The 72,089-nt window shown below is 40.9% G+C and overlaps 2 protein-coding genes across 7 annotated transcripts in view; one reads left to right on the forward strand and one right to left on the reverse strand.

Moving 5' to 3' along the window:
• Positions 1-11,959: 11,959 nt before the first annotated feature.
• Positions 11,960-47,027, reverse strand: LOC126986738 (ras-related protein Rab-34-like). 6 transcript variants are annotated; one of them, XR_007739924.1, is made up of 9 exons: positions 43,684-43,970; positions 35,129-35,229; positions 32,581-32,723; positions 30,995-31,096; positions 28,118-28,182; positions 26,691-26,827; positions 21,535-21,736; positions 19,865-20,007; positions 11,960-19,686 (listed from the first exon to the last, which is right to left on the reverse strand). XR_007739924.1 is itself a non-coding variant. In XM_050843113.1 (8 exons), exons 2-8 carry the CDS (start codon positions 35,222-35,224, stop codon positions 19,937-19,939), a joined length of 816 nt encoding a protein of 271 aa, XP_050699070.1. In that variant the 5' UTR covers positions 35,225-35,229; positions 46,888-47,027; the 3' UTR covers positions 11,960-19,936. The 6 variants fall into 6 exon arrangements, 5 of the variants coding, with proteins under 5 accessions (XP_050699070.1, XP_050699069.1, XP_050699071.1 ...); XM_050843113.1 differs by lacking the exon at positions 43,684-43,970 and adding an exon at positions 46,888-47,027 and having other exon boundaries at positions 11,960-20,007; XM_050843112.1 differs by lacking the exon at positions 43,684-43,970 and adding an exon at positions 46,496-46,827 and having other exon boundaries at positions 11,960-20,007.
• Positions 47,028-70,952: 23,925 nt separating this feature from the next.
• The window catches only part of LOC126986562 (uncharacterized PE-PGRS family protein PE_PGRS46-like), a 23,840-nt gene continuing 22,703 nt past the window's right edge, over positions 70,953-72,089 (forward strand). The window contains exon 1 of the mRNA XM_050842829.1: positions 70,953-70,991. Coding sequence (XP_050698786.1) covers positions 70,983-70,991 — 9 coding nt within the window. The 5' untranslated portion in view covers positions 70,953-70,982. The remainder of the gene's footprint in view (positions 70,992-72,089) is intronic.

Below are 72,089 nucleotides of genomic sequence, written 5' to 3' on the forward strand. Positions count from 1 at the left end.
ATATTAACTAATGAAGAAGGTATGGTATCTGACTTACAGTTTTCTGCACCTCTCGGCCCTAGTGATCATGTATTACTACTCTCTTTCAAATACCACTGCTATACAGATATGACCAAACCTAAAAAAATATTCAGGTACAATATTGGTAATTATGATGCTATGAGACAAACCTTAACTGAATCCGATTGGGCAGGTAGATTTGAGGAGAACACTCTTAACTTAAATACTGAAGATACCTGGCAAATAATTAAAAGTAAGCTTTTGGAACTAAGAAATGAATTCGTACCATCCATGATGACTGGTTGTAAACTTAACTGGAATAATGTTTGCCCATGTATGCAGAGATACGAGAACTACTCCAAAGCAAGAGAAGGGCTTATCGTAAATGGATAGCACACCGATTTCGGGCTGACACTGACCTTTACTGGCTTGAGTACTTACGGGTAAGGAACAAATGTAAACAGAACTGTCGTAAAGCTAAACGTAATTATGAAAAACAAATCGCAGCACAGGCTAAGACTCAACCCAAATCATTCTGGAAATTTACCAAGAACAAATTAAAAACTAAGTGTGGAGTGTCACCATTGTTGGCAAATCCCTATGACCCCAATAGCTTATGTCACGATGATCAGGGAAAAGCAGAAATATTGCAAATACAGTTTAGTTCAGTTTTCAGCAAAGAGCCAGTTGGCCCAGTATCTCAACCACCGCCTGTACATGTTGAGCGACCAACTCATCCCCTTACCATATCTGAATCTAGTGTTCTTAAGATGTTAACATCAGTTAAAATAGATAAAAGCTGTGGTCCTGATGAAATTCATCCAAGAATTATTAAGGAACTCACTACCTAATTGGTCAAGCCTATATCCATATTGTATCGTAAGAGCGTTGAACTGGAAGAAGTACCACTAGACTGGAAGGAAGCATTAACCAAAAAAACTACCCTTAAATTATCGACCAATAAGCCTTACTGCAATATTATGCAAGATACCCGAATCTCTTATTCGTGAAACTATTATTAGTCACCTTATTATTAACAAAATTCTTTCTAAACACCAATATGGCTTCATACATGGACGTTCAACAGTGTTTGAATTATTGCACTATTTGGAACATTGTTCTGGAATAAAGTCCAGAGGAGGAGTACTTGATGTCGTATACCTGGACTATGCCAAGGCTTTTGACTCTGTCCCTCACCTCCGTCTCCTTTGCAAACTTGAGAGCTGTGGAATACAGGGCCAGATTATCTCGTGGATTACTACTTTTTTGCAGATAGGTATCAATCAGTGGTTGTAAATGGGGAAAGATCATCTGCAGCCCATGTCTTGAATGGAATTCCACAAGGTATTGTCCTGGGACCTATCCTTTTCATAATATATATAAATGACCTGCCTGAAACAATCAGTTCACCATTATACATGTTTGCAGATGACGTCAAGATCTTACAGCAAATAACAGAGAGATATGATTCTATTCAGCTCCAAAATGACTTAACCCTTTCCATCTGTGACGCGGACGTCGGCGTCACAGTATGGAAAGGGTCAAGAGGAAATGGAAGAGGATTAATCCTCTTCTAAATCTTTCAATCCTCCTCTAAATTCTTCTTAATCCTCTTTCATTTCCTCTTAAGAGGTTTAGAAGAGGATTAAGAGGAAATGGAAGATTAAGAGGTTTAAAAGAGGACTAACCCTTTTCATACGGTGACGCCGTCAGACGTCCATCGGATGCCGACGTCGGTGTCGCTGGAGTGAAGGGGTTAAACAACTTGCAGCAGTGGTCTGATACTTGGCTGCTAAGAGTTAATCCACCAAAATGCAAAGTTCTTACATTGGGGTCTCCTAGAAATGTTGTATATGAACATTGTTATTATATAAATGATGAACAATTAGAGCGTGTAGAAGCAATAAAAGATCTTGGTGTTATAGTGGACTCTGAACTGAAATTTGAGCAACATATTTTCGGCAAGATCAAGATTGCTAACTCGATGATGGGGCTTATTCGCTTGTATTTTCGTACCTTGGTCAAGATATATTTAAATGGCTATATACAGCCTTCGTCCGCAGTCACCTAGAATATGCCCAAGTTATTTGGTCACGTAGATACAGGAGCCTAGAAAGTAAAATTGTACAGGTGCAAATAAGGGCCACAAAGATATTTGATGGACTTGGACATTTTGAGTTTTCTGACCGTAGGCACCTTGACTTACCAACTTTGAAGTATCGGCGCCTAAGGGGAGATACGATTGAAATGTGGAAACACTTCAGTGTATATGAACAGGAAGTACTCTCTCCATTGTTCACACCTCTGGACAGGCCAAGCCATCAACACAACAGACAACTCTTTCAGCACCGCCCCACTGATGGTGTGTACGGACCACAGAGTAATGACTTCTTCTTCAGAGCAGTTAAAATGTGGAATCGGCTCCCTTCTGAAATAGTTGAGGCTCAAACAATTAACGCATTTAAATGGTCGGGTCAAACTGCAGTTTGACCCGACCATGTCACCACCCTCAGTTAACTTATGCAACATCATACGAGCTCAGCATGGAGTCGTTTCATTCGACTGGTCTGTGAAACGTACTTAAGTGTACTTAAGTTTAAGTGTATGTAGGTGTATTTCCAGCTGGAAGAAAAATTAGCTGTTGAAAGGCAGAGACAGAAGCGTTTGACCAGGCAGAGTGTCAGCATGGGAGCACAGTTTTTAAAGGCAATAGAAGGCACTCCATCAGATCCATAAGCCTTCTGAGGAGTGAGGCCAGAGAGGGCACAGAACACATCACTCTTATGAATATTAATAACAGACCTAGTGGAGTCAGAGGGAGGAGGAGTGGGAGAAATATGCCCTGAATCGTCCCAAGTGGAGTTTTTTGAGAAAGTTTAGTTCAGCCTTAGAGACAGATGTGACGGCAGTGCTGCCATCTGGACTAAGGAGAGGTAGGAAAGATGAAGAAGTAAAATCATTTGAGATATTTATGGCTAGATGCTGGAAATCTCTGGAAGAATTAGAGAAAGCAAGATTTTGGCATTTTCTATTGATGAGTTTTTGGTTAGTCGGAGAATAGATTTAGCATGATTCCAGGGAAAAAACTGGTAGAGATTATACAAAATGCCTAATCTCAAAGAGCTGTAATAAGAGAGGAGATGTGAAGTTTCCAGCTAAGATTTTAAGCTAAGGATAGGTAAAAAATGTTTATTTTGGGAGAAGGAGACAGTTGAGTATTATTGAAGAATAGGGGGTAGGTGTTTGTTAACCCGTCCGCTGCGATTGGCATGGATTTGGCTTTCACTATTAGCTTGGTAACATATACTCCCAGGCCTTTCTCTGCCCCTGTGGTGGATAGTGGAGTGTTTCCCATGTGGTATTGGTGTGCTGGATATCCCCTCCCAAGGTGCATGACTTTTATATTTTTTTCATTGAATTGTAGCAGCCACTTTTGTTCCATTCCTGTAGCTTGGTGATGTCTTCTTGTAGGAAATCCGCAGTCAAGGGGTTAAAGTGTCGAGTTGACAGGTGGAGATTTTTTAGTTATTGAGGCATTGAAGGACACTAAGTTTTTTCTGCCCCATTCAGAAATGATGGCAATGTTGGAGGTCAAGCGTTCTGTAGCGCCCAGCCTTAAGTCATGTAATTCCTGTTAGGAGGGACTTATGTTAAAAAAAAGTTGAATAATGAAGAGTAATCAGCATTCAGTGGATAGAACATTATTTTATTGAAAGATCATTAATGAACAGTAGAATTAGTGGGGGATAGAAGAGCCCTGCAGACCACCACTATTCATAGGTTTTGGAGTAGATCAGTAATAGTTGGGAGTAATTTCTATAGCTACATGTGACTGCAGTGCTCATTTCCATTGTATTGATCTTTTGAGCCAGTATACCTTCCCCAGGTTTCCCCAGGTAACCCATTTATTGACCACCTTGCAAGGATGGATGAATAACTGGGTGAACTGCATGCAGATTATCTGGGCCGGGATTCCAACCCGTGCCCATAGATTTATAGCTATAGTCCGACATGGCAATGTAGTCAGTTTGGGTGGGGCCTGCTCGGGAAGTTCCCTGGCCATAGCGCTGCCAAATCCTATTTAATGTATACAGAGTATATGATCTGCAATTTTGAATAGTACGTAGATATATGAGAGAGAGCAATGTATTGGGGGTGATGCAGCAGTGCTGTGAAGAGGTTCAGGCCTCACCCAAACTGATTTCATATTTGTCTGACTATAGTCCTGTTACCCACTGCACTATTGAGGCACATATATATATATAAAAAAAAAATTACATATACAGGTAACTCTCGATTTACACGAGTATTGTGTCCTTGAAGAGGTCGCGTAAAACAAAAACAATGTAAATCAAACAAGAGGTAGGTTTCTATCGAAAAATAGATATTCACTTCATTCAGTGGAGAGAGAGAGAGAGAGAGAGCGAGAGAGCGAGAGAGAGAGAGAGAGACTATCCATATCACTGAGATATCCACTCAGGCACTCAGCCTCACTCATGTGAGGAAGTAATGAGGGACACCATGAGCGACTGGCTGGTATTGGTGCCAGTACCAAGCCATCTGGTACCGGTACCGAGCAGTCTGGTACCAGTACCATACCATATAGCTGGTACCGTTAGTACCGGTACTGGTACCGGTACCTGCCCACCCCTATTGTTGAGTAGCGTGGCAGCGTGGGTACTGTATTGTTGTTCAAGTGGCGCACGGGAAGAACTGAGCTCAGCTGTGTGGCCGCAGTTCCGTGTGAGTCCAGTTGCATAAGACATCTGGTGGCCACTCCATAAAATATTGCGTATAAGTAAAAAAACGTGTAAATTAAACATTCATTTGGATTTTGGACCCCGCGTTATTTCAAAAACGCGTAAACCAAACTCGCGTAAATCGAGAGTTACCAGTACATATAATTAAAGAAAGGAGAATTAAAATACAAAGTCAGCTTCATATTGTATTAGGTAGAGTTGAAGATATTTTTATGAGATATAAGTAGTAGAAAAATATGTTACAATAAAGGCAGATCTTGGACGGTTTTGAAATGCAAGTCAAAGAGGATTCAGCACCAACACTTAGTTTATCTTCACTGTGAGAGATAAGGAATGTTCACCAGGTTTCAGGAAGCTGTATGTGACATTTACTAATACACACTTTACTTTACTTGGTTCCAACATGTGAACATAACATCATTCACAAAACATGAAGCATTTTACAACTTTAATGAGTAAGTCTCACACATATACATATAGTATCTATACCAATGGGTAGCATACATTCTCTTGTGTTTGCAAACAAATAAGAATATATGATTCATATAGTGAAAAACTGTTATCTTTGCTAATCTATATTTCAGATACTTCCCTGAAAATGGTCAAGATTGGACAGATCACAACCATGACTAGAAAACTACTTAATGAACTGAAAGAGGTGCAGAGACAAGCAGCAGCAGCAGCACACGACACACAAAACATACAGTGAGATATATTCTTGTAGCCTTAAAAGCCATGACAATATGAGATAGCCTAACCTGACAGTAACATAGAGCACCAAGTGAGATAACTGAAAAATATTTATGGCAGAGAGTGAGAGAAAGAATGATTTGAGTTCTGGACTAGTGTTCATGAGAAATATAACATATGAATAATGATAATAGGTCAGGCAGAATTACATCACCAGTTTATTGCACACACTAACATCTGAAGCTCACCCACAGATTAATAGAGGTTGAAAAACTATCTCTTAATCCACCCATCCAATCAACTAGATGAACACTCAAGAGAGTGAATACCTCCATCAAGGAAAAAATATGACTTCTGTGATAGGCAAATCTGCAACACCAACTAATGGCATATGGTAAAGTTAGGGGAATACACCAAGGAGGTTTAAAGGGAGGAGGCGGCATGGTCTGGGAAACGCTTGCTCCAAGTTGAATTCTGGCTACATGAGCACCACCATACTGTTCCAGACAAAATCACTGTCACTGCCCAGCTATATCTGGCCAACACCAAAGAATATTCAGTAAACTCTTGCTTTAACATATTAGTTGGGGGGAAAGGAGATGACGTTATATAAAAAATCTGTAATATCCTAGGAATCCAAACTTTTCACATATGATGAACTGTCTTCATAAAACAAGCTGAAAGTTCACTGTTTCCAACCATTTCCTTACACAGCAAAACCCTGGGTATCCAGAAACTTCAAGTATCTGGCAAAACTTTGGGCAGTCAAAAATTGAAAAAAAGTCCAAGGAAAATCGATGAAAATTTATGAATATTCAACAAGCGTGTGATTTGAAATACCCGTGTTGCGCTTCCACTACCTCTAGAGTAGACTTACCCTGCATACAGTTGAGCCATTAACCAAGTAGCATTGTGCAGTGTTGCAAATGGTGTTCAGCAATGATTGCTGTTTTCAGTAAAGGTTCACCTGTAAGAGCAGCTGATGGAATATTGAGGACACCATCTTTGTTTTACTCAACTGATCTACTGTTCTGTTGGACTCACCAGCCTATATGCAGGGCTGCCTAGTGTCCAGTTGGAACAGATGTGACACTGGCCATGCTCATTGGCTGCAACATTTCCATTGTTTACAATGTGTCTCCCTGCCCAGCAGAGCTTGGTCTTAGTTGTGATTTGAGCGTTTGGCTGGTGTCGCCGTTATTACAAGGGAAGTCCCACGCCTGCTACTGGACTGCTGGTGGCATTGCACAGCATTGTGTGGCTCATGGGTCAAACAGCATACAGTAAGTACATACAGTAAAACCCTGACTATCCATAAACCTCAAGTATCTGGTAAAAATCTGGCTGACAAACTACAGAAAAGCTCCAAGAAAAAAAAAAAAAAAAAAAAAAAAAAAAATCTGACTGGTATAAGATTCAAAATACCAGAGCAAAGCAGTAGTTTACTTTTGTTTGATGCCACCACAGCCATGCCTGCAGTGCCTCAACCATATCCCTCCCCTCCCACTCCCTTCCCTGCAGAGCATGCAGTACCGTATGGTACGATACCTTTATTATAATTCGTACCAAAGAGAAGTCACTACTGTAACTTCATACCATACCTATATAATATTACCTTCATACATATTGTACTAGGACGATAAAATATCGTACTGTAACTTCGTTACTGATATGCCTAACGGGAGTCCCTTGTGGGAGCTGAGATGGGGCCACACCTTCCTAACCACACTTACCCCAGTGACCAAACCTCTGAAGTTGGGGTTCAGGTCAAGATGGGGCAGGTTAATTGACCTCCCCTTGGGTTTAGTGAGGGAGCTGACACAGGTCTACACCCTATCTCAATGCTTGAGACTTGGCTTTGGTCTTGGTGGGGGGTCTCAGTCATTGTTGTCTACAGAGTGGCTTGAGACCACAGAGTTATATACTAGAGTGCGTGTCCCCTATCTTGCTGCAATGAGATGAGTGATGCCAACAGCCCACTGCAGCAGCCATGAGTGTGCTCAGTTCATCAAAAATTGATGACTTCACTCTTCACACCACTCATTTTCTGACCCCAACATTCATTATTAAGAAAATTGAGGCCACCATCATCTTCCTGAGAAAATTTTGCATCACACTAGCATAAATTTCTAATGGTAACGTAAAAAAATTATACGAAAGTCAGGGCTATAAAGTAGTGCTTAAACATTTTCTCACACTTATTTCCCTTCAGCTCCTTATTACTCAGTTATTTTTCATCACACCACATTTTTAAGCATGATTCCCAAATGTACATGTTTTTTTCTGATTCTGTTGGTGTAGGTTACATCTCAAAAAAATATAGAGGGCCAAAATTGCCTCAGAACATAAACTGTGCTGTGATGGCAGAGTGGTGATGTACTACAAGAGTGGTGGGTCTGAGTAAACAAATACCAAGGCGAATAAAATCCCTCATGGCACAGTCTATGTTCCGAGGCTCAACCATTAGCAACAATAATACAGTACAGTAATGTGACCATGCTGGAGGAAAGTTCCTTCATCAAAATGTAATTTCACTAGTATAACTCCTAAACTTACTGATGTCAATTTCTCTCAGAATCACCTTAAAATAATTGACGTGATATTTAAGCACTTATCATTTAATAATTTGGTTGCATGATCAGCTCATGGCCAGAAGGTTGTCTATTTGTGTCTAAAGAGTGTTTTAGTGTTTTCCTAGCCAAGCTAAACAATCTTGGCTGTTTGAACCGGTAATCATTATCTTCCTAAGAATTACAATACAACTAGAGCTTTGTCAGGTACATTAACAATATAATTGCCTCACCAGTAGTGGATACTTATCTGCATGTAATACACAACTATAATAATAATCATAATACATATATAGTAAATAGTAAAAGACTAGACACTTGCCTTAACAAGCAGAGTGTGAGCACATGTGGAGAAGCATTTTAGGAAGCTGCCTGTTTACACATACAACCTGCAATTTTAACATGTGCTCACACTCTTCTGGATCGCTAATAATCTGCCCCAAATTTAAACATGCTTTGTTGCCTGTGGCACAAGTCCAATATCTTTAGGCTGCTAGAGCAGTGTGACTAGAATTTGTCAGCAAGGAAACACATCTCCAGTGATACAATGAATGGAGAACCTTAGGCATTCAAATTTCTCCAAAAGTATATAAAATGTTTTAAGTGAGTTAAGTAATGGAAAGCTGCTGAAATGAGGTATTGTGATAAGAAAAGAATAAATTAATTGAGTTTCAAGAAGACACAAGATTCTTAGTATCCCATTATAAGACTCTTACAAGATTCTAAGTATCCCATCATACATCTATGGCATCATATAATCAGATTTTGACTTTGTCTCTAATCATTTTTCTACCATTCACTTCTGAGGTTTCAAACATTCTCCTAGTTACAGTGTATGTGACTGCTGTAATTATGTTAACCATTCTGCCCTGCAGGCAAACTAATGTTACATAAAACATTGTTCTCATAACAATAGTGCTTGGTCATTAATACAGGTTTCAAAAATATTCATATTTTCTAAGTTTTAAGCAGAAATTTCATGTGAAATTTCAAATAATGTTAAGTTGAGGACATAAGCAGAGTGAGTAGGACAGGAAATCTGCATTGGTATTAGTATGGCCATTGAGGATGAGAATTACTAGGTAGACAATTCTAAGGGAATATACTGAGTGGCAGCTAAGTTAAAGAGTGGATAAGACAAGACAAGTAAGGGCCTTGATTATAAAGTTACACAGGTCTGTATTGGTTGAAGAGTTGAGACATTAACCAAGGCTAACCTGCCTGACTTTTAATTAAAATTATGATGAATGAGTCTTGCACAGACAAACTGTTGATGAAAATGTGTGAATGAAGAGGCATGAGAGGCAAGTCAGAGAAGAGCGAATGTATAAAGTAAAAAAGAAAGGAAATATTTACACTCAAGCCGAAATGATGAAATGAAGATGAATGAAAGGGTAAACTAGTTTGAAAATCGAAGTGCCTTGACTGGAGAGGTAATTGTTCTGGTGAGCTAAACAACCATAACATAAGGTAAGAAAATAGGTGGACCTACAAAGTATTTTCCATTCCATTCACAAAACTAGCTTAATATATATATATATATATATATATATATATATATATATATATATATATATATATATATATATATATATATATATATATATATATATATATATATATATATATATATATATATATATATATATATCATTGACATTATATAGGCACAGATAAATCACTCATGATGGTTCTTATTTACCTCCAAGCCACCTCAATGCTGTGCTATCTGCAAGTCTTAGCCTCAGAAGGGACTGACATCTTATTACAAGAGATGACATGTCATATATTAGAAGCAAATTATTCCCTTCAATACTATATATCAGTTTATTGAATAAAATCAACTAAAACGTTAAATTCTACTTATGCAACCACAAGTAATAACCCAAATCTTGTGATTTACAATATTATCTATACTCCCTGGACAATATGAAAACAAATGGATGGTTTTATGGTTTTCTCTTGAAATAAAATCAAATTCCCACCTGGCAATCTTTTTTTTATCTTTGCCATCTAACTAGGGCATAATGTATAAAGAAATCGTGCAAATTAACAAATAAAAGTTCATCAAGTGTGATGGGAGTAGGTTTCTCTGCCATTGTAATACTGGATGGAAGTTGTGGCAAGAATTGATAAAACAAAAAAAAGGCACAAAGGCTTCAATGCCATACAAGCAGCTAGGTATGTGTGGCTATACAAAACAACTGTTTGAAATTGAAATATGTGGTCCACATAAAAAAAAAGTAATTTCCAAGTCCTGTAGCTCCTACCTGACTTTCTCAAGGTCTTACTAGGATGTGGAGCTGTGATTATAGAATTATGAAGGAAATAATATTGAAGGGTAATAAGTTTTAAATGTCCTATAGTACAAAATTATTAAATTTCAGATATATTAGCTGAGGCAACTTAAGAGAAATATATCACCTTCAGAGTATCTAGGAACAGACTCACTGAGATAAAAAGGAGGTGGGAGGATAAAAGGTTTTCCCTCAGATAATAAGAGATGTGGAAGTCTCAGCATGGAGATGAAGAGACTTCAGGAGTAGCAATTCTAAATTTGACCAACACCAGACAAAGGTACACTGGAGATGACACACAAGTAGAGCATATGGACCAACTAGGCGTGTATAGGGGGTGGGACATGTGTGACTGAGAGGTGTTGAATGCAGTGATTGAAGTGGTCATATCCATTGGAAGTGGTCATATGCAATACTTTGAGTACTTTGGTCCTGCAGCAAGGATCCAGAATAGGGAAACTGAAAGAGATGAGTGCATGACAATCAAAATGACATGGGGGGTAGCTGGAAGAACTTCTCAGATAGACTGATTAGGATGAGGATTACTATCTGCTTCAAATGACTTTTCGTGTTAACACTTGTGAAACTCCAATTGTTGCAAATTGGACATACCATCCTACCTGCTTGGGAAAAATGGGCTGAGAGCAATTGACTAACTGGCGACTCAGATCAATGTTTCCATCATATGGGGAGATAATAATCATATCAATAAATTACTTATGTAATAGTTGTGGGTGGTGTCAACATTTTCTTTTGTTGCCACTTTTTTGTTTGAACTTGAGACATTTCTGTTCATTGTAGCTTTATCGCTATGTCTAGAAAATACACGTCTCATAATGATATTGAGCGAGTGACTGAGTACCATAAACTACGCTTGCAAACATCTGAAATAAGTAATATTTCTGGTGTGTAGCTGAGAACCATCTAGAACATTGTGAAAAAATTTAAGGAAGGAGGCAGTGTGAGAATACCGACACATGGACACGGGGAAGGCAGGCCTCATACTACTGCACCACGTTCTTTAACCCCTTCAACACGAGGACTTGTATACTGCGTCCTTGCATGCCCTGTACCATGTCTGAGGACGCGCATACTGCATCCTGGCTCGCTTTAGCCAATATACGAGTTATTTTATCTATATTTATGCTTACATCTCAAAATTATCAATTAATTTATGTTTCTTTATGTGCACCATTTAATTCTGCATGTTTTCATATATAATACATGATGATTATGTTGAGTTTATGGTTGAAAACTTGTTATATTCAATAGCGACATTTGAAATTTGGCACGTGCGGTGATCCCGGATACGTGAGTGCTGAGGTGGGAGATCGAACGTAATCCCACTCTTACGACCAGGAAACTTAAGGAACAAAATCCAGACCTCCTCAGTGATGCAGAACTGTGCAGCGTGTGTTATACAAAGACCTTGGGTACCGTAAGGTGACAGTGCAAAAAAAGTCCCTGATTACTGAAGCACAGAGGAAAAGGTGAGTTTTATTCACCAAGGAACGCAAGGACTGCAACTTGGAGAAATGGAGGAGGGTACTGTGGTCGGATGAAGCCACATTCTATGCAAGTGACATGTCAGGGAAGAAAGTGTGGAGGGCGTGCAACTCAGACCCCCTTGCTACATCGCACTTTTTTTATTTATTTTTATTTTTTATTTTTTATGCAGCAAGCTTTCTTGGTGGGGTTGGATTGTCAGCCCCGACCCATTATGGCGTAGGCAAGTGTTTATAGTGGTGCCATCTTGCTTGGCACATGCTGCCCCCCAGAGCTCATATTTGATCCTCTCTATTAGAGAGAGAATCTAGAGTCTGGGTTGATAGGTGGCCTTCAGGACAGCATGTGGGTAGTCTTAGGCCACTCAGCAGTAACTGAAAAATACTAGCTTGTGGCAGCAGATGGGAAGGTTATCCCCATCCTCCTGGACACAGTGCCGACATGCTAACCACTCAGCCACCACCATCAGCATTTAATGGTTTGGGTGGTATGGGTGACTTGGTAACACTACCCCATAATGAGACCATGAAAAAAGAAACTTAGTAAATTACTCTCAATGAGTACATGGAGTCATCATTTGAGAAGAGTGGCACAGACATTTTCCAGCAGGACGGAGCACCACCACACGGCAAAATTGATAAAAAAAACTGGTTCTCTGACCGTTGTATAAATCATATCACAAACTGGACAGCGAACTCATCCAATCTCTCACCCAAAGAAAACCTTTGGGCTATAATCAAAGTTAAGTTGAGGGGAAAAAAACACATCATCTTCACCCAAGTTGGAGGTGAAACTGCGCAGCACCTGGGAGTCACTTGACACCGATACTTTGAGGAAACTCACAGATTCTCCTCGAAAATGCCTCAGGGAAGTTCTCAAGAGGAAGGGCAATCCAACCAAGTACAGTACATGCAAAAAGAATCCGTATACGAGTGTGATTTCATTCTCATACGCTTGAGTGTATTGTCCTTCATCCGCCATGTCGTAGTCTTAATGCCGGTATGATATGTTTTCCATTCCATATTTCTGCCCCCTTTCAAGCACATCGTTCCCATGCATAGCAGTTCCCTCCGGGTATCTGAAGGAGAGGGGTGTCCTAGCTATTCACTCTAGACATTTACCCCCTTTAGCATCATTTTACCTTTGAACCCAAGAATTTCTTTCAGACTCACAGCATGGGGAAAAACATTACTGATGTTGAAAAGCTTATTCTTCATATGAGGAAGGCGGGGAAGAGATATGCTGAAATTGGGCGTCAGTTGGAGCTCTCCCAGTTGACTGTGATGTGGGTGAAGCGGGGCGAAGGCTGTAAGGAAGGACGTGTTCCCCCTACATTTAAGCCCTCTGAGAGAGATCCTAAGACCACGAGGACCACCGATCATTTTTTGAGGAGGAAAGTAAGAGAAAACTCTTCCATCTCAGCCCGAGAATTGAGAATGAGACACGAAGGTGTGCTTGGAGATGTGTCTATCCGCACTATCCAACACAGGCTCCAGAAGGACCTTGGTTTGCCTGCTCGACATCCTGTGGCGAAACCTCTTCTTACTCAGCCTATGAAGGTGAAAAGGCTTGCTTTTTGCAAATGCTATGCACACTGGACTGCTGAGCAGTGGTCAAAGGTGATGTTTTGCGACTAATCAGAATTTAAGATTTTCTCCAGCCGCTGAATGACTGTGTGCCGACAGCGAGGGAGTGACAGGTTCGATGCTAGGTTTACCCGCAAGACCTTGAAGCATCCTTCCGGAGTGTTGGCATGGGGATGCTTCAGTGCCAAGGGGCGTGGTGGCCTACATTTTTTGAAGCCAGGTGATAAAATGAACGCAGACAAATACATCGAGATGCTTGAACACCATTTGATGCCACACATGGAGATCACTGGCTGCACGGTCTTCATGCAAGACAACGCCCCGTGCTACAGGGCCCAGAGAACAAAGGAATGGATTGCTTCCAAGGACACGAAACTTCTGGACTGGCCAGGGAATTCCCCTGACCTCAATCCAATTGAAACCTTATGGAACATTGCAAAAATTAAGCTCCAAAGGAGGGTTTACATCAAGCATTCCTACCCTCATCGAAGAAGTCAAGAGAGTGTGGGTGAGGGAAATAGATGAAGAATGCTGCTCGTTTTTTATATGCCCAAGATGATCCAGGCTGTCTTGAATGCAAAAGGAGAAAACACTAAATACTGATGTAACACATGAATATATACATTATGTCTTTAACACATTTTTTTCTATCCTTTTATCAATGCATGTATAAAAGACTTTGTTGATCGTCCTGGCGTTCGGATAATTTTTATGGGTACTGTATAAAAGGGAAACTTGGTGTGTATTTTTGTACAAAATAAAATGTTATTTACTTTTTGTTTGGTTGTTATAAGAAGGTTTACCTGCAATAAACGTGTATTTATATGTGACGAAAAGTCAATTAATTGACGCAGAGTGTAGGAGAGAAATGGAAAGGGAGACATTGTGGTTTACTGCTTGCAGGCTCCTTATATAGATTAGCCAATAAGAGCTTACTATGGACACCACACGCGAATATTCATAGTTACTTGATATGGGGATATGTTCGCTGTAACTTTAACCCCTAAAGGACCGGAGGCGGCTATAGCCGCTTTACTGGGGAAGGGCCGGAGGCGGTTATAACTGATTTCCTATTTTTACGCTAAATTTAGCTGCTTTTCGCCTTTTTTTGGTACACTCGATGGCAACAATGCCCGTGAGCCACTCACAGCACTTATCGCTGCTCTTTCAGTCTCTCCCACACTCTCATCATGGAAGAAAGCAGCGACAGTGATTTGGACGTGTCCGATTCCCTGACTGCTCCCCACCGCCCGGTCACCTCAACGCCATGAGTGACATGACACTGACATGTTTTTGTTCTTGTTCTTATTATTTCTTATTTTTGGTCTTGTTCTTGATTATAAATAGAGAAAAATAAAATAAAGTACTAAATTGTAACAAGTGTGATTATTATTTTTACCATATCTACTGCACAACCTAGGCTATAATGGCTCTCACACTTCACTGTAGGACATAAACAAGATGGAAAGGTCTGCTAGCCACACACAAGAGGGGCTGTATAGTGTGGAAGGAGTGTATATTATAGTATATCTTGTGTAAAGAGAGCGTGGGGCACCCATTTTCTTTACTTCCTAGACATAGCCATGGAGGCAAATCGGACACATGGAGCACTCACCCCAAAAGTCAATCCTATTCAACTCGCCACTTCTCTGTAACAACGGCATGTAGAGACTTCTGGATGGCGTCATTAGAAAGAGGAAGACTTGATGGTTAGTACAAAATCTATCTTATTCACTCGTGCAATATAGGTTAAGCGCAGAGAGTGTGTGAACACAGGCAATTTTCGGGGTTTAGTGCGGGTAGGCCGGTCCCAGCAGTAACGAAAATACAGCCACCCCCGGTCCTTTAGGGGTTAAAGGGATTTTAGCCATTGTTATTGTAGTTTGCAGGCATCAGTTGCAGTGCCGTCTGCTTCACCTCCCTCCACATGCTGCTCCATCGAGTACAGGATCTTACTCAAGATACAAAGACAATAACTAAAACCCCTTTTAATTTACATTGAACATATTCCTATATCAAGTAAGTATATAAATATTATATATTCGTAAATGCTAGGTGAGGGAAATAAGGGGAATGAGTGCATTTATCTCTTCTGCACTTTCTTAGTGTATATTACTTAATGGTAGGTGCAGTATTGTCAATTACTTGATTACAGTCGTCCCTCAAATAGTACGGGGGTTAGGGACCCAGGACCCCCGTACTATTCGAAAATCCGTATAAAATTAGTGCCCCCCCAAAAAAACACTCCTGGGCATTCCTACGGAATCTGGCTCAGTTACCAGTTTTGCATTTTCTGCTGCAGTCACAGTGCAGTGTTACCACGCTGGGGGCATCGAGGGGGGCGAAGACCCCCCCCATTAGAGGTCAGGTTATATAAAGTTCGGTTGGAGTAGTTTAAATATGCATCCCTTAACTACGTATATAATAGGGAGGTGTAATGCCGTATTTTGGAGGTGCGAAGTCAATCTCCACAATTACCATTTCGTATCTTATTTCAAGTATGATTTAGAAAGAATTAGAGACTATGGTAAAGGGTAAGAGAGAGTGTGAGTGTATGACAAGGTCCGCTCGCTGACAATGTGGAAGGGAGCGCTGCCAGGATGGCTCTGTTGCCAAGCGTGGTAACACTACAGAAGAAAATGCATACATAACTGGCAACTTTGGCCGGCAAGTAGAAGCTGAGCCAGGCGTGATTCGTATTCAAGTGGTATGCTCTTCCTACCACAACTTAACTCATACAAAAACGTAACCTCCTAAATCTGAATTCTTCTGCAAGGTGAACAGCTTTCTCGAACACTTTGGGGTGCTTACAGCAAGTGTTTTGGTTTGTCTCTTGGGTCCAATGTTCATTTTATGTGGTAATGGAGAAGCGTATCTGAGGTTGTGCACACACACGGACTTAAGGAAAGTGCATAGGTTTCAAACTGGCAAAACAGTGTTCCTGATGTGCACACACATGGACTGAGGAGATGTGCATGGGTGGCAGTCTGGTAGAACCATGGACATAGAATTGGTGGAGTTGACACGGGCCGATAATTCCATTCATTGAGGTGAAGCCGCCAAACTGTCATTTTTAGACCCGGAAGATGATTGATACACGGGTGAGAGCAGCCTGGCCGAGCCCATTAAGGGGGAGCCTGACCTGACGACACCTGACACCTGGCAGGTTTCCACAACCTTGCGGCCCTAAAAATGACAGTTCGGTGGATTCACTTAATTGGGCTGATGTCAACTCCACCAATTCTACCTCCATGGGTAGAAAAGTGTTGCCACTCACGTCATGGCTACTTGGTGCGACGAGTGGGAAATTTAAAAATCCTAAAAAAAATTCTATGACAATCCGTAAAAACTGAAACTGTACTATTGGAAACCGTACTATTTGAGGGATGACTGTATAGTAATTCCTACTCATTTTCATACCTACCACACTGCATGATCCCCCATCATATGATATTTAATATAACATTCACCTGTTTTAAATGGTAACCTTCAGCCAATCAGGTGAAAGGGGGCAAAGCCTCCTTGGGGCAAAAGGCATAGGGACTTCTGGGTCAGTTCAGCGTGCGGAGACTATAGTGTACAGGATTCCCTTGTCTGGAGTTTCTGGATTTGCTCTCAATTATTGGTCTAATTTCTGTTAAAGCTTGCAAAGGGCAACATGCAGAACCACTTCCCCTTGAATTTGGTGCCCTATGAATTCAGAATATCTTTAAAGTCTAGAGAGCTAAACAGTTGTCTGTCTGTACAAGATGAAAATTTCTCAACTCAAATTTCCTCATCCCTGATGCAGCACTAGCAAAGTACAACTTAGAGCACTGAATCACCTTATGTTATAAACTATTTAAAAAAAACATAATCAGGTCCTGACATATCATTAAGTAATGCACTTTGAGGCCGTGTTTCTTGGAGACTGCACATAGTGCTGAGTTTCTCTCATACTAAGATTATAACACTAGTTCCACTATAAAATACTAAATATCATATAGGCATAGAATAAATAAAGTAATTAGAAAACCTCTGTAAAATGTAAGCACCTACAAAATTCTAGACTATACTTTCACTTCAATAATACAAAAGTATCTCTGAAATTACAATAATTAATCAATAATTCTTCAGTAGACATTTCAATCAAGTCTCTTACTAAGAAAGTGTCTTACTAACAACAACACTTGTAAAGGCTGAGTTACCCACAATCTGAAGAATTGAAATGTGCTAATATTCACAACATTTCACAATGCAAAGGGCACAACAAAACAGCACTCTATATCTCACTGAAGCATACAAGACGTGACAGTGATCACTTGACATGAAATCTACACCATCATAATGAGTTATAATTACATGAAACATTCAGAAAATTTGTAAAAAATCCAGCAAAATTCCCAAAGCACATTTTCCTGTGCACTTTTAACTTTGATGAGTAACAGCAAGTCTTCAACATTGTCCTCTAACCTCTGAGCTCAAGTACTCACTCAATGGAGGCTGGACATAAGAGGCATACATTTATGTGCCATCATCAAAGGTTTTATTGTGGCAATAAATTTCAAACTTCTCACAACCAAAGTCAGTGTGCATGTGTTCCATGAGCATAACACCTTGTCACAAAGAATAAAAAAATAAATAAAAATAAACCATTTCCTTCAAAATCTTAGTCTTCCTACACTTCCTTTAAAAGTAATATGCAAGTAATAATATATGTAGTCTGGTTCATGAGAAACATCTTTCATCAAGTAAACAAATGATAACAGGAAATCTTGTCACTGCAACAATTCTATGCAAAAAAAAAGTACAGAAAACCTCTTGTCAAAAACTTACACAATGGTAGAATTAAATACCTTTATTATATCAATAGCATAAAACTAAAACTTCAATGTGAATGTTTAGAAAGTGAGGGAATGAAACGTATTTTGCAAATGCAAAAATAAACAAAATAATAATGTGGAAGCAAAATTCTGTCCTCTGTTATTGAAGCCCTGTTGCAGGCACATGTGCTTCCGCATATACACACCCAATTCGGACATGCATGCAAACCCAAATACACCCATGCATCTTGTGAACATGTACCTGCAAACATGTGCATCCCTTCCCTAAACATCCTAACACAAATAAATGCCTTAATGTTCCTTTGGTTTAGTTCTCATCCACAACAAAGCATTCTACTGATGAAGTTGACTAGTTCCAGGTAGAAAAGGGAAAACCATCAGTCACTTTTCATATTAACTCAGAAAACTAAGTTGAGCTGCCATATAAGCCTTTATCACAGCATGAGCAGCAACACTTGTTCATCTTATGCTATAAAGTTGTGCTTTACAGGAATAACATACAATAAGCACCTGTGAGCACAAAAAATTTACCCAGAGTGATATGCCAAACATCACCTCTATACACAACAGTGAGTCATCTCAACGGTAACAAGTCACTTAAGGAGGCTGGCAAACATCAGGTCACTTGGCTGAGAACACAGCAAAAGACTAACATAAACTGCTGGTAAGCAGAATCCATGCATTCCTACATTAAAAAGAGGCTGGAAACTGCACCAGAGGGGCCTCTTGGCTGGACAAGGCACAAGGTCCCTGAAGCAGCAGCCTCATGGCGGTGACGGTCAGGGGGAGGGAGGCCGTTGTGTATCATTCATTGTGCAATATAAGGTAGCAGCACCAACATTAGGAAGCAATATGTGTTGTCTCAAAGCATTTTCCTCTAGCAATGCTGTCTTTAGTGTGACTAACCACAGAAATGCAGAATTATTTACACTAACTTCTATCAGCATCATGGCTGTCACTATGGTGGGAAAGAATTGCTTGTGCTCCCACCATGTCAAGCTTTTATGACAAACACAGGTGAGCACCTTAACACAATACTGGAGCAAAAGTGTATCCTGACTATCATGGACTAAAATAAGGTCTCCTCTTCCCGTCAACATTTAATGTTGAATTAAAAAAAAAAAAAAAATCAAAAAAAAAAAAAAAAAAAAATGGTCCACATGATGATGCTATTTCTTTGGACAAAAAAATTAGAGCTTTTGGAGAAGCATTCCTTCTTTAACCCCTTCACTCCAGCGACGCGACATCGGCGGCCGACAGCGTCACCGTATGGAAAGGGTTAGTCCTCTTCTAAACCTCTTAATCCTATTCTATTTCCTCTTAATCCTCTTCTAAACCTCTTAAGAGGAAATGGAAGAGGATTAAGAGGAATTTAGAGGAGGATTGAGAGGTTTAGAAGAGAATTAATCCTCTTCCATTTCCTCTTGACCCTTTCCATACTGTGTCGCCGACGTCTGCGTCATGAATGGAAAAGGTTAACATTCAAAAATAATCATCAAGGTATTGAAAAACCACTCTGACTATCACTGGTTTAAAAGCAACCTTCCTATACTAATAGCTTCATTGTTCATAACTTGAGTAAATCTTCACACTACCATTGCGTGAAGAGTTAAGTGCTTTGTCTATAATTACCATTACTGAGATATCTGCTACCGAGGGCAGTAGGAAAGGACTCTGGAGCCACACTCATCAGGGCCCAAAGTGCTACTTGTTGCATGTTGCACACTTGGCTTTTTTGTGGCCTTCAAAGGTGTCCTCCAACCTATGGCCAATCCCTGAGTGAGATGCAAGGGATGAGAGATGAAACATGACAGTACATATCTGTTTGAAAATTTAATATGAATATAGTTTTACCTAAAAACTATACAAGTACTACAATGTTGTAAAGTGGTTAGTCATAAACTTGCTTTTTGCATATAATAGGCAGCCTAAAAATGACCCAAGAAAGCGAATATTTCAAGGCAGACAAAAATCGATCACTAAAATGGATAAAATATCAACTTCACACACCATCTAATCACCTCAGTCTGTGGCCTCAACTAAATGTCCTGAGGTGTGGGAAGGCATCTATTTTTTTCTCCTTTTTTTTACAGCAAGGGAGGCAGCTCAAGGGCAAAAACAAAAACAACAAAAAAAGCCCGCTAGATGCTGCTCCAAATAAAAGCAGAAAGAACGAGAGGTCAATTTGGGTGGAGAGGTGTCTTGGTACTCTCCTCTTGAATGAGATTGTCGTAGGCAGGAGGAAATACGAACAAAGGAAGGCTGTTCCAGAGTTTACCAGTAAAAGGGATGAAAGAATGAAGATGCTGGTTAATTCTTGCATAAAGGATTTGGATAGAATAGGAATGAGGAAGAGTAGAGAGATGTGTACAGCAGGGCTGTGGGAAGAGTAAAGCTATAGGACGGTAGTTTGAGGAATTGGAACAGTCACCCTTCATGGCACAGGCTGTATGTAAGCATACTTCCAGCAGTTAAGTTGACAGGCAGAAATGAAAGAGTTTGACCAGGCAGGGTGTCAGCATGGAAGCACAGTTTTTAAGGACAATATGAGGCACTCCATCGGGTCCATAAGCCTTCTGAGGGTTGAGGCCAGAGACGGCATAAAAGACATAGCTCTTAAGAATTTTAAGAAAGCATTACCCTCTCAATTGTCTTAAGCATCACAGACATAGGAGTGGAATGTTGTAACCAATCATGAATATGCACAGTGAAAATGAGTCACTGAAGAGGTGAATATGGTGTGTTAAGATGGGATGGAGAAAATAACAATGATGTGTATGAGAGTTTGGGTATGGTGAGTGGATTGTGGAGTAGCTGAATGGGTGAAACATGGTATGATTTGGACATGTGATATGAATGAATGAGGATAACCTCGTGAAGGGAAAAGTACGAGGGCAGGATTGAGGAAAAGTATCAGGGTGTGGGTGGGTGGGACACACACCATTGAAATTAATTAATAGAGTGGATGGGTACAAGAGAAAGTTGGCTGGCAAGGGAGTGAAAATTATGAGAAGTGTTGGAACAGTGAAAATTGGAGACTTCTGCCATGTTCACCTTCTTGAGGTAAGTTACCATGAAGGGAGAGGGTGTTGGACATAGACGGATAGATTTACACTTGTCAGTAAAAAAATGGGTGACAAAAAAGTTCATAGCCACCTTCAGGATGAATGTCCTAGCAGCAGGCACCACAAACAAAAGGGAATGGAAATATAAACAAAATCAATGATGACTTTTCAATGAGAAGGCAGAACAGAGGTATCCTAAGCCTTTTCCCTCCTTCAGTAGAAGATTTATGTACTCACTGACTGTGGACTGCTTGCGTCTGTCTGACCCACCACCGCTTAGCTCCTGCACCACTGAGCGGTCAAAGGTGAGTGCTGCTACTCGTAGGAACAAAGACTCCACGTTGTCACCTGTCTTGGAGGACACTGCCCAGTACTCTGCGCCAAGGCCTTGTGCTACTCGCCGGGCCTCCTTCTCGATCTGGTCGTAAGCTCCTTCACTCTACCAACAGATGATGTGTGAATGAGAGAGGTGGGGGAGCAGTACATGTATGATTAGGACAGCGTATGGAAGGCAAGGTATGAAACAAGAACTGATCCTTTTATATCCTCCCCTTCCTTGGGGCTTCAATACTGTTTCCACTGGTGGTAATGATGATTTCTTAAGAGAGAACAAAAAATACTCATCAGTGCCTCAATAAAAGACGATGTGACAGATTCTAAGAGAAATAACTAAGTATTGCAGTGTATCTATAATCATATAAACCACTATATCCAGAAAATTTATTTATAAAGGGTGGAATGCTTTATTTTAGTATACGGATTCATTAATTACCATATATGGCAATGGTATATAAAAAATTAGTGTTGGAAGCAGTGCATGGGTATTTCAAATCTTACATTGGTCAGATATTTGTAATTTTTTTATGAACTTTTATGTAATGTTTTAAAAAATTTTGGTTGGCCAGATTTTTTGCCAGACACTTGGGGTTTCCTGAAACCAGGGGCTGGATATTTGGGGTAGACACCTGCTGAAACAGGTGTAAGCCATTCCCGGTGAAGTATATACAGGAGATGAGGGGGGTGCTGCAAGCCTATCAAAGACCCTCCTGTGTCATCACTTTCCATTTCCCTATTGTCTCATCAACACCAGAGTGGTTTAGCATAATCCCTAAAGACAAACTTTTATACTTTCCACACCAAACTTATACATACTACACATATATATAAATTTATCTAAATTTATGAAGGTTAATCAAATTAAAGCTTTGAAGTCTGGGACTACAAATATCTCAAGATCAGACTCCACTTTTGGTAACAGACCAGAGAGATGTCTTTATAGCTCTTCCAACTTTTTCTACATCAACTTCTACATTTGCCATCTTCACTCTAATATCCATTCTGTGGAACACCATCTCTCCTCCACCAAACCTCACCTTCTCTTTCTAACCAAAGCACAGGTCTTTGAGGCAACTGACAAAATCTCTACTCTGTAACCTCTTAATGCACCTGGATGCTGAATCTATGTAAACTATGACATTACTTGCTCTCGTGCCAACAATTCTATTACTAAATACATCTGTGCTTTTCATTTCCCACCTACCTTCACCAACTATGTAAAATTCTTTGACTACTTGAATTCCAAAGTGGAATACATCTTGACTCTCCCTTAACTGAAACCTCCTTCTTATAAGATTTCAATGTTCACCACCAGCTTTGGCTTTCTTCCTCTTTCACTGACCAGCCAGGTGAACAAGCCTAAAACTTTGCTTTCCTCAGTGATCTGGAGCAGCTGGTTCAGCACATATCCCTGACTGCCTTGGAGACACATCCAACACTCTAGACCTCTTTCTATCCTCTAATCCTTCTGCTTATTCTGTCAAACTGTTCTCTCAATTGGGCTCCTCCGATCACAACCTGATTTCTGCGTTTTGTCCCACCACTTCTGTACAGCCTCCGAATCTGACAGAGGTGGTGCTTTTAGCAATACACTTCAGCTCAGCGGGTTAACCCAAAGATGTACTTTTCCAATTTCTCGTGGAATGATTACCACTTCTAGGTCAGAGACGCCTCTGTGTGTGCCCAACGCATTGTGGAAGTGATTGTCTCTGAAATGGAGGCACACATTCCACCCACTTTCTCTACTGATGCAAAATGCCCCTGTTTCAATCATGCTTGTTCTTGCACTATCAGAGTTAGAAAGGCACCTCACAAAATGTACCTGAGCCTTTGTGCTACTACTAATCATGATCTTTACATTTCTGCCCAGAACAGTGACAAATCTATTCTTCAACTCACCAAAAATTCTTTCATTAACCCGAGAACGGCGACAGACCTCAATTGAGGCTTGCCTGAGGAGAGGCGACAAGCCTCAATTGAGCGTGATTTTTGAACGCGTACAGAAACCACGCCAGTAGGTCTAGATGGCTGAAAATTGGACTGGATAATGTAATACATGGCAACACTCAGTAGGACTACCCACTATCCCCACGTCATTCATTTCGCCTCAGTCAATCGTCTTGCCTCGTCTCGTAGCACGTCTTATTTATAAATTATTGATAAACTAAAAAAATTAAGATATAGATGAGGTGTATATTAGTAGTTACAAATATGTGTACGTGCTACGTGTCACTTACGCTCACGTCCCTCGTCTTACCTCGTCGCACGTAGTTCCCCCTCGCACATCCCAGGGGTTGCCAGCGCTCGGCCAAATCCCATTTATTGACTGTTGCCACAGCCATACAAATAGGTTTAGAATGTTTTGGTTTTCACTGTCCTATGCGCTCCAATATTCCAAAGGCGCTGAGGTATTAAGCAACTGGGTATTAAGCAAGGTTGCTGATCAGTCATTGTAGAGCATATGTTAGCAACATCAAGGTCACTAACCTTTTTTTTTTTGCTGATAATGCTGTACTTCTTGCCGAATTGCTGTAAGTCCTAATGATGGCTCTCAAAGTGCTGCATGAGGAGGCAAAGCCAATGGCACTGAAGGTCTCTTGGCACAAAACCAAGGTCCAGTTGTTTTGAGGCTTACTAAATGACACAGTTCAGTCTGTTCATGCATGTGATGAGGATATTGAGGTCACCATAAGTTTGACATACCTTGATAACACTTGATAACAGTGGTGGGTCTTGCCAAGAAGTAACTTAATGGACTGGCATGACTCATGGTGTTATGGAATCACTCAAACATGCATATATGTCGATATCTATGCTGGCAGACAAAGATTCAAATTTTTAAGACACTTGTGATCCCTGTCTTACTGTATGGCTGTGAGACATGGACAGTAAATAGTGACTTGAAGAGGCATGTCAATGCCTTTATTACCAAATGCCTCCACAGGATCATGGGGTATTGCTGGCATGACATTATGCCAAACAAATGACTAATTTTTGAATCAAGGTCTGCTACCAGCTTAGTATGTGAACGCCAACTCCAGCTACATAGACACGGCACACTTTGTGGACATCAGTCCTGTTTATAAGGCTGTTTCTGTATGAGAAACCATGGGTGGAGACCAAGAGATCGCCCATGTGACTCATGGCTGGGGCACACTGACTGAACCTGCCAGAAGTAGTTTCAAATGGGAAAGGTAACTACATGGAGGCTTGCTTGGAGGGACTGTCAGGGGTGGAGGCAGTGGGTGAGGAAAGTGATGCATCCCCTGGGGTATGCCCCCTGTTAGTTAGTTAGTTCTGTACCTACTAAATCCATTAAATGTTTTGAGGCTTGCTATATGAAATGGTACAGTCTGTAGATGCATATGGCGAGGACATTGAGATCTCGGAAAATTTCACATACTTTGGAAGCATAGCTCAGAATAACGGTGAGCCTCACCAGGAAGTCTTACAGCGGATTGGCTTGGCCCCCAGTGTTATGGACTTGCTTAGCACGAGTATATGGCATTGTCGATACCTGTGTAGAAGGACAAAGATCCGGATCTTCAAGTCCCTTGTGCTCCCTGTCTTATTCTATGGTTGTGAGACATGGAAACTAAATAGGGACTTGGAGAGGCAGATTGATGCCTTTAGTAATAAATGTCTAAGCAAAATCATGGGGCATCGCTGAAATGACTTTGTGTCAAACCAGCGACTACTCTGTGAGACTGATTCAACATATATTACCTACATAGACCGTCAACACCAACTCCAGCAGTACAGTCACGTGGCACTTTACCCTGAAGCTGATCTTGCTGATCAGGTTGTCTCTGTAAGACACAATCCTGAGTGGAGGAGGCCTAGGGAGGTACTCAGGATGAGAAGGGGGGGCCATGGATTCTCACCGGAGGGACCCCAGAATTGGTGCTGTAGGGTAGGCAGCGACACCCCCGGCATATGTCCCTATTGATTGATTGATAAATGCACTAAATGAACCTTTTGTGCTTACAGCTACCTGATGCAGAATAAATCAAGTCTACAAGTATGAGGGATCACAATCTACTGACAGCTCAGCTCAGTTCTGAGTTTAAAGGCTAAGGATGTAGCAGCTACTCCAGCTAAGGCGTTTTCAGTAGTGTCCCGCCACACTCAAACGAGAGCATACAAACACAGCAATATGTAACTGAACAGTGAACACGAATTTCAGCCCCGCTGCCAGACGACAGGCGCCCCAGCCCGGAAAAACTGCTGTTTATAACTGCATATTGTGTACATCAGGCATTACTCTTCCGCAGACATGTACAGAGTGCACACTTTCGGAAGTAGGAAGATAGAGGAGTTTGACGATTTGTTCCTCGAGGATGACCAAAATGGACATATAAAATGGGAGATGGAGAAATATTAAAAAAAAAAAAAAGTTAAAGAAGAGAGAGATCTGGGAGAGAACTTGTGTGTGGCGGGCGGCGGGCGACCGAGGTCATGTTTACAGTTCGCATGTATGAGTTCTGAGCCAACTCTAATTTTCTCCTCGTTTTAGCTTGGTGTCAACTATAATATTGCAATAATATATATTTCCTTGCCCGCACATGATGATTATGTAAAGAGATGATGCAAGAAATGCACCAACATACGAAAAAACAGCTCTGCCCCGGGATTAAAGTTATAGCCACAAAATAGTCGGACAACTCTGCCTAGCGGGCAAAAAGATGCAAAATGTCATCAGAAAACCCAGCATCTTCCCTTCTTTCCCTTGCCTTATGTCATTTTCAGGTTCTTTTTAATGTGAAATGACAAAAAAAAAAATTCTTTAAACAACACCAACTTTCTGGGTCTCAAGGAGCATTATATTCTAAATTTTATTCTTCAAAACATTCCTGTGGGAACTTCATTGCCGTGTGCTGTGGTAATACCTACTCGCTGATTGGCCGATGAAAAGTGTCTGCTCGCGTTGGCTGGCGAGAGCCTTTTGGGCAAACATATCCCAGAGCACGTTTGACCCAGTTCCCATCTGTCTGCCTTCATTTGACTTCTTGGTGACACTACTGAAAATGCCTCTATAGACACAAGAAGGGTCTCACCATGAGGTCTCGTTTGGTTGCCACCAAGAATACCAAGGGGGTGAGGCGGTCTGCATTGGCCTGCCGGGCTTCCTCCAGCCATTGGGAAGTGTGGGCCAGTGTCACAATGTTGGTCACATCAAACACGATCATCACAGCTGAAAACAAGAAGAATGAATTTACGACCTACAGACATGAGGCTAAAAACCTAAACCAATACCAGAAATGATGCTGGGACTCCTGAGCAATGAATGTCAAAGGAACTAAAACAGCAACACCTCTACAAACTAAGAGACAGTGGAAGGCTTAGGGGTCATGAAACAACTTTATCAGTGATTCCAACAAAAGTGGCAAGAGAAATGTCAGAATAAAAGCTTAAATTGTTATGGTACTATACGCTGTCTATTTGTAGCTTGCAACTGAAACCTAGGCTTCTTTTGTAAGCTCATGGCTGATTCATGGCAGCCTTCCCCCACACATCATGGAAACAGGTCTCACCACACTACAAGTTTTACTTTTATGCTCTATAGTCCACTCCTGTTGCATAATAAATACTTGGTTTCTTCATCACTTGACAGTAGAAAGATTGCTGATTATGACTGTGTTAAAAAAACTTAAATTGACTAAAAATAAAGGAAATAATGCAAGTTAAGTCAAAGACGGGGTTATAGATGTTTATACCGCTTTTTATTCCATGCTGATTTTCTCATGGAATTTTTAGGCTACTGTAAATACAAATAATGCCATCTGATAAAGAAAATTCTCCTGAAGACGATGGTGCAAACAGATTATTGATACGTTAGTAAGTACGTTTTTATATGAACTTAATAAATTGTAATATTAGGCTATCTGTGCTGTTACGCTATGAAGCCATGCGTCCATCGCCTGCAACTTTGTATAAAAAACTTGCTTACCTTCCTTTCTTTCTAACTTACCAATACTCAAGGAATTGCAGCAAATTGAAGACAAAAAAGTGAGGAAAACGTTTGTAAATTATATTTCTTTTCACTTTTCCTTTTTAAAAATCACACAAAGTTTTCATCATTTTGTTCTTATGACAAACAAAAATGTGTCATGATGATGAGGGTTGGGGCATTTTATAAAACATTCTGTGGTTATTTTATAATCTCAGGTGAGAGTAAATAGTATGCAGAAGAGGACTCGAGTCAGTGAGGGACACGTGATGTCACAGCCCAGCCTGCCACTGCCAAATGAGTAGACCTTGTATTCTATTGACTCTGGTGTGGGGAGGACACTTTCTAGAATGTGCAAAAGATTGCCTGCCTGAAGCTGCAGTCCTATCAGCCACATTTTTTTTTTCTAAGCACCTTATGCTCCAGGTCCATGGTTCAGATGGATAGACTTGAGCTGCTCTTTTGTAATTCACATTAAGATCCTACAGCACTTAACCTGAGGCAAGTTATCTATGTTATCACTAGAGAACTCACCACTTGCACCCCTGTAGTAGGAAGCAGCAATGCATTTGAATCTCTCTTGCCCAGCAGTGTCCCAGCTGATACAGGAAAAAAGCATACTATTAATAATGTGTGTGTGTGTGTGTGTGTTGTGTATATATATATATATATATATATATATATATATATATATATATATATATATATATATATATATATATATATATATATATATATATACCGAAACGGGCGCAAGCCACTCCCGGTGAGGTATATATGGGAAGTGAGGAGGGTGCTGAAGCCCTCCAAAAGACCCTTAACATGTCCTCACTAACCGTTTCCCTATTGTCTCATTGACCCCTTCACTACGGCCAGGCCAAAACAGCGCCCTGCGGCGTATCCGGGATCGCCGCGCGCGCCAAATTTCAAATGTCGCAATTGAATATAACAAGCTTTCAGCCAGAAACTCAACATAATCATCATGTATCATATATGAAAACATGCAGAATTAAATGGTGCACATAAAGAAACTTACTACGGCCGGGCCGAAACAGTGCCCCGCGCCGTATCCGAGATCGCCGCGCGCGCCAAATTTCAAATTTCGCTATGGAATATAACAAGTTTTCAGCCATAAACTCAACATAATCATCATGTATTATATATGAAAACATGCAGAATTAAATGGTGCACATAAAGAAGCATAAATTAATTGATAGTTTTGAGATGTAAGCATGAATATAAAGATAAAATTACTCGTATATTGGCTAAAGCGCGCCAAGACGCAGTATGCGCGTCCTCGGATATGGTACGGGGCATGCAAGGATGCAGTATATGGGTCCTCGTGTTGAAGGGGTTAACACCAGAGTAGTTCAGCATGCTCTCTAAAGACAGATCCTCTCTCTATCCACACCACACTACATTCACACAACATACACACTTTTTCCCATAATTCAAAATTCAAAATGGCCAACAACATAAATGCCTCGGAGTCCATGCCTGGGGGGGGGACCACAAATTCCCCCAGGTTGGACTCCCCTTCTGGCTGCCAACTTGAAAGGTGTCTTGATAACTCCTCGAACCTCTTTCTTATTAATTTCTGCAACATTCGCGGTCTTCGTTCTAATTTTCATTCTGTGGAACACCATCTCTCCTCCTCTAAACCTCACCTTCTCTTCCTTACCGAAACACAGGTTTCTTAGGCTACTGACAACAATCTCTACTCTGTTCCCTCCTACTATCTCTATCCTAAATTTCAATCCAAAGCTGGATGTTGCGCCTACGTGTGCAAAGACATCACTTGTTCTCGTGCCCACGACCTTGACACTTCAGAATTTTCCACCATCTGGCCAAGACTTCATTGTAAAATTCTTTGACTACGTATTGCATTTATCCAAATCACTCTTTTCACCCTTCACATATATGGAGTACACTGAGCCAAAATACAAAGATGCCTGAACTCCTTACCCTCTTTACTTTTTCCCGTGATGATTTTTCACTGCATGACACTATATTCTTGCCTTCGAGGTATTTTAGAATTTTTGGCACTAATCTCAAAATCCGAAAACTAACTTTAACCCCCAGATTACCAGCGGCATATTTTTACGGTGGCGAGTAGGCGCACGCTGTGTGCCAGCGCTGTATATTTACGGTGGCGATTTAAAAAAATCACTGGGGCCATATTTTGACTGGGAGGCTTTTCATACTTTGTCAGGACACTTTTTATACCTTTACCCCTCCTAGTCACTGACCTTCACCCCCCACCAAGCCTCTAGGGATCCCGAGGGTACGGGTTCCTTTCCTGACCTGACCGCAGTACAGGGAGGATGTCTTGCAGAGCAAAGAAAATTTTGCAAACACCCGAGTTTGCTCGTGTCCTTCATGAGGCCCCTAATGACTTCACAGATGAAAAAAGCCTCAATAGCATAAGTGTTTTATCATATAAGAAATAATTATAAATGAAATAACATAAAACATGTATTTTAGTGACTCATAAATCGCCTCACGAGTGAATAAAGTGTCTAAAATTGTTGTATATATGTGTTATCTACTTCTAGTTACTTATTATTTTTATATCTGTTGGAAAACAACAACTTATGCACGTTTACAACAAAATATTTTTGTGCGTCAAAACGTAGCTCGGATCGTAGGCTCACAGAACCCCTCATATCTTGTGTTGGACCTCTATGCACTCAAATCTCCTGTAACTCATGCCCTCAGCCTCCTTAGTGCCATATAACAACCTTCTACAGATCTCTGAGGTATGCTCGGCGAGTTCTCTGGAGCGAGTAAGTCTGCTGGGTGTAACACCAAATATTGGAAACTTTCGGCGCCTAAAATCATGAAAATGATAAGAGGTAAGTAGCAAAATGTATCAATTATGTGTTGTCTAATCATTACAAATACTTTTCTGCCCCCCCCCCCCCCCAAATCCAAATTTGCTTGGCACCAGGGGAAAGTTTTTGTGAAAAATGCTTGGCACCCTGGAGGTTAACCCCCACTCTTTATTCTTACCTTTATGGCATTTCAACATTCTTCCTCATTCACATCTCAGGACTGTTAATTAACTTAACTCAGATTTAGCTATTAAATCTGAGCTTTCTGTGCAAGCCTTGTCCCATCTTCACCAAGAAATATGTCAGCAGCAAAACAACTCAGTCAAAAGGTATTATAATTTAAAAGGTCATGAATGTTACCTGTCAGAGTATGGTCACTGTAGGGAAGAGGAAACTAAGAGCAGCATTAAAATTTTAAGGCACAGTATCCATGAAAAGAATATAATTACTATAAGAACAAATAGTTTAAAGGACAATGGGAGCAATGGAGGTAAGAAAAACTGAATGGGTAAGGGAAAAGGTTAAGTATTCCTGGAAACCGCAACTTTTACCACACAAGATAAATGTCCACACTCACATTTGCAGATTGAAGGGGATGCCCAGGATGTCAAACCTCTCCACCTCAAAGTCTACGCCTATTGTTGCTTTGTAGTTGGCATCAAAAACTTGGTGACAAAACCTGCAAGGGAACAATACTCCATCAGTGTGATCATAGTTGATGTAACAAGAAACAACATGAAATATTTTGGAGGACATCAAGTAATAAGGGGCAGTTTTGACAACCACTACATAACCTCACATAAATTTTAAGATTACTATGTGAAGAAACCTAAGCACAATTTTTTCACATATATTCTAAAAATAAGTGAGACGAAGCACCAGCAAAGAGAGGAAGGTGGCTGACAAAATGACAGGCTCACATGACTGATTCCTTAATATGACCACTCAACAGCTCTTCGTGTCATGACCCGACCCAACTTGACTCGGTAGCTGTGGGGTTCATGTTTCTTGACGGCCCCTCTAAGTGAGAATAATAAGAAAAAATCATCACTCACGCAAACCATTTCATAATATGTATCAATGCATTTGTGATCAGTTTATGTATCATCTATTTTGGGGGGTTTATATCATGGCAAAAATTTGGCCCGTTGCTGGTACACGGTAAAGCCACTAATTTGGCCCGTCGCTGGTACCAGGTTAACCCAACTCATGTCAGACATACGGCAAATACTCCAGGATCTATCTAAGCTTGGATATGTTCATCAATTCATACATAACATTCCAATTAGTATCAACTGAAGGAAAAAAGGCACTGTGGAATGCACATGGCACACCTCATACTTTTGTTTGTTTACAAATGGTGCTGCCCGAGCAATTTCACCGGCAGCACCACACCATGCCAATACTCCAGTCAGTCAGACAAAACAAAGCAAAAGGAAACAGAAACAAGCTATAAAAATGTGGAAGGGCACTGTGGAATGCACATGGCGCACCACATACTTTTCTTAGTTTACAAGCTTTGCCACACCCGCCACTTCACCGCCACAACCACACCACACCAACACTCCAGTCAATTAGACAAAACAAAACAGAAAGAAACAAATACAATGTATGAAAATGTAAAAGAAACACAATACCATGTGGAAGGACGATGTGCATGGCGCACCTCATACTTTTCTTTGTTTACGAGCAGTGCTGCCGGCACCATCACCCTACACCGACACTCTAATCATTCAGACAAAACAAAACAGAAAATAAAGAAACAAGCAATGAAAATGCAAGCACAATAACATGCGTAGGGCACTGTGAAAAGGATATGGCGTACCACACAATTTCCTTTGTTCACCAGCCACGAAACCTCACCACCTCACTGCCACAACCTCATCCTCACACCTTGTCGCTAGTCAGTCCAATATATATATATATATATATATATATATATATATATATATATATATATATATATATATATATATATATATATATATATATATATATATATATATATATATATATATATATATATATATATATATATATATATATATATATATATATATATATATATATATATATATATATATATATATATATATATATATATATATAGGTTCCAGAACCCCCCGCGATAGGCAAAAATCCGAGAAGTAGCGACCCACCCACCTGTTGACGAGGCAAGTCTTTCCGGTGGCCACATCCCCCAACACAATCATCTTGGAGATCTTGAGGCCAGCTTGCAGCATGTGGTCCCCATTTGCTGCATTCCTCACCTCCTCATGGAAGTCATCATGGGTGTGGGGACTTGCCTACGGATAACAGTGCTTAGTTTAAACAATCAGTTAAATGCAAGCAGGAAAAGTAAGAAGTTATTACGTCAAAGTTTTCCTCACATCCATTAACAAGTGAGGAAATCACATCAGTCAATTACCTCACTTTTGGATTGAAGGATTTCAGGGTTGGCTGATTTAAATCGTGATGATTTAAATCAAATTTAAATCAAATGATTTTTTTTTTAAATCACTGATTTAAATCAATATTTACTTCTGCCCAAACCAACATGGAATGTAAAGAAAAAATATAAAAACAAACACATACTTACACCTGCTTTATATATTCCTGAGGAATAGAACACTAAAAGCTTCCTTTTACAGTACAACAAAAATTTCCACATTCCATTAAAAAAATAACTCAAAGGGTTTTACTTGTAATGAACTGTACTTATTTCTGAGGAGTAGAATATTAAAGCACTTCCTTTTACAATACAGTATAACAAAAAATTCCACATGCTATTAAAAAAAGGAAATCCAAGAGGTTTACTTATAATGAACTGTACTTATTTCCTGAAGTAATGAATTTAAAAAAAAATTATTATGGCCTGTATTTAAAACAAAAGCACATTGAATTTATGCTGTAAAAGCAGTCTTTGAAAAATAATGATACACTTCTTTGAAAGTAGTTCATAAAAATTCTTTGAAATCGAAATTCAAAATCTTTAAAAAATAAGGTTTTTAATTCTTATGACAATAAATTTGGTTCTTTTCAGTCTTGCTACTATTCCTTGTAACTCCAATTTACACTGTTTGCATATAGCTCTCCATGCTTTCCCAGACTTTGAAGGAATTCTGTTAAAATGTTCCCACACTGGATCACTCTTCCTACCAGATACATTAATCCTTGTGGTCAGTGACATCTCTACGCTCTTGCTGTTAGCTCAGGAATGAGTGGCTGGCCTGTAACACCTAAACAGTCAAACTACTACACAGTGGCACAAGTCCGGCTATGTCCTAACATGATGTAAGAGGAACAGAACACAGCCTGAGAGAGATGATGCAATCCTGGTCTGTGGCTACTGGGCTGCTTGATGGTTCAAACACGTTGTAACCAAGTGAGAGATGATGCAAAATGCTGTAAAAACACTCCTAAATGTGTTTTAAACTAATGTATAGAATATATATATATATATATATATATATATATATATATATATATATATATATATATATATATATATATATATATATATATATATATATATTATATATATATATATATATATATATATCTTTCCAAATATTCTTATGCTGATTAGTAAAAAAAAAATTAAAAATCTGATTTAAATAAAAAAAAATCTGATTTAAATAAAAAAATTCTGATTTTTTAATTTTTTTTTTTAAATAAAAAAAAATCACCAACCCTAAAGGATTTACAGGTGGCACCTTCACTCTTAAAGGAGTAATTTCAGAGAAAAGTTCCTTGTCTCATTTCATATTTTTGGAGAGAAACATTCAGTTTGGAAGAACAAGTTCCTTGTCTCATTTCATATTTTTGGAGAGAAACATTCAGTTTGGAAGAACAAGTTCCTTGTCTCATTTCATATTTTTGGAGAGAAACATTCAGTGTGGAAGAACAAGTTCCTTGTCTCATTTCATATTTCTGGAGAAACATTCAGTTTGGAAGAACAAGTTCCTTGTCTCATTTCATATTTTGGAGAGAAACATTCAGTGTGGAAGAAAATCTGCTCAGAAGAGTCCATTTGGGTAGGCGGTGGCCGAAGTGATAGCGTACTGGACCCACATTCGCCGCGTGATGGACGCCGCGGGTTCGAATCCCCACGCTACCACTCGGATTTTTCAGTCACCGCCGAGTGGCTTAAAACTACCCACATGCTGTCCTGAAGACCACCCATCAACCCGGACTCTAGAGGAAGCCGTCCAAGCAAATCAAGAACGAGTTCCGGGGGGCAGCATGAGCCAATGCAAGATGGCGCCACTATAAACACTCGCCTGCGCCAGAACGGGCTGGGCCGACCATCAGGCCCCACCTGGAAGAAGCCTTGGGCCGACCATCAGGCCCCACCGGGAAGATGCCTACCGGCGCAATAGACAACAACGTAAAAAAAAAAAAAAAAAAAAAAAAAAAAAAAATTCAAGTGGAGTCAGTATAGTGGCGGCTGTTATGAGCTCTTCATTGGTGAAGGTATACAGACCAAGGTATAGCTGGTAGTACCTTGTTTTTTCACACTTCAAAGTTTAGGGAGAGTTGCGTGATTTATTTATGCAATTACAAAACGGAGAATGAGTATTTCAAGGGTTACATAACATGAGGTGCGAAAAAACTTCTTTCTAATCATTACTAGCACATGCATTAGTTTTCTAAAGGACTTGACATAAGCTTCATGTGCATATATATATCACAAGGACACAGTACAAACCTGTCTGATGAAGGGTGGTGGCAGGGAGGTGATAACACGATCCTTTTGGGCACGAGTCTGCAACATTGTGTAGACAGCAGACCTGCTCAGCCTCATCTGTCCTGTTTCAGGAGAGGGAAGAGCAGTGAACCAAATGCCACTATACAGGCTGGGCAAGGATGAGAAGAGGAGGGGTGGTTATCATAGTGGTTGTGGCAAGTTACATCAAAGAGCATGTGTGAAGAGAATGAATATACACCGGACAGAGCACATGAACAATACAGGTTATCTTCACGTCACAGGAGTAAACTGTTTTAATTTACCATATTTTTTAGTGCATAAGACACAACTTTATATTCAAGGCTATAGGGAACATTTTTTTCTAGTTCTACAATCTTTTCCCAAAATAACCTATCTTCTTTAGAGTATGAGAAATAGAGTTTACTCCATATCAGACAAAAGCACAGTAGGGTATTTCATGTGTCATGGAAGTATGAATAAGTGAGGGGGGTCTTACAATATATTTATACCTTTGCACCTGCAAGAACTTTATGGTATGTAATCTATGATTCAAAGTAAGTGGGGCCTTGCAACTAGCATTTTTCTAACTAACAATTTCAAGACAGGCGCAGCCTCTCCTGAATCTGAGTGGTAAGTCGGCTTGTTTCTGTGACCATGAGCCAAGTGGCCGGCACTCTGCCAGGTGGTGGCTGCGTATACTCTCCTGCCTCACTAATCACATTCACCCCCTTTTCTAGGGGACTGCCAGGGTGGTGCAGAAAAGGCACAAGCTCATCAAGCAAAGCCTGGGGTTACCCTCTGACGAACTTTCCATGTGGGTGCCTGGAACACCCTGACCCTCTCGGAGGATCAGCGACAATCCTATCAATCAGCTGAAGTCAGGAGGTCGAGAGTGAACATGGTGGGGCTGAGACAAGGAGACCTTGCAATGGAGAGATCAGTACTGTGGGTTTTACCTACTATTGGTCAGGCCAGAGTGATGGTGCCTGTCTCAAAGGAGTAACGTATTTGACGGCTTATGAGATGCATGGGCTTATAAGACACACACCCCAGTTTCAGCAGGCATTTGGAAAAAATATATAATAAACAGGTTTGAACCACAAGTGTCAAGTGAGGATTTTTCGCCTGACATTCGTAGCCCTCCCCACTATCAGGCCATTGTTAAAGTTTCACATGTATTTAAATCCTTATCAAATCCCAATACTTTACATTTAAAACCCTCAATATTTGCTGGGACCTACCAGAATTGGTCCTTCTTATAGACTCGAGGGTACTGCTTTGAGGTGTAAACAAATATGGCGGAGACAGCGACATTCAGAAGGGTAATGGGTATACAGTTTGTGCATCATATTTCTTTGTTATTATTCATCATCATAAGTCTAGTTGTTGTAATATTCTAGAACATTTTTAAAACAAGGAAGTGTGAAATTTCAAACTTGAATGTGCTTCAATGTTTGTTGGACATGTATGTAAAGAAAGAATGTTAAAAGATAAGCACAAAATAGAGAAACAGGAACTTGCAAATATTGAATAATAACCTATCTTCTAAATATCTCGTCAATATTATCCATATATTGTTTGTGTTTATCAATCAAACAAAGTTAAACAGTTTTATGAAGAAGGTCTGTCTTACCTCAATGATCCCTGTCTACTAAGGAAACGTAGCTTGTCTTGCGCGTGTTGTCAGGTTTGGTACACAACCGTTCACTAGTTTGTTTAGGTACAAGCATTAACACGTTGCCGGCGGCTGGTAGCGCGGCGAACTCTCCAGTTCTGCGATTCAAATACTTAGCCCTAACTTCAGTGCGGCTCAAGCCAGTGAAGCGAGAGGAGGTGAGTGTTGACCGCATTGGCCACACCAAACTGTTTGCCCACCGGTGGGTCGAATCGCAAACCAAGAAAAATAGATGACATTACTGCGATATGACCCACCGGTGGACATACTTCTTTTGTCGATATTCTGTGCATCCCTATACCTACCTGAACTGTTCATACCTAGTAGCTTGATTATATATTGTTGTCTCTTTGTTTCACAGATGGAGAAAATAACTGTTGCAAGCTTTTATGGTCATCCCAGTTCAACAGACGAGAGAGAAGACAGCCTAAATGAGGACTCTGATGATCCACTTTATGAAACAGAGTCTTCTTGCTCCTCTGGTAGCCAGTCACTTGATATAGGTTCTGAAAATGATGACATGACTGAGGAGGAGGAGGACTTTGTTGATGACGTAGCTGGATCATCTATTTGTAGTTGGAAAGCCGTGACTGCCACACAGCGTACCTTTCCATTCACAGGAAAGGAGGAACTCTGTGTGAGAGCTTCATCATCATCAGAAGGGAAGATTTGGCCAATTGATGCTTATCTACTGTTTTTGACTGATGAAATAATAGATCTGATTGTCACTGAAACTAACCGCTATGCGGATCAACTTATTGCTTCTACAGTACTGACAAGGAATTCTAGACTCAGAGCTTGGGTTCCTCCTACAGGAAGTTGTTATTAACGAAACCATGATACCCTTTAGAGGTAGAATATTCTTTCGGCAGTATATTCCAGGAAAAAGGCATAAATATGGATTGAAATTGTAAATTTGGAGTTGTTGTGTGGTGCATCTGAAAAGTGTCAGTCCTTAGGAAAAACTGAATCAGTCATTGCAAGATTGATGTTACCTTTACTTGGGAGAGGGGTTACACTACACTAACAATTTTTACACATCTATTCCACTTGCTCAGTATCTTCTCTCACACAAGACATATCTGTGTGGGACAGTGTGTGTCTCCTGTAAAGGTCTTCCAAAGGAAGTGACAAAAGCCAAAATCATGAGAGAGGAAGTAGCTTCTCTTGAAAGTGATGAAGGTATCAAATGTATTGAATTGGAAAGATAAAAGAAATGTGTTCACACTATCAACAATTCCAGGGCATGATGACAAACTAACTGCAACTGGTAAAATATCAAGAAGTGGAGGAGAAATAAAAAAAACCTCAGTGTGTAATGGATTACAACAATAATGCAAAGAAAGGAGTTGATCTTTCAGATCAAATGTCATCTTATTACACATCTGTGAGAAAAAGCAGAAAATGGTATAAAAAAAGTTGCATTGGAGTTACTCACAGGAACTTGTGTAGTGAGTGCCTTCATTCTTTTCAACAAATATTTTTCAGATAAGAAATGGACCCTACTGAATTTCAAAGAGTCAATGATCCTTTCACTTCTAAGTAATAGTCCATATGAAAGACAGACCAGGCAAAAAATCTTCATATAATATCATTCCCTCAGCTGCACAGCACTTCTTATCAGAAGCTGAAGGGTCAAAGAGAGAATCTCGAAAAAGATGTGTAGGGTGCTATGAAATAATATCCACAAGTGAAGGATCTAAAGTGGCATCAAAAAAAGCAAAGAAAGTATCAACTTTCTGTAGCTCATGTGATGGTAAGCCTTTCCTTTGTCTGTCATGCTTTGAAACTAAGCATTCAGAGTAAATCATGTAAACATGTAGCCTACTAACAGTTTGTTCTTTTTTAATTTTCATTATTCATGTTTATCAATATGATACGCAATTTATGAAGGTCACCATTGGCTGATTTGTTGTCACAGTTTGTTCAACAGACTATATACAGAATTTCATATAAAAAACAAAATAAAGGATATTTGATTTAAGAAAATCACTGAATTCTAGCCAGGAAATTCCATTTATGAGAGCAATTTGCATTATTTGTTAAAGGAAGGAGAAAAATGGAAGAAAATATGTATTTTTATATCTATCAGGAAAATGTCAAACAAAATTACTTCTTTTTTGTATTATTTTTTTATAAATGAAATAATGAAATAAATCCATTATCATTTAACTATCATTTTTTTTATGGGTTCCTACACCTTCTGACTACTGCAATTTAACTATATAATCCAATTCTTTTCAGTAATATGAAGAAAACATGACTCATATGAAAATTGATTTGCAACCCACCAGTGGGTCATATCGCAACATATTAAAGAAACTGATGACCCACCGGTGGGTCACATCGCAGGTAACATGTAAGTTACCTAATTTTCTTCCTGACTGGTGTCATTTTATATGAAGTAGTGGTAAGTGCTACAATTATATATTATTACTTTAGAAAAAAGTTGCCGTTGTTGCTGTAGAAGCGATCGCCGCCTTGTTTACATTTGTGGAGAGGTTTGCAGTTTAATCCAAGTACCATTGCTGCACTAAAACTTCACTAGCCAGTGACCCAAAGCTGAACCTTGACCTCATATAACGCAGAGCGATTTCCAGGGGCATTTTTTGGAATAAAAGTGTCTTATAAGCTGTCAAATATGGTAGTTATAATGTATGTCTGGCCAACTGCAGTCCTCTGTCATTGGGGTTACCCTGGTTTCTGAGCATATGATGCTGGTGAGTTTGGCGCACACCTTGGGCTTCATATCTCTTATTGCAGTGTACACCCCTAACAAGACATGAATTTGAGGAGAAAGAGATGTTCAATACCAAGTTCAACTCTATAGTCAACCAGTGACCCCTGCATGACACACTCATTGTTTGGGTGACTTCAATGCATCTATTGGCACATAGAGAGCTGTTGGTCCTCATGGCTCTGGCACCAGAAACGTAAACAGTTCACTCCTTTTGAACTTTCCAAAGTCCAGAAGGCTGAGGATTGCTGGTTCCTGGTTCCAGAGAAGCAAGCCTGGCTATTGGACTTGGTATAATAATGTTAGCTGTGTGGCAAAGGAGATTCACCACATCCTTGTTAGAACTTGTTGGAGGATCCTCCACAACTGTAAGGTTTTCTGGAGACTTGTTGAAAAACTGAGGATATGCATCAGGTCCAAAAATTTTCAAAATGCAATCCTCTGGGGTTCCATCACGAGAAACTGAGGGACCAAGTGTGTGCTCAGGAGTATATGGTGTCTGTATAAAATCAGTTTGAAGTGCTTGGTAATCTGTAGGACCCTGGAGAGTTGTGGGATACCTTTAAGTGTCAAAAGTGTCAAAGGTCTAGAAGTGGAGTTGCCTGGAGAATAACACTGGAGAAAACAGAGGAAAGTCATGTTGCCAGGCTGGTTGGGGACTCAAGACTAATACAGGACTGTCACAGAGGACCAGAACCCTTCTGAGGAGGGATAAGGAGAGGTAGGTTACAGGTCTCACTGAAGATGTTGGGGGTTGTCTAAATGCACACAACCTTAGATCTGCCTTATGAGCTCTAAAGAAACCCTGCTCCAAATCTACATCTTAGATGAGTACCATCTGAGTGGCTGGTGGGCAGATAGTATCAAATGCAGATGGGTACTGGGCTTGTTTGGCCGAGTACTTTGGGCAGTTGTACATGGCAGACCGCCTAAGTGGACGATTCCATCAGGTTGGGGTGCAGATTGTGGCTGCTGATCGACCTATTGATGAAACTCCATCCTCTCTTGCAGAGATGAGAGAAGCTGTGAGAAAGTTGAAGTGGAAAGGCAGCCGGGGCCTGTAACATCAGTGCAGAGATGCTGAAAGTCAGGGGTGAAGCCATGATCCATGGGTTGCATGCCGTGCTGTCTGGTGCCATTCCTCCCGACTGGAAACTGGGATAGGACTGCAACAATTACCATGGTATTACACTGCTTAGTGTGCCAGGGAAGGTGCTCCATCATCTGCTGCTGATGCGAATTCGATCTCATCTGCTAAAGTTTCAGACCTGAGCAATCCGGGTTCATGACCCGGAAGTCAACAGTTGACCAGATCCTAGCACTCTGTGTTGTTGTGAAATGCCAACATGAGTTTCGACAGGGGCTATTCACAGCCTATGTTGACCTCAAGGTTTTAGACTAAGTGCATCATGAGACACTCTTGGACATTCTGCAGGCCTGTGGGATTCCTGCAAGGATTATTGACCTGGTGACTGGCCTTTACTCAGGGACTGAGAGTGCTGTGAAGTGTGGGGAGGTGTTTCTTCACCTCTCAGTAGGTGTTAACTGACTATTTAGCCCCTTTATTGGTAGTATCCCTCAGGAGGCACATATTGTGCCGCCGTCATATAACCCAAAACCGAGTCCCTTCAATACCACCATATGCGAACAGTGACACGGGCGTGTCACATGGTCAGCGCTGTACACTTAACATTCAACAGCCTAGACAGCATTGTATTGAGAGCCTGGGAACCTATGGGGAATGTGGGTTTTGGGTGTGAGAAGGCAAACTGACTGAAATATGGGCCTCAAAAATTTCCCTAAAATCGGGAAAAATCCCTAGTCCCGAAACTTTGAGTAAAAGTTTCCTAAACGTATTGTCTTTCAATCCACCAGATTCGAACAGTGACACGGGCGTGTCACATGTGGTGCGCTTCTTTGGTGCTTCGTGGGCGCATCAAGTTGTGACAAGCACGCGCCTCCAATATTGCCCCCACGAGACCTTTCCAATACACATACTGTTGCACTTCTCTAGTTTAACCGGTGCATCATACATGTGGGGGTGTTGCCCCCCCTGGTTAGCAGTGGGGGTCGCGGGGGGGCAAAGCCCCCACATTAGAGGTTAGGTTATGTACAGTTCGGTTATAGTAACTTAAATATGCTCCCCCACCAAAAAAAAAAAAAAAAAAAAAAAACGGTGCATCATACACGTGGAAGGTCAAGGTTAGGTTGTGTAAAGTTCGGTTACAGTAGTTTAAATATGCTCCCTCCCCCCCCCCCCCCAAAAAAAAAAAAATTTACAGTGCATCGTATATGTGAGGGGGGTCCAGGGGGGGCACAGCCCCCCTTGTTAGGAGGGGGTCGAAGGGGGCAAAGCCCCCCCGTTAGCTGTTAGGTTATAAAGTTCGGTTAGAGTAGTTTGAATATATTTGACAAGCGGTGTGGGGTGTCGAAAATTACGCAGGTATGCAACGCAGGAAGGAGTGGGGTGGCGGCGGCCACTACACTGGATATCTAATGACACGCCCGACATTCGTCAACAGACCACCTGCGGTGGCTGCTAGGTTATATTGGAATAGGTTACAAGACTATGTGTTAGGGACTTTCCTTACTTTCGAGACTAGGGAATTTTCCCTAATTTAGGGACTTTTCTAGGGAAATTTTGGAAGCCTATATTTCAGTGATATTGCCTTCCCCTCCCAAAACCCCGGTTCCCCACCTGTCCCCAAGCTTGTGTTGGGGGGTAGGGGGGCTGGGGTGGAGCCGCTATTCTTAAGATTTACCTAACTTGTTACTATTGAGAGAGAGAGATGCCACATTAGCCAACCATGGTGATGCCACATTAGCCAACCATCAGAACATCTAAAGGGCAATCTACTTGCTGTCTTGGTTGGAGGCGTCACCTGATTCTAGATGGGGTTCTCCCCATCCAGGTAAGAAATCTAGGTAAGAAATAACCCTAACTCATTCACTCGCATAGAAAACAGGTGTGGACAGCAGAGCGGGGCGGAGTGTGCTACGGGGAGCTCTAGTATTCCTGATAGAAGTACCCCAAAAAAAGTAGGTTTTATACTGGTTTGTGCAGAAAAAAATTATCTCCACAAAAAAGTAGTCATATTTTTCCCATGAAAACACAATCTGTGTCTCAAAAATAATATGCCTACTCCTGCTACATTTTTACCAGTTCATTAAAATGACATCAGTAGGCTATTTATGAAAGCAGTCAAGACTCACTCACTCACTATAACATTGCGAATATGTACATCGAGGATTATTTTTTAAGGCTAATATCATAATTGTTGATGGCCCTGCAGAGCGTTGCGCTGGCAGTGCAGCAGGGCCTGAAACCTCATCAACGGAAAATGGTAAACAGTATGGTCGTCTTCAATGCATGGGGGATCAAGATTGACTTAATAATTTTATGGTTATATATTCATTTGTACCACATATAATGCATTAAAAATGCAATAAATCTTTGGAATAGCGGCTCCAAGCGGGTGCGCATTTAGGGCATGGTGTGGTGGTAATTACAACATTTCTAGTACGTACGACGTGGTTTTGACAAGCGGACAGACGTGTTTATGTCACAAGGGGTGTATTTTTCCACGCTGGCCTCACGATTTCTTCAAAGTCAATGGGCGATGAAACTGCAAGCTCCGGGGTGAAGAAGGGGAAGAGCCCACGCGGAAAAATACACCCCTTGTGACATAAACACGCCTGTCCGCTTGTCAAAATCCCATCATACGTGCTAGAAATGTTGTAATTACCACCACACCATGCCCTAAACGCGCACCCGCTAGGAGCTGCTATTCCTAAGATTTACAAAAATGCAAATGAACCAAAAAAAACTATCAACCGGAAGAAAAAATAGCAAAAACAGGAAGCAGCAATAAATGAAATAAATACCAAAATATCTAGCTTGAGGATGGTGTACGATACATAAAATAACACGGGCCCTCAAAACACAGATGCAATACTTTGGGGGCTAAGTTGTGCATACACCGAAATATTTCAGTGTTTGCCTCATTTTCTGTCAACTCTCCAGCGTGTTTTTTATCCCCAGCGTTCCCCGGTGTGACAAGCTTGTGGCTGACCCTTGCCCCAGGAATGGATGGCCTTGCACAGTCACCTGGTTACATAGTTCATTGCTCCTGTGCCACTTACGAGACTACTGGAACATGCCGTGCTGTGTCTCCCTGGAGTGTGCGGGCGGCGGGCAGCGGCGGGGTGCGGGCGGCGGGTCAGTGTTTACAATGGCTGGAATGGGTGAAACTCTTGGTCTTGGTCTTGATTATTTTTTTTAAAGTAACGGCAGCACAGATCATTGGTAAAATAAACAAGGCACACAAAAAAGCTCACTAAACGCTGTTTCTGCTAAAGAAATCGAAACTGAGTGGCCACAACAGAGGCTCAAGAGACTGCGTAGACCGCATATTGGCTATACATTCGTCTATTAGGGCCGAGTCACACATACGCGGTTCAGCGATACGGTTCATTGCCGATAGCTATCCCCAATGAAACATATATCCATCCGCCATAATCCGCCACTATCCGTGACATTCCGCACGGAACCGCCAAATTTCAATCCGCAGTGCAACGTATCGCTGAACCACGTATGTGTGACCCCTGCCTTAGGGCCGAGTCTCACATACGCGGTTCAGCGATCCGGATAATTGCGGATTTAATTTTGGCGGTTCCGTGCGGACTGTTACGGATAGTGGGGGATTATGGCGGATGGATATATTGCTGCGGATAGCTATCCGCGATGAACTGTATCGATGAACCGCTTATATATATATATATATATATATATATATATATATATATATATATATATATATATATATATATATATATATATGTGTGTGTGTGTGACCCCAGCTTAAAATTAGTTGCGGTTCATTGTGGATCATTGCGGATCAAATACGTTCAATACGGATCGACTACGTTCAATACGGATCGATTGCGCACAATACGGATTTATTGCGTATCTCTCGCGGCGCCACTGCGTTTCGATTGCGGATGCTCAGCCGTGGCGGCACGCTGCGGTATTTTTTAACGTTTCAAACCAACCGCAGTTCTTCCACGGTTCCGTGCGGACTGTTACGGATAGTGGCGGATTATGGCGGATGGATATACGGTTCATTGCGGATAGCTATCCGCAATGAACCGTATCGGTGAACCGCGTATGTGTGTTTGTTTACCTATCTACATTTTGTTGGAAGTGAATTTTTGATTTTTTGTTTTGTCTTCGAAGAAAAAAATACTGTTTTTCTCACATTATTTTCTCCACTGTGTCCCGTTTTCTTTTGACATTTTTTGAAATTCATTCCCAACAAAAATTTGCCCTTTAGTTGTAGTTTTAATGATACCTAATAAAAGTCGGTCAAACTTTTTACCGGTTTTGTGAATTTTTTTTGGTGTAAAAAACTACTTTTCGAGATATTGGCTCCTAAAGATTTTTTCCATTTCTCCCTGTCTTGCCATTTGTATTTATTTGATTAGCATGAAACTTTCACACATTATTGTGTATACCTTGTTGACTTGCTGGAGAATGATAAGGCATCTAGTCCCCCTTTATAAAAAAAAAGTTTTAATCAATCAAAGGTGAGTGTGTCAGAAGGTCAAGGTGTTCCACTACGACCGGAATTGCCTCTCAAACAGTGTTTGTAGCTAAGAAAACGACACGGTGATGAAAGTTTTGCTTGTAATGAGGCTCAATGTTCACAAATCTGTGAATAATCTGTTGTCGCAGCTGCAGTAATGTCTCATGAGGCAATGTAGCTGATTTTGCAGTTGGTGGTGATGTAGGTGGTGGTGGAGTAAGTGGTGACGAAGCAGGTGGTGGTGGAAAAAAGTGGAAAAAATATTCTAATGCAACTTTTACGTATATACAAGCATTGAATGATACCACATATGTTGACGCGTGTGTGGGGCTATGACAAAACAGCGCGGGACATTTAAAAATGGCCTCCATGATGGGGAGTGGTTTTAATTTTACAAAAACAAACCTCACCAACTGGTAGTTTAGGCTTTCCCGGCCATGCTGAGCGAAAAAAAAATATACTCGTCCGATTTTAAATATATTCGTAAAAAATACCCCGTAGTCGCCCCCCTTGAGTTCATGGAAAATGACGTCAGCATGTGGAGCGAGGAGAGATGAAATAGAAAACGAAAGTATTCACGTCGACAGTAACGCAAATAAAATCGAAAGTATTTATACGTCGAGCGGTAACTCAAATAGAATCTAAACAGGCTTTCATTGTCTTTGTCTTTGACAAATATCGTATCTTCTATATAGGTTTCTGTGGTGAATTTAACACACAAAGAAATTACGAACACACATCTTTAGGTAATGTTTCTTGCTTATACACACTATATAATTCACTTGACTGTCTATATATGCACATTCTAGACACAGTATAAAAATACAAAACATGCTAAATACCTTTTTGGCCACAGTGGGAGAGCCTAAACCTTAAATCTAAGAATAATGACTGCCCGTCCCTTTGTTATGGCTCACAGTAGTAAGCGTGGGATTGCCTTTGTAACGGCTCACATCTTGCTGTGTAATAATAATAAGTACAATGAAAAAACTAAGCTTACATTCAAATCCTCTCTAACGAGCATGATGCTACTCGATCCTCTTACAATAGGATTCAATACTTTATCCTGTATACATAAATAAAATAAGACATTATAGAAAATAGATTCCTTTAAAGGTACACTTGCTTATATCTACTTAATTAATAAATACATAAGAAAATAAGGAATCTGCAAGAGGCCAGTTGACCTACACGTGGTAGTTCCTGTAAAATTATAAACTCTAAAATCCATCTCCATCCATAAATATACTGAGTGGCCCAACCCTTCGTATATTTTCCGCATGTGGCCCGGCGCTGTTAAAAAAAGGTTGGACACCCCTGACCTAGACAGACTAAGGTGCTTTCTCTAGAGCGTTAAATAGCCTACTTACAGACTTGCAGCCACAGAGACACGCCAGTCCTCGTCGGCAGACCGACTCGGTCGGCTAGATTTCGATCGCCGATAGAGTCGGTCTGTCGGCATCCTGCTACGGGCCGCCATTAGGCTAAGCCCGTGCTCCCCCGCGCAGGGAGGGAGCATTTTTACCCTCTTAACGGGCCGTCTTCGGACAAGGGCCCGTTCCCCTAGTGAAACTAGGGGTAAATATTAAAAAAAAAAAAAAAAAAAAAAAATTGCAGCCAGATACTGAATAACTGCAAGGCATTGTGATTTGACAAAAACAAGCAACCCATACACCACCGAAGGGCACCGCTTCCGGCTGGCTACTGAGTTCTGACTACTGAGGAGGCGTAAACCATAGCTGAACTGGCTGAACCCACCAACCTTCCGCCTGATGACGTCATAGGCCAGTTGATTAGAAATTTGACGCACTATCCGGTAGACCCTGTCCTTTGATCCTGTGCAGACTGCTCCTTCTCCACGCTGACCGCACGCCACTACTACGCTCCTCTCTGCAGGGAGCGCAGTGTGTGGTGTGACCCGACCACAGAGTTATATACATAGACGGTTCCCAGAACCTGGATTTTGAAGCAACTGGCGGCCATCTTAGGGTGACGGATGGCGAGACAGAGAATATCACATAGTTATGTCTGCTACTGCTATTATCAAGTTACCAGCGCCTCGGCGATCCTCTGTCAGATAGACTTGTTATTTTCTTGTCCATTTTTTACCCACTGATTATTGTTACATTGGTACATGTCATATACCATCTGAATCGGAAAAAATGTGCTGAATTTGAAACTGTAGACGAAAATTTAATACAATAAAAAGTACATGAATGACAAGGAGTTGAAGCAAAAGGGGTGAACAAAAATGTTTATACACTACCATATTTTTTTCTCATTATTTTATTGTAGGTGTTGCATACAAACAGGAAGGAGGTCAGAGATACTCAGGAGACAGGCCGGCGTCCTTGTTTATTCTGGCTCGAAACACGACAACAGGCGCCAAGCTCAGACAAAAGAGATGCAGCAAGCGTATTCTATCCTTTCAACAGGGGAATACCCAACATTCCTTCCCCTATTTTTTCTACATAAAGCAGAGAAAATAATAAAAAAAAACCATAACTATGACATCTTGATATAAACTTAAGATTACAAGAACTACAGTAAGACACCTTTAGAGATTGAGTCGGTCCGGAGGTTTCAGCACTCTTCCGGATCGTTTCGGTACAGGAGTCTGAGATACTGGTACCTTTTCATGGGCTTCTGGAATTGTCACGGTCTGCCCTGTTACATTGTGGTCCTGGAACTCGATTACTTCCCTTGATCCACGGTCATAACTATCTCCAGAACCCACTGGTGAACTTGAATCAACCCCCTGTACAGGAACACTACTGTTTCTTGGTGGTAAATTAGTACTGCCAGCACCCTCTGACTTCTCTTGACCGGCTGTAATCAGGTATCTATGCATGATTTGGTCTGCATGCCTCTTCCATAACATGTTACCAAAATCCTGAACCCGAACCTTGTAATTTCTTAATCCTAACACTTCCACAACTTCCCCTTTCACCCATGCATCTCCTTTACCATAGTTTCTTACAAAAACTGCATCACCTATTTTAAAAAGTTTACTTTCATCATGAAAAACTTGATGGCTCAGTTGAACTAAAACCCTGTCTTTAGATGTATTAGTCTTGACTGACTCAATAGTTGTCTTAAAGTTTCTGTTAAACATCACTTCTGCTGGCGACCTGCCAGTTGCAGAGTGAAATGTCTTCCTCTGATTATATAAAAATCAACAGAGTCTAGTGCTTAGACTACCTTTTTGGAACTTCCTCAACTCTTCTTTCAAGGACCTTACTGATCTCTCTGCCAGTCCATTAGATGCAGGACTATATGGGGCCGGAGTTACATGTTTAACACCATTTTTCTGAAGAAACTGCTGCATTTCTTGTGATACAAAACAAGAAGCATTGTCTGAGACAACTATATCAGGCAAGCCGTAGTTACAGAAGGACTTCCTGAGCAATTCAATGGTAGCAGCAGAGGTTATACTGTTTGTCACATGAACATCCAGAAATTTTGAAAAGGCATCTACAATCACAAGGAAATACTTATTCTCAAGGGGACCTGCATAATCTATATGTAACCTTGACCATGGCATACCTGCACTGGACCAGGCAAGGACTGGACTGGCTGATGTACTATAATTCTTGAAACAAATGTCACAACATTTGGTAACCTCTTCAATATCTTGATCCATCTTTGGCCACCATACACAGTTCCTTGCCTCAGCTTTCATAGCATTTATGCCATTATGTCCAATGTGCAAATGTTCAAGTACCTTGCAACGCAGATCCACTGGCACCAGCACCCTATACCGGTGAAGAATGACATCATTGTGCAGGCTCAGATCCGCTTTCACAGATGCAAAATCTACTAACAGGTTCTTAACCTCATTAGTCCACCCAAATTTCAGACAGCTACACAGCTGACTAAGTACTGGGTCCCTCTTGGTCAGTTTTCTAACAGTATGGAAAGAGATGTCTTCAAAATTCAGTGACTCTACTAATTTTACATATTCAGCTGGGTTGTCTAACTCAAAATCATTCCTAATGGGTAGCCTGCTCAGGGCGTCAGCCACAACATTGTCCTTCCCTGCCTTGTGAACAAGATCATAATCATATTGGGATAGCAACAAAGCCCACCTCTGTATTCTTGAATATGCATTGTGGGGAACAGGCCTTCCCTTACCAAACAGTCCTATTAAGGGCTTATGGTCTGTCCTGGCTAGAAAAGGTCTCCCTAGCAAGAAATACCTAAACCTTTTAAGTGCAAACACTAGAGCTAACCCTTCTCTGTCAATCTGAGAATGATTCCTTTCAGCTGGTGACAATCTTTTGCTAGCAAAATACACTGGTCTTTCAATGCCCTGCTTGTCTTGCAGAAGAACACAGCCCACACCTGCAGGGGATGCATCCACTTCTACAATTAAGGGAGATTCTCCGTCAAAGCTTGTTAACAGTGTTGAGTTCCTCAAATCATCTTTTATGTCCTGAAAAACCCCCTCCTCTACTGCAGTCCATTTGAATTTTACTCCTTTCTTTAAGAGATCATATAGGGGTGCCAGTTTAGAAGAAAATTTTCTAACAAATTTACAATAATAAGTAATCATTCCCAACCAGGACTGAACCTCAGCCACAGAGGTAGGTGCAGGAGCATCCAAAATAGCTTTAATTTTCCTTGGGGAAGGAGAAATGCCTTCACCCGAAACATGGTAACCTAGGTACTCCATGGAGTTAACATGCAACATAGATTTTCCTTTGTTAATTCTGACATTATGGTCTCGCAGGACCTGGAGTACCTTTAGGAGTCTTTCATCATGCTCAGCCTTATTTTCACCACAAATAATTATATCATCTAAGTAGGCTGCCACACCCTCTATTTGAGTTTGTAATTGTGAAATGAATTTTTTAAAAATTCCTGGTGATGAGGAAAGCCCAAAAGGCAATCTGCGGTACTTGAAAAGTCCTATAGGTGTGTTAATCACTAAAAAGTCCTGACTTTTCTCATCCACAGGCACTTGCAAGTAAGCATTTTGGAGATCAATTTTAGAGAAAATCTTACTTTTACCAATGACTGACAGCAATTCTTCAATTTTGGGTAGTGGATACCTATCACACTGAATTTGCTTGTTAAGCTCTTTAAAATCTCCACAAATCCTCATAGACTTTTTGTCAGCCTTGAGTACTGGTACAATGGGGGCTGCCCACTCACTATAGGAAACTGGTTCCAGTACTTCTTCTTTGACTAGCTTGTCTAAAGCTTCTTCAACCATCTCCTTGTAATAAAATGGCACTGAACGAGCTTTAACAAATTTTGGTGAAACATCCTGCTTGACATGAATTTTTGCCATTACCCCAAGGACTGGCTTACTATGATCAACAGAATACTTAGTCAAAATCCCCTCAGTGTCTACAACTTGGCTGACTCTGGAATCTTCATCTAGCCCAGCCAGGTAGATGCCAACTTTGCCCATAAGGTCCTTGCCACATAGATTGTTATTTAAGGAATCAACCACATAGAAGGACTGACTACTCTCACAGCCATTATAACTGACTGGTGCATCTGTTTTACCCAGCACTTGAATGGTAGAGTTATCATAAGCATTTAATCTTTTACTGGAAGGCTCAACCTTAAGTTTCAACAACTTGGCCCAATGGCTGGATAAAGTAGAAACAGATACACCAGAATCAATCTCAAATGGTACTTGTCTTCCATTAATTCTAAAAAAATACTCTTCAGCCTTCACAACACGTATGTGCTCCCTTACTGATGCTAAATTACCATCTCCTTCCTCAGAGCTGGCTGACCCATCTGGGTCATCCAAACCTTGACACAACGTGGCTGTGGCCTTGATTTGTAGGATCCACTTCTACCTTTGCTACTGTCACTCCCTGCTTGACCTTTACCTTTGTCCTCACCTGAACCTCCCTTCTTCACAGCAGTACAAACACGTTTCAAATGTCCCTTCTTTTGGCAACGATCACAGGTGAGGTCTTTAAATCTGCACTGACTGCTGTCGTGAGGGAAACCACAATGCCTGCAGCAGTATTTCTGCGGCTTAACACTCATGGCCTTCCCCAGCGATGGCTCACTCCTCTCACTGACAAAAGCTTTTTCTAAATTCAAAATCCTTTCAGAAATCTTTGAGGATGTCATCTTTTGCAAATCTAGATTTTCAGCCACTAAATTAGGGAAGTATATCTCATGCTCCACTGCCATAAACAACTGGATCTCTAACCCTAGGATCAAACTGTTCTCCAAAGTTACAATCTTTAGCTAATGCCTTCAAATCTGCAAACAGAACATTTAAGGTTTCACCTGGTTTCTTTGTCCGCTGCTGGAAAGCAAGCAAACTGCGATGGTACGAAGGTTTTACAGCATAATGGCCTTTAAGAGCCATTACTAGGGCATCATACGACCTTGTGTGTGGTAAATCAGGTGCACAAAGATTACCGAGCAAGCTGTAGGTCTCTGTACCTACCGATACCAGCAATCCATTCTTTTTCTTGCTTTCCTCTGTAATCCCTAAATGAGCAAAATGCGCCTCCAACAAGCTCAGCCACAGCTCCAGAGAAATCTTGAATGGATCAAAAGCGTCTATTTGAACTGGTGCCGACGCCATGCTGAGGAATGCTGTAGAAACAATCACCAGGAAACAGCCTCACCTTAGGACTGCCGCTGTCTACGTAGCACTTCAGGCTGCAGGCAGTAGGTCGATCCCACCTCCAAGGATCCCACGTCCTCCAATCCGTGTGGCAGGAACAACAGGATCACCAGCACAGTAAGTGGCCATCGGCAGGTAGCATCCACCGCCAAGGCTACAGGCAGCATGCACAGCAACAGGCACCAGTCCACTAGTCGGGTGAGCACCGCATCAGCCGTCCACGTCCAGGCTACACTCCGTGGCTCTAACAGTTTAGCAGCAGGCCGGTACCTCCATCTCTTCCTGTTCCTGACGATCCCATCCTCGTCGCCATTTGTTGCATACTAACAGGAAGGAGGTCAGAGATACTCAGGAGACAGGCCGGCGTTCTTGTTTATTCTGGCTCGAAACACGACAACAGGCGCCAAGATCAGACAAAAGAGATGCAGCAAGCGTATTCAATCCTTTCAACAGGGGAATACCCCAACAGTAGGTATACCTAAGTGCGATAAATTTGTGATCATGATATGCAGTAATGTCTCATCAACACGGTGATCGGCTCAGTTTTCCAAAATATCATGATGGTGGATAGCTAAATAATAGTGGTTAAGTGTAAACATGTGGAAGCATGGAAAGGTCGCCAATCCGTCACCCTATGGAGGCCGACCATAGAGTTACAGCCAGGAGCAGTGGCTTCACTTCTCACCGTGGCGAGAGATTGGAGTTGAACCCTCTAGTCTAGTATATAACTCTGTGGATCCGACCAGCCACTAGCGGCCGCTTTCACAGTCGTTTTGTTTGTTTTGATCGTTACCAATGGCGCCGATCGACGCTATAGTTTTTCACGTGAAACTGGTCTATGGAGTAGTGGTGGCTGCAGAGGAAGCGAGAGGTGTTAAGAGTGTGTGGTAAAGTGCGGGGCTAGGCTAAGCCCGCAGCCGCCACTACCCCATCGCCCAGTTTTAAGTGGAAATTCTAAAGCGGCGATCGTCGCCATTGGTAACGATCAAAACAAAAACAAAACATAAACGACTGTGAAAGCGGCCCTAGGTGGCCCTGACACTCATCGACATATTTGTATTAAATTGCACTATGTAAGATGTAATAATAAAGAAAAAAGATTTATCTCAACACACACACACACACACACACACACACACACACACACACACACACACACACACACACACACACACACACACACACACACACACACACACACACACACACACACACACACACACACACACACACACACACACACACACACACACACACACACACACACACACACACACACACACACACACATGCACACACACACACACACACACACACACACACACACACACACACACACACACACACACACACACACACACAATAATAATAATAATAATAATAATAATAATAATAATAATAATAATAATAATAATAATAATAATAATAATAATAATAATAATATAATAATAATAATAATAATAAGAGAGAGAGAGAGAAGAGAGAGAGAGAGAGAGAGAGAGAGAGAGAGAGAGAGAGAGAGAGAGACAAAGGAGACAGCTCAAGGGCACACAAAAAGGAAACAATAATAAATAAATAAAAAAGCCCGCTACTCGCTGCTCCTAAAAAGAATCCAAAGAGGTGGCCGAAAGAAAGGTCAATTTCGGGAGGAGAGGTGTCTAGATACCCTCCTCTTGAAGGAGTTCAAGTAGCAGGCAGGAGGAAATACAGATGAAGGAAGATTGTTCCAGAGTTTACCAGCGTGAGGGATGAAAGAGTGAAGATGCTGGTTAACTCATGCATAAGGGGTTTGGACAGTATAGGGTTGAGCATGAGTAGAAAGTCGTGTGCAGAGGGGCCGCGGGAGGGGGGGGGAGCCATGCAGTTAACAAGTTCAGAAGAGCAGTCAGCGTGAAAATATCGATAGAAGATAGAAAGAGAGGCAACATCGCGACGGAATTTAAGAGGTAGAAGATTATCAGTAAGAGGAGGAGAGCTGATGAGACGAAGAGCCTTAGACTCCACTTTGTCCAAAAGAGCTGTGCGAGTGGAGCCCCCCCTTACGTGAGATGCATACTCCATACGACGGCGGAAAAGGCCCCTTTATATGGAAACCAAATGTGCGGGAGAGAAGAACTGGCGGAGACGATACAGAACGCCCAACCTCGAGGAAGCTGATTTAGTGAGAGAGGAGATGTGAAGTTTCCAGTTAAGATTTTGAGTTAAGGATAGACCGAGGGTGTTTATTGTTGAAGATGGTGACAGCTGAGTGTTGTCGAAGAAAAGGGGATAGGTGTTTGGAAGATTGTGTCGAGTTGATAGGTGGAGAAATTGGGTTTTTGAGGCATTGAAGGACACAAGGTTCCTTTTACCCCAATCGGAAATGATAGTAAGGTCTGAGGTTAGGCGTTCTGCAGCCTCCAGCCTGGAGTCATGTTATTCCTGTTGAGAGGGTCTTCTGTTGATAGAAGTTGAATAATGCAGAGTGGAGTCATCAGTGTATTAGTGGACAGGACAGTTTGTTATGGAAAGAAGATCATTGATGAATAACAGGAAGAAAGTGGGTGATAGAACAGAACCCTGTGGAACACTACTCTTAATAGGTTTAAGGGAAGAACAGTGACCGTCTACCACAGCAGAGATGTAACGGCCGGAAAGGAAATTGGAGATAAAGGAACAAAGAAAAGGATAGAATCCGAAAGAGAGCAGTTTAGAAAGCAAAGACTTGTGCCAGACTCTATCGAAGGCTTTCGATATGTCTAGCACAACTGAGAAAGTTTCACCGAAACGGCAAAGAGAGGATGACCAAGAATCAGTTAAGAGAGCAAGAAGATCGCCAGTAGAACGCCCCTTGCGGAACCCTTATACTGGCGATCAGATAGAAGGTTAGAAGTGGAAAGGTGCTTTTGAATCTTCCGATTAAGGATTGATTCAAGAGCTTTAGATAGACAGGAAAGTAAAGCTATATAGGGCGGTAGTTTGAGGGATTGGAACGATCACCCTTCTTAGGCACAGGCTATACGAAGGCGTACTCCCAGCAGGAAGGAAAGGTAGATGTTGACAGGCAGAGGCGAAAGAATTTGACCAGGCAGCGTGTCTGTGTGTGTGTGTGTGTGTTATCCAGCTCTTTCTCCTCCTTACTTTCTATTCCCCTTTTTCGGTATGCTCATGCGCTTCCGCCACTCACATCACCTATTTCCAAAGCCCGACAAGGGGGGTGGTCTCATTATTGAGAAATTATTGTGAAGAATAAACATAAAAGTGGTCAGCGTTTGAAGTTCATTTCCTTGATGTGTAAAATAAGTGCTTAATACTTTGACTAATGATTATGATGATGATAAGAATAATGATGTTAATGATGGTAATGATAATGATAATGATGCCGTTCTTTTACTACTACTGCTAGTACTACTACTACTACTACTACTACTACTACTACTACGATTACTAAGACTACTACTACTAATACTAAGACTCCTCCTCATCCTCCTCCTCCTCCTCTTCCTACTACTACTACTACTACTACTACTACTACTACTACTACTAATAATAATAATAATAATAATAATAATAATAATAATAATAATAATAATAATAATAATAATGATGATGATGATGATGATGATGATGATAATAATAATAATAATAATAATAATAATAATAATAATAATAATAATAATAATAATAATAATAATAATAATAATAATAATAATAAGATAATAATAATAGTAAGATAATAATAATATACAGCTGTACTAATGATTGTCAATATGATAATAAATACGATTGATTCTCTCTCTCTCTCTCTCTCTCTCTCTCTCTCTCTCTCTCTCTCTCTCTCTCTCTCTCTCTCTCTCTCTCTCTCTCTCTCTCTCTCTCTCTCTCTCTCTCTAAAGCCCGAACAACAAAAAACGACTCTCAGCCACGTCCTTCCATCCCGCCCGTGTAAATAGACACCATACACCGCAACAGACTCGTAACATTGAACCCGCCAGTACCACCACCTCTATTACCAAGCTTCAAGATAACCTAAGAGTCCTTAGTTTCAATGGGCGTAGCCTAAGAAACAAGTTTGATGAACTGCGATGTCTTGCTCTGACAGAAAATTTTGACGTAATTGCTATAACCGAAACATTTATCGACACCACTAATATTGATTTAAGTTCCGAATACAACATAGATGGCTACAGATTCTTCAACAATGATCGTGTAAACCGTAGAGGGGGTGGTGTCGCCCTTTTTGTCAAAAGCTACTTGCAACCCACTGACAAAACACCAAGAAACAGTAACGTTGACGTGCGAGTAAACACTGCAAAAGTCAATTACTTACACTTACAGGCCTCCGGGGCAATCACTCGATGCCGATCTTGAAATGTACAGCGTCTTAAGGCAGTCACTTAATAACAGCGACTCACTGATACTAGGAGACTTTAACCTCCCCCATATCGACTGGACGACACTGTCGGGTACAGAAGGTGAGTCCCACAGAATGATCGAATTTCTAGAGGAAAATTATCTAAGCCAAATGGTTTCTGAACCAACTCGACAAAATAACATACTTGACCTTGTTATAGCGACCCAAGATAACCTAGTCAGTAATGTCACGGTAGGAGAACACCTCGGTTCCTGCGATCATAAACTAGTGCGCGTTGACATTAGAGCTCAAACATCGGTGACTGAAAATAAAGTAAAGGTGCCCAATTTCAAAAGAGCCAACTTCGTAGAAATCCGACGAAAACTAATAGATATGCAACTATCAGATGACGGCAATGTAGAGGACGCCTGGCTGAGCTTTAAAAATCACTTACTCACTCAGCAGGACACATTTGTCCCCTTGTGCGAGAAGCGAATTAACACTAATAAAAGCCCACCTTGGTTTAATAGCGAAATTAAACACTCAGTCAAGGAGAGAAAATTGTCTTACAGGTTAAAGAAAGAGCAAAGCACGCCCGAAAACATTAGACTTTACAATGATGCCAGGCGACGAGTTAACAGATTAGTGCGTCAGGCAAAGCGTAGATATGAAGAAAATATTGCAGAAAACTGTAATAATAATCCGAAATCCTTCTTCAGTTACATAAACAACAGAAAGGCGATCAGAAGTGGAATTGGACCTTTAATAAACAGCGACGGTGCACTAGTGACTGACAGCCAACACGTTGCAAACCTATTAAACAATTACTTTTCCTCGGTGTTTAATAATAACAGTCCTCCCGCCACCACCACCAACACCAGTACTAATGTAAATCCCGAGCATGCATTGTCTAACTTTGAAATAAAACCCGATGAAGTCCTTAAAGCCCTCAAATCACTTAAAACAAATAAAAGTCCTGGACCTGACAAACTATATCCAACTCTGCTGAAAGAAACAAAGAGCGAAATACTCTCCTCCCTCACAACCGTATTCAATATGTCCTTGCGACAAGGCATCGTCCCTTCAGATTGGAAAAAGGCTAACGTGACACCGATTTTTAAGAAAGGAGACAAAAAAGTACCAGGTAATTACAGGCCCATTAGTCTAACTTCGGTTGTAGGTAAGCTACTTGAGGGCATAATTAGAGACAAAATTGTGAGTTACCTTGAAAGCCACTCATTGATTGGGGACTCACAACATGGCTTCCGAAACAAAAGATCCTGCCTATCAAACCTATTAACCTTTTATAACGACCTCTTCACTGTTTATGATGTAACCAAATCACTGGACGTAGTCTATCTTGATTTCCAGAAAGCGTTTGACAAAGTCCCGCATCATAAATTACTTTACAAATTAAAGCAAATAGGTATTGACGGTCAAGTAAACCAATGGATCGCGAATTGGTTGAGCAACAGACAACAAAGAGTAGTGATTGACGGATTTAACTCAGAGTGGGCGCCTGTCACTAGTGGCGTCCCTCAGGGCTCGGTCCTTGGCCCAGTGCTCTTCATTATATACATCAACGACGTGGATGTTGGACTCAATAACTGCATTAGTAAATTTGCAGACGACACAAAGATTGGTAACTCGGTTCTGACTGACGAAGACAGGCAAAGCCTCCAAGAGGATTTGCACAAAATTTCAGCTTGGTCGGATAGATGGGAGATGCCCTTTAACGTAGACAAGTGCCAGGTCCTTCAAATTGGAACGAGGAATAAGAAGTTCGAATACGAAATGCGCGGCGTTAAACTCAAAAGCGTTCAATGCGTCAAAGACTTGGGGGTCAAAATCGCATCAAACCTCAAATTCTCACAGCAATGCATCGATGCAGCAAATAAAGCGAACAGAATGTTGGGCTTCATTAAAAGAAACTTTGTATTCAAGAATAAAGATGTAATACTCCCGCTCTACAACAGTTTAGTCAGACCCCACTTGGAATATGCGGTACAGTTTTGGTCTCCCCATCATGCAAAGGATATTGCTAAATTAGAAGGTGTTCAGCGTCGGGCAACGAAAATGATCCCTTCCTTGCGCAACAAATCCTACGAAGAAAGGCTTTCTACCCTTAACATGTTCTCTCTTGAGAAACGTCGCCTCCGAGGAAAACTGATCGAATGTTTTAAAATACTTAATGGTTTCACGAATGTAGACAGATCAACATTGTTTATGATCGATGACACTTTGCGCACGAGGAACAATGGCGTAAAACTCAGATGTAGACAAGTAAATTCAGACTGCACCAAATTTTTCTTCACCAACGTTATAGTGCGAGAATGGAATAAGCTTCCACCATCAGTGGTCCAGTGTAACACGATTGACTCCTTCAAAAATAAGCTCGACCGTCACTTCCTTCAACTTAATATCAACTAGAGTAGAAATGCAACGTTTTGGAGTCTTCTGATTAATGTAAAATCACTTAGGTTTAAGGACAGACCACCAAGTCTGGACCATGGGGTCTGTGTGGTCTGATTTTCTATGTAAATCTATGTAAATCTCTCTCTCTCTCTCTCGACACCACAAATATTTATTTAAGTTCCGAATACAACATAGATGGCTACAGACTCTTCAACAAAGATCGTGTAAACCGTAGAGGCGGTGGCGTCGCCCTTTATGTCAAAAGCTATTTGCAACCCACCGACAAAACACCGGGAAACAGTAACGTTGAACATTTGTGCGTGCGAGTAAACATTGCAAAAGTCAATTTAAATATATCTGTCACCTACAGACCTCCCGGGCAATCACTCGATGACGACCTTGAAATGTACAGCGTCTTAAGGCAGTCACTTAATAACAACGACTCACTGATATTAGGAGACTTTAACCTCCCCCATATCGACTGGGCGACACTGTCAGGCACAGAAGGCGAGTCACATAGAATGATCAATTTCTAGAAGAAAATTATCTAAGCCAAATGGTTTCTGAGCCAACTCGACAAAATAATATACTCGACCTTGTTATAACGACCCAAGATAACCTAGTCAGTAATGTCACAGTAGGAGAACACCTCGGTTCTTGCGATCATAAATTAGTGCGCGTCGACATTAAAGCTCAATCATCAGTGACTGAAAATAAAGTAAAGGTGCCCAATTTCAAAAGAGCTAACTTCGTAGAAATCCGACAAAACCTAACAGAAATACAACTATCAGATGACGGCAACGTAGAGGAAGCCTGGCTAAGCCTTAAAAATCACTTACTCACTCAGCAGAACACATTCGTCCCCTTGTGCGAGAAGCGAATTAACACTAATAAAAGCCCACCGTGGTTTAATAGCGAAATTAAACAATCAGTCAATGAGAAAATTGTTTTACAGGTTAAAGAAAGAACAAAGCACGCCTGAGAACATTAGACTCTATAATGATGCCAGGCGACGAGTAAAAAGACTAGTAGGTCAGGCAAAGCGTAGACATGAAGAAAATATTGCAGCCAACTGTAACATAACCCGAAATCTTTCTTCAGTTACATAAACAACAGAAAGGCGATCAAAAGTGGTATTGGACCTTTAACAAACAGCGACGGTGCACTAGTGACTGACAGCCAACACATTGCAAACCTCTTAAACAATTACTTTTCCTCGGTGTTTAATACTAACAGTCTTCCTCTCGCTACCACCAACACCAGTACTATTGTAAATCTCGAGCATGCATTGCCTAATTTTGAAATAACAACCGATGAAGTCCTTAAAGCTCTCCATTCACTTAAAACAAATAAAAGTCCTGGACCTGACAAACTATATCCAACTCTGCTGAAAGAAACGAAGAGCGAAATACTCTCCTCCCTCACAACCGTATTCAATATGTCCTTGCGACAAGGCATCGTCCCTTCAGATTGGAAAAAGGCTAACGTGACACCGATTTTCAAGAAAGGAGACAATAAAGTACCAGGTAATTACAGGCCCATTAGTCTAACTTCGGTTGTAGGTAAGCTACTTGAGGGCATAATTAGAGACAAAATTGTGAGTTACCTTGAAAGCCACTCATTGATTGGGGACTCGCAACATGGCTTCCGAAACAAAAGATCCTGCCTATCAAACCTATTAACCTTTTATAACGACCTCTTCACTGTTTATGACGTAACCAAATCACTGGACGTAGTCTATCTTGATTTCCAGAAAGCGTTTGATAAAGTCCCGTATCATAAATTACTTTACAAATTAAAGCAAATAGGTATTGACGGTCAAGTAAACCAATGGATCGCGAATTGGTTGAGCAACAGACAACAAAAGAGTAGTGATTGACGGATTTAACTCAGAGTGGGCGCCTGTCACTAGTGGCGTCCCTCAGGGCTCGGTCCTTGGCCCAGTGCTCTTCATTATTTACATCAACGACGTGGATGTTGGACTCAATAACCGCATTAGTAAATTTGCAGACGATACAAAGATTGGTAACTCGGTTCTCACTGACGAAGACAGGCAAAGCCTCCAAGAGGATTTGCACAAAATTTCAGCTTGGTCGGATAGATGGGAGATGCCCTTTAACGTAGACAAGTGCCAGGTCCTTCAAGTTGGAACGAGGAATAAGAAGTTCGAATACGAAATGCGCGGCGTTAAACTCAAAAGCGTTCAATGCGTCAAAGACTTGGGGTCAAAATCGCGTCAAACCTCAAATTCTCACAGCAATGCATCGATGCAGCAAATAAAGCGAACAGAATGTTGGGCTTCATTAAAAGAAACTTTGTATTCAAGAATAAAGATGTAATACTCCCGCTCTACAACAGTTTAGTCAGACCCCACTTGGAATATGCGGTACAGTTTTGGTCCCCCCACCATGCAAAGGATATTGCTAAATTAGAAGGTGTTCAGCGTCGGGACACGAAAATGATCCCTTCCTTGCGCAACAAATCCTACGAAGAAAGGCTTTCTACCCTTAACATGTTCTCTCTTGAGAAACGTCGCCTCCGAGGAAAACTGATCGAATGTTTTAAAATACTTAATGGTTTCACGAATGTAGACAGATCAACATTGTTTATGATCGATGACAGTCTGCGCACGAGGAACAATGGCGTAAAACTCAGATGTAGACAAGTAAATTCAGATTGCACCAAATTTTTCTTCACCAACGTTGTAGTGCGAGAATGGAATAAGCTTCCACCTTCAGTGGTCCAGTGTAACACGATTGACTCCTTCAAAAATAAGCTCGACCGTCACTTCCTTCAACTTAATATCAACTAGAGTAGAAAAGCAACGTTTTGGAGTCTTCTGATTAATGTAAAATCACTTAGGTTTAAGGACAGACCACCAAGTCTGGACCATGGGGTCTGTGTGGTCTGATTTTCTATGTAAATCTATGTAAATCTCTCTCTCTCTCTCTCTCTCTCTCTCTCTCTCTCTCTCTCTCTCTCTCTCTCTCTCTCTCTCTCTCTCTCTCTCTCTCTCTCACACACACACACACACACACACACACACACACACACACACACACACACACACACACACACACACACACACAACTATCTAAAGACGCTTGACAGTCAGCGCCCCCAGGGGACCCGGGGGAAAAGAGCGACCCTGCCATATCTTGTCTCCGTGAGTGACAGCTCGAGTTTGGTGTTCTTGAGTCCAATCACTCCAATGCAGTCGATAGTATGTCGGTAAACGTGATAAATGAGACAACCTGCACGCCTTATATGTCGGTAAACGTGATAAATGAGACAACCTGCACGCCCTGTATGTCGGTAAACGTGATGAGACAACCTGCACGCCCTGTTTGTCGGTAAACGTGATGAGACAACCTGCACGCCCTGTATGTCGGTAAACGTGATAAATGAGACAACCTGCACGCCCTGTATGTCGGTAAACGTGATGAGACAACCTGCACGCCCTGTATGTCGGTAAACGTGATGAGACAACCTGCACGCCCTGTATGACGAGCAGTCGACAATGGACATAGCATCGTGCCGAAATTCATCCACCCTGTGTGTATGTTAATTACAAAGCGGACGGACTAAAATAAACTATAGGGTACGAGACTCGACGCCACACCACGGGTTCGATTTCCGGGTGTGAGTGATGATGGATGGTGAGTCTCCTTTAATCCGTGCCCCCTGTCCACCCAAGTGTGAATGGGTGCCAGGTGTCAGTCATGGGTTGCCCCGCCTCCCGGGTGGGTGTGGGCGTGAGGCTCCACCCGTTATCTATAAGCTCCGTCACCTGCCGAGCTCATTCGGGGCAAGGCCCGTGGAGACTTGATTCGGTGAGAGTAAACTGGCTTTCGATTGCCCGTCGAATGCGTGATCAGACCATGGTGAATGACACACACACACACACACACACACACACACACACACACACACACACACACACATGCCTTGTTCTTGATGAATGCACTAAATTTTAGCTTCATCTTCCTTTATCTCCCGACGCACACGAACAAAATAATATGGTAAACTATTTTAACCTTGGTATACTATTGAATCGTATGAATTTTGCAAACTAAACTGGAAAGTCAGTGATGACTTATTCTGACATATCGAGTTTGAAAGTTGCTCTCGATCTGGGGGGACGGGACAAGGTTACGTGTTTATTATCAGCAATTTATAACTTTACTTTCTCTCTTAATTCCTTTCCTGCTTCTCCTGCCCTTTGTAATGCACTCCATTTACAACTTTCACTCATTCTCGACGAAAAAAGAAAGAAAAGGCAGCAAAAAATTAGGCGGGAGGTAGTTTTGAGAGAGAGAGAGAGATTGGGGGAAAGAAAGTCAAGAAAAAAAATCATACAAAAAAAGGAATTAAGATGAATAAAGTAACATAAATAAAGGCTAAAATATCCTCATGAGGTCTTAATTCTCTACATAGCTATATATATATATATCTATATATATATCTATATATATATATATATATATATATATATATCTCTATATATATAAATATAGATATATATATATATATATATATCTAAAAACAACTCTATATATATATATATATATATATATATATATATATATATATATATATATATATATATATATATATATATATATATATATATATATATATATATATATATATATATATATATATATATATATATATATATATATATATATATATATATATATATATATATATATATATATATATATAATAATTAAACTATTGTGGTGGTAGCTAGGGGCATGGCCTGTCCTCTCTAGCCTCCTCATTAGTAAATTGAACCGTTGGTAATCCTGCAACCCCGAAACTCTCTCTCTCTCTCTCTCTCTCTCTCTCTCTCTCTCTCTCTCTCTCTCTCTCTCTGACTCAGCTAAGTGAGAACCGGGTGATAAGAGTAAAAAAAGTGGGATAAAAAGTAACAAAGTGGGGCGGTGTTGATGTCTATTGAAGGGAAAGTAAAATTGAATTTATTTTGCTTGCATCAAAGTGGGACTCTCTCTCTCTCTCTCTCTCTCTCTCTCTCTCTCACACACACACACACACACACACACACACACACACACACACACACACACACACACACACACACACACACACACACACACACACACACACACACACACACACACACACACACACACACACACACACACACACACACACACACACACACACACACACACACACACACACACACACACACACACACACACACACACACACACACACACACACACACACACACACACAAAAAAAAAAAACTGACATGACACCCCCACACACACACTCTCACTTTCATTTAATTACAATGTATTTGAATCAATGTGTTCATTTTATAAGCGCAACTAGACTTGTATTTGAGGAGAAAGTTTAAGCATCTACTCTCGCAGCCTACAGAATTAATTATAACCGCCAAGAATACATGAGAGGAACAAAAAGCAGAGGAAAAACAGAGAGAATGTTCCCTGATAGGACGAGCTGGTTCGGGCACTACAAGAGGAAGGTGAAAGGGATGACGGAGGGGAACGTGGGAGAGGTAACGAAGAGGAGGACCGGTAAAAATCAAGGAAAGGTCGTCCGAGGTAAGAGTAGTAAGAAAGGCATGAAGAAGGAAACTGTCATTCTTCTTCTTTGGCGTCGTCGTTGTTGCTATCTTTTTCTTTTTCTTCTTCGTCTCATTTTGTCGTCTTTTTCTTTGTCATCCTCTTCTTCGTAGTCTTCTTCTTTTTCATCTTCTCTATCATCTTCTTCTCTGTCATATTCTTCTTTGCCATTTTCTTCTCTATCATCTTCTCGGTCATCTTCTTCTCTGTCATCTTCTTCTCGGTCATCTTCTTCTCGGTCATCTTCTTCTCGGTCATCTTCTTCTCTGTCATCTTCTTCTCTGTCATCTTCTTCTTTGTCATCTTCTTCTCTGTCATTTTCTTCTTTGTCATCTTCTTCTCTGTCATCTTCTTCTTTGTCATCTTCTTCTCTGTCATCTTCTTCTTTGTCATCTTCTTCTCTGTCATCTTCTTCTTTGTCATCTTCTTCTCTGTCATCTTTTTCTCGATCATCTTCCTCTCTGTCATCTTCTTCTCTGTCATCTTCTTCTCGGTCATCTTCTTCTCTGTCAATTTCTTCTCTGTCATCTTCCTCTCTGTCATCTTCCTCTTTGTCATCTTCTTCTCAGTCATCTTCTTCTCTGTCATCTTCTTCTCTGTCATTATCTTCTCTGTCATCTTCTTCTCTGTCATCTTCTTCTCGATCATTTTCTTCTCTGTCATCTTCTTCTCTGTCATCTTCTTCTTTGTCATCTTCTTCTTTGTCATCTTCTTTGTTATCTTCTGCTCTGTCATCTTCTCTGTCATCTTCTTCTCTGTCACCTTTTTCTCGGTCATCTTCCTCTCTGTCATCTTCTTCTTCATCTTCTTCTTTGTCATCTTCTTTTTTTGTCATCTTCCTCTCTGTCATCTTCTTCTTTGTCATCTTCTTCTCTGTCATTTTCTTCTCTGTCATCTTCTTCTCGATCATCTTCTTTGTCATTTTCTTCTCTGTCATCTTCTTCTCGATCATCTTCTTCTATGTCATTTTCTTCTCTGTCATCTTCTTCTCGATCATCTTCTTCTCTGTCATTTTCTTCTCTGTCATCTTCTTCTCTGTCATCTTCTTCTCTGTCATCTTCTTCTTTGTCGTCTTCTTCTTTGTCATCTTCTTCTCTGTCATTTTCTTCTTTGTCATCTTCTTCTCTGTCATCTTCTTCTCTGTCATCTTCTTCTTTGTCATCTTCTGTCATTTTCTTCTTTGTCATCTTCTTCTCTGTCATCTTCTTCTTTGTCATCTTCTTCTCTGTCATCTTCTTCTCGGTCATCTTCCTCTCTGTCATCTTCTTCTTCGTCATCTTCTTCTCTGTCATCTTCTTCTCGATCATCTTCTTTGTCATTTTCTTCTCTGTCATCTTCTTCTCGATCATCTTCTTCTATGTCATTTTCTTCTCTGTCATCTTCTTCTCGATCATCTTCTTCTCTGTCATTTTCTTCTCTGTCATCTTCTTCTCTGTCATCTTCTTCTCTGTCATCTTCTTCTTTGTCGTCTTCTTCTTTGTCATCTTCTTCTCTGTCATTTTCTTCTTTGTCATCTTCTTCTCTGTCATCTTCTTCTCTGTCATCTTCTTCTTTGTCATCTTCTGTCATCTTCTTCTCTGTCATCTTCTTCTTTGTCATCTTCTTCTCTGTCATCTTCTTCTCGGTCATCTTCCTCTCTGTCATCTTCTTCTTCGTCATCTTCTTCTTTGTCATCTTCTTTTTCTGTCATCTTCCTCTCTGTCATCTTCTTCGTCATCTTCTTCTTTGTCATCTTTTTTTGTCATCTTCCTCTCTGTCATCTTCTTCTCGATCATCTTCTTCTCTGTCATCTTCTTCTCGATCATCTTCTTCTCTGTCATATACTTTTCTGTCATCTTCTTCTCGATCATCTTCTTCTCTGCCATCTTCCTCTCTGTCATCTTCTCTGTCATCTTCTCTGTCATCTTCTCTGTCATCTTCTTCTCTGTCATCTTCTTCTTTGTCATCTTCTTCTCTGTCATCTTCTTCTCTGTCATCTTCTTCTCGGTCATCTTCCTCTCTGTCATCTTCTTCGTCATCTTCTTCTTTGTCATCTTCTTTTTTTGTCATCTTCCTCTCTGTCATCTTCTTCTCGGTCATCTTCCTCTCTGTCATCTTCTTCTTCGTCATCTTCTTCTTTGTCATCTTCTTTTTTTGTCATCTTCCTCTCTGTCATCTTCTTCTTTGTCATCTTCTTCTCTGTCATTTTCTTCTCTGTCATCTTCTTCTCGATCATCTTCTTCTCTGTCATTTTCTTCTCTGTCATCTTCTTCTCGATCATCCTCTTCTCTGTCATTTTCTTCTCTGTCATCTTCTTCTCGATCATCTTCTTCTCTGTCATTTTCTTCTCTGTCATCTTCTTCTCGATCATCTTCTTCTCTGTCATTTTCTTCTCTATCATCTTCTTCTCTGTCATCTTCTTCTCTGTCATCTTCTTCTTTGTCGTCTTCTTCTTTGTCATCTTCTTCTCTGTCATTTTCTTCTTTGTCATCTTCTCTGTCATCTTCTTCTCTGTCATCTTCTTCTTTGTCATCTTCTTCTCTGTCATTTTCTTCTTTGTCATCTTCTTCTCTGTCATCTTCTTCTTTGTCATCTTCTTCTCTGTCATCTTCTTCTCGATCATCTTCTTCTCTGTCATCTTCTTCTTTGTCGTCTTCTTCTTTGTCATCTTCTTCTCTGTCATTTTCTTCTTTGTCATCTTCTTCTTTGTCATCTTCTTCTTTGTCATCTTCTTCTCTGTCATCTTCTTCTCGGTCATCTTCCTCTCTGTCATCTTCTTCGTCATCTTCTTCTTTGTCATCTTCTTTTTCTGTCATCTTCCTCTCTGTCATCTTCTTCGTCATCTTCTTCTTTGTCATCTTTTTTTGTCATCTTCCTCTCTGTCATCTTCTTCTCGATCATCTTCTTCTCTGTCATCTTCTTCTCGATCATCTTCTTCTCTGTCATATACTTCTCTGTCATCTTCTTCTCGATCATCTTCTTCTCTGTCATCTTCCTCTCTGTCATCTTCTCTGTCATCTTCTCTGTCATCTTCTTCTCTGTCATCTTCTTCTCTGTCATCTTCTTCTTCGTCATCTTTTTCTTTGTCATCTTCTTTGTTATTTTCTTTGTCATCATCTTCTTCGTCATCTTCTTCGTCATCATCTTCTTTTTCTTCTTCTTCTTCTTCTTCTTCTTCTTCTTCTTCTTCTACGTCATTTTCTTTTTCTTCTTTGTAAACTTCTTCTTTGTAATCCTCTTCTTCTTCGTCATCTTTGTTATTATTATTATTATTATTATTATTATTATTATTATTATTATTATTATTATTATTGGTGGCAATGTTATTTTCTGTTGTTGATTAGTTGCTAACATTTTATTTATTATGTCATTATACAGTTCCTTTGATTGTCATGTTTAAATTCTTGTGTATAGCGACATATCACTAGTCTCTCTTATCAGCCACGTCTCTATATATTTATCTACTATCTATCTATCTACCTCTCTATCTATTTACCTATCTATCTATCTACCTGTCTGCCTATCTATCTATCTATCTATGTATCCTTCCATCTCTGCAAATAAATGTCGATATTGCCAGATTATTTTCCGTTTCCCCTTATTACTTAATTTCAACTGTCATCACTTCTTATACAGTTTCTTGAGTATATGTTAACCCAAACGTTAACCAGAACACTTTTTATTTGTTGTCTGGCAATTTCCCAACAAAGTTTTGAACATTTCAGAGTTCATTTTACGGAAAGAATCAAGAGCTCCCCTGACCTTTTGGACGTTTATTTTAGTCACATGTAAGAGTTATTTTCTCGAAGTAACATATATTGCGTGTTCCGGGGAGCACAGTAACCTACTTGCCGGTGTTGCGCCCTGAGAGAGGGGGCAGCACAGAAGTGTTGATAATTGAAGTCCATCAGTGTTACCAGAAAGGATACTCATATCGATAGATAAATAAGGAGGAAAAGGAAAGTTTCGTTTAGGCGGCGCAACATCTGTGGTCAAATGCCGGAGAGAGATAGAAGGGGAAGGAATTATAGAAGGGAACAGATCCCAGGAGACGGGGCACAACCCCCGATTAATACCTGGTACCCATTCACTGCTGGGTGGACAGGGGCGTAGGGTATCGGAAAAGCCGCCCAATTTTTTTCACTCCGCCCGGGAATCGAACCCGCGCCCTCTCGGTTGTGAGCCAAGTGTGCTAACCACTGCACCACGAAGCCCCTAAAAAAGGAGGTGATTAATGGAAACCTACTGAGATAATACTGTAAGCGACAACATGGTCAGTGATCATCACGCAGGTGTCTGTCATCTTCAGCTGAGCGGTTCCTCGTGTCCCCTAAGACATCTCACATCAGGAGTCTGTACACACGCCATGGGGCCTGAGGAGAAATTCGTGTTGTGCAAAGAGTACTTGGATTTCATCAGGCATTACCTCATTACCTCTAAACATAAGACGGGCGACATAAAAATGCAGAGAAGAGTATATAAGGCCACACGTAACGGTCAGTATCAAGTTGATGATAAGTTACCCCATCAAAACTGTCTTTTAAGTGAATAAGCTTGCTAATATGTAGAATATAACTGGGATTGGATTCTATTAGGGTATTAACGTGGTCAGCTGGACAGTTCAGAATTGTGAATGCACAACGAAATTATACATAGCTAAGGACATAAAAAGCTAAACGAGGCTGTTCGTAAAAAAAAATAAGGTATTACCATAATATAAATAAACAAAGATCTACACATGTATTACTAGTTGTATAATCACATTCTGCCCTGCCTGGGGGTTGGGATGACATGCTCCTCCCTTCTCCCTTGTCGTTTACCAGCAACAATAAACTATCAATCAATCAGGAACTAGAGTAAACTTATTGGGACACTGTGCGAGGATACGAGGTTGTGGCGTTTGGGAGGATGTGGTAACAGAGTGTGTCGACGCCCAGGACTCAGAGTTACTACCTCGCATTGATATTCGAGGAATGGCAGGCTTCCATTGTTTTCATTCGCAGTTTTTCCCATAAGAATTATATAGAAATTCAAGAAAAAGACTTAAAATAAACTGGACAAACGTACTGTGCCATTTACAGACATTTCCCACATATTGATATGAATTTCTCTTCTGGTAACACTGGTGCCCTTTAACAATCAACAGTTCTAGGCCGCTCCCACTCTCAGGGCGCAACACTGGGTCACTGACTCGTTCGCCCTTTAACAGTTCCGTTTGGCGTGCAAGGGCACTGGGTCCACACGTCCCTAATACAATATGCATGCCTCATCTTTTTATGACGATCACTCGAAAATACCCTGGACCTTCTGATATACTTTAGCGGTTTAAGATTTCATAGATGATGATGATAATAATGATGATGATGATGATGATGATGATGATGATGATGATAGGGAGAAGTAGGAAGAGGAGGAGGAGGAATTTGTCGTTGATCTTCTTTTACCACCACCACCACCACCACCACAACAACAACAACAACACTAGCAGCAGCAATAGGCGAAATAGGTAAATTAATAAAAGGAGCGGCAGCCGAAATACGCAATTTTGATATAATTCAGACAAAAAAAGGTCACTATAAACACTCGCCTAAATAAACTAAACAAGCAACGAGTTTCCAAGCACTTTCGAACCACAGCTCAGAAAAAAAGGACAACTCAAAAGGAAAAGGAGGACTAGCTGGAATAGTAGTAGTAGTAGTAGTAGTTGTATATAGTAATAGTAGCAAAAGTATAGTAGTAGTAGTAGTAGTAGTAGTAGTAGTAGTAGTAGTAGTTGTATATAGTAATAGTAGCAAAAGTATAGTAGTAGTAGTAGTAGTAGTAGTAGTTGAAGTAGTAGTAGTAGTAGTAGTAGAAGTGGTGGTCGGAAGAGGAGAAGAAAAGATGTGGAGAATTAATTGGAGGAGAGGAAGAGGAGGAGGATAAGAATGACGATGGTAATAATAATGTTAATAGTAACATTCATAATAATAATAATAATAATAATAATAATAATAATAATAATAATAATAATAATAACAATTGGTGGGGTAAAACTCGTGGCATACGATATAGGTGCGCGTGGCCACGGTGCTCATCTCAGTCACATTGGTCCTTGAGCCAGTGTGGCATCCGGGTTACCACAGTTTACCTTCCCCAGGTTTCCCCAGGTACCCGTTTATCATCCAGCTGAAGGGGAGGATGAACAGCTGGGTGAGCTGCACGCCGACTGTCCGGTCTGGGATTAAAACCCGGGCCCGCGGATTCATAGCTAGGCACGCTAACCACTGGACCACGGAGGCGTAAATACTACAACAACAACAACAACAACAACAACAACAACAACAACAACGATGACGACAAGAGGAAGAAGAAGAAGAAGAAGAAGAAGAAGAAGAAGAAGAAGAAGAGGAAGAAGAAGAAGAAGAAGAAGAAGAAGAAGAAGAAGAAGAAGACAAAGAAAATGACGATGATGAAGGAGGACGAGGAACGTGTGATGTGTACACGTACGAGGTGTGAAGATGATGGATCCAGATGATGATGATGATGATGATGGTGTGGATGATGATGAGGAGGAAAAATGAGAATCATGAAAAGCATGGAAACATGATAAACAGTAGGAGGAGGAGGAGGAGGGTCGAGGAGGAAGAGGAAACCATGATGTGATGGTAGATATGAAAGTCACGACGATATGCTGGTGATAAGGAGGAGAAGGAGGCGTTGGATGAGATGAGAGAGACACCAAGAAGATAATACGAAGATGAGGAGGAGAAAGATGAAGGCAGAGAGGAAGAAGGAGGAAGAAGCCTAGCAGGAGTAACCAGTCTGTGAGCAGGAGGGAGGGGCTTTGCAAGGCTGGTCACCTCGCACATATAAAGCGGGTTCTTTTACTTTTTGCGTTCATAACCTCCGCCACCACCATGGGAAAGGTAGGTGCTGTCGTCTCCGCTACTCTTCACTTGATAGCACACCATCGCTTCCCTTCCGTGCACATAGTTGATATCCTTAGCGCTATCTATACCTCCACATTGTTTCGACTATGCATACAATCAATTAGTTTATATCCACATATTCCCTAATCTCTCTGCATCACACATCACAAACCCGCCTTGTTGTTTAAGTTTATCAGAGCTCTGGACTGACTGGCTATGAAAGACCCTTGCAAAGGCTGACACGTTGCGTTCATAACCTCGGGCTTTCTACCCGCACATTACCTAGATATCCTGGGGTAGCCCTGGCGAGCTCTGTCATTATTCAAACAGAGTGGGCCCGGTACAGCAGCTGATGCAGCTGGAGTCGTCCGCTGACGAACGCCTACCAGCATGCAGTCTGGTGTATCGCTGCACCCCGCCTCCTCCACGTGCCTTATTTACGATTTTTGTTGTTGTTTAAAGATTTCGTTCCTCCTTGGAGGTTCCTCCTTTTGTCAGAGGGAGAAGTCAGACCCAAGATCTCGGTCAGACCGACTCTGTCGAATGACGCCGACCAAGTCGGTCTGTCGACGAGGACTGGCGTGCCTCATGATTTACGAACTTCAGTCCACATGAATGTTCTTTATACATTAAAGCAGCACACATACCCACGTCTCCACTATATTCAAGCTTCCATCCACATAACCGCTATCCTCTCCGCCACACTGAAATATCCACTATACGTACGTCTCCACCACGCATACAGGATTTCGTTTTTGTAGACGTTATCCTCTACAGTCTGCACTGCACTGGTTTCCAACTTTTTCAAAGCCACGGACCAGTCGAGCAAGTGAAAAAAAATCTGCGTACCAGTACCATAGGCATAGATCCAAGCATACACTGACATATTTTATTTTTTTAACAATTTAAAATTCAGTGGGACAATACCATGTAATGTAATGTTTCACATTATACAAAGTAAAGTGATTACAAAGGCTCAATTATTCAAATGGACGCCATGAGGGAAAAATACTACTAACTACAGCATTTAGTAATACAGTAGACATGGAAAAGACTATCATGGTGATAGATTCATGTACCTATTGCAAGGTCTAT

This window comes from Eriocheir sinensis, chromosome 62 (genome assembly GCF_024679095.1).
Source record: "Eriocheir sinensis breed Jianghai 21 chromosome 62, ASM2467909v1, whole genome shotgun sequence".
Lineage (NCBI taxonomy): Eukaryota > Metazoa > Arthropoda > Malacostraca > Decapoda > Varunidae > Eriocheir > Eriocheir sinensis.

Bases quoted from the DNA above. Each gene is read 5' to 3' on its own strand.
- LOC126986738 (XM_050843113.1), bottom strand. From the start codon at position 35,224: ATGAGGCTGAGCAGGTCTGCTGTCTACACAATGTTGCAGACTCGTGCC. The intron at 31,097-32,580 runs GTGGGTGGGTCG...GTTCCCTTGCAG, and splicing joins AAGACTTGCCTCGTCAACAG to GTTTTGTCACCAAGTTTTTG. The intron at 21,737-26,690 runs GTGAGACCCTTC...ATCTGTTGGTAG, and splicing joins CAACCAAACGAGACCTCATG to AGTGAAGGAGCTTACGACCA.